Raw genomic sequence first — 72,089 nt, 5'->3', positions numbered from 1 at the left:
CACTATTATTGTGTTACTGTCAATTTCCTCTTTTATGGCTGTTAGCAGTTGCCTTATGTATTGAGGTGCTCCTATGTTGGGTGCATATATATTTATAATTGTTATATCTTCTTCTTGGATTGATCCCTTGATCATTATGTAGTGTCCTTCTTTGTCTCTTGTAACATTCTTTACTTTAAAGTCTATTTTATCTGATATGAGTATAGCTACTCCAGCTTTCTTTTGATTTCCATTTGCATGGAATATCTTTTTCCATCCCCTCACTTTCAGTCTGTATGTGTCCCTAGGTCTAAAGTGGGTCTCTTGTAGACAGCATATATATGGGTCTTGTTTTTGTATCCATTCAGCAAGCCTGTGTCTTTTGGTTGGAGCATTTAATCCATTCACGTTTAAGGTAATTATCGATATGTATGTTCCTATGACCATTTTCTTAATTGTTTTGGGTTTGTTTTTGTAGGTTCTTTTCTTTTCTTGTGTTTCCCACTTAGAGAAGTTCCTTTAGCATTTGTTGTAGAGCTGGTTTGGTGGTGCTGAATTCTCTTAGCTTTTGCTTGTCTGTAAAGCTTTTGATTTCTCCATCAAATCTAAATGAGATCCTTGCCAGGTAGAGTAATCTTGGTTGTAGGTTCTTCCCTTTCATCACTTTAAGTATATCATGCCACTCCCTTCTGGCTTGTAGAGTTTCTGCTGAGAAATCAGCTGTTAACCTTATGGGAGTTCCCTTGTATGTTATTTGTCGTTTTTCCCTTGCTGCTTTCAATAATTTTTCTTTGTCTTTAATTTTTGCCATTTTGATTACTGTGTGTCTCAGCGTGTTTCTCCTTGGGTTTATCCTGTATGGGACTCTCTGCACTTCCTGGACTTGGGTGGCTATTTCCTTTCCCATATTAGGGAAGTTTTCGACTATAATCTCTTCAAATATTTTCTCCGGCCCTTTCTCTCTCTCTTCTCCTTCTGGGACCCCTATAATGCGAATGTTGTTGCGTTTAATGTTGTCCCAGAGGTCTCTTAGGCTGTCTTCATTTCTTTTCCTTCTTTTTTCTTTAGTCTGTTCCGCAGCAGTGAATTCCACCATTCTGTCTTCCAGGTCACTTATCCGTTCTTCTGCCTCAGTTATTCTGCTATTGATTCCTTCTAGTGTAGTTTTCATTTCAGTTATTGTATTGGTCATCTCTGTTTGTTTGTTCTTTAATTCCTCTAGGTCTTTGTTAATCATTTCTTGCATCTTCTCAATCTTTGCCTCCATTCTTATTCCGAGGTCCTGGATCATCTTCACTATCATTATTCTGAATTCTTTTTCTGGAAGGTTGCCTATCTCCACTTCATTTAGTTGTTTTTCTGGGTTTTTTTCTTGTTCCTTCATCTGATATATAGCCCTCTGCCTTTTCATCTTGTCTATCTTTCTGTACCTGTGGGTTTTGGTCCACAGGCTGCAGGATTGTAGTTTTTCTTGCTTCTGCTGTCTGTAAACTATGTATTTTTAACAATTTTTTTTTCCCCTTCCATTACCATAGTTATTACATATTTCTTTACCATTTTAATAGTGAGTAGACTACTTGAATCATATTTCATATCCAGTAGCACCTATGCTACTATAGTCATGTTATCTTCATTCTGTTTTCAAAATGTTTTCTTCTTTTTTTTTTAGCTCAAAATTAATGATTATTATAGTCTGGATAGTCAGTATTGATTTATATTTACTCACTTATTTACCATTTTCTTGCTTCTCATTCCTACAAACAGCTCTGCTGGTGCCAGTTATCAATTCCTTGCCTCTCAGCTCCAAATCCACTCATCATTGCCTGTTCTGTGGCCATGGAGGTGGACTTTGTAAATGTGGCTTTGCAGGCTGACGTGATGCTAAACTTTGTCAGCAGAGGGCGCAGAGCAGACAGTGAGGAACAGATAGTGTTCTCTTCCTGGTTCCAAGATGCCCTTATCACCAGCATTTGCCTCGTGCAGATCTTCTAGTGCTTGGCTCCTGCAGCAAGCGCAGCTTCTCCCCTACCCATCTCCCCCAGCACCCCATTGAGTGACGTCACAGTAGAGTGTTGCTGGTGAACACCTCTCTGCTAATGACTGCCCCCCTCTCTGATGGCTTAGCTGTGACACCTCCCTCTGAACAGCTTCCCCCAACATTCCTGACGGTAGATTTCTAGCCAGTTCCACTAGCGCTAAACCGCAAAAACTTGACTACCTGTGAGCCAAAGCCTCACCCTCTCTAGAGAGGCTTTGATCTCAGTATGGGGAGGAGGGTCTCTTACTTGCTACTCTATAGTGGCTGCTCCTTATATCTGCTCTGTCTTTTTAAAAATTCTCTTTACTTCTTCTTAGCCAACTTCTCGTTTCCCCAATCCCCATTGCCGTTAGTTATTACTTATATTTAATGTTCTCTATTCAAATTATTATGTAGTTTCTGTGTCTCAGAACTGATTGATAACTGACTTTCTGTGATCTTTCTTTAAAATATTTTTAAAAACAAGAGTTTTGGTTTTTAGAGCAGTTTTAGGTTCACAGCAAAATTGAGCAGTAAGTACAGAGCTTTCCCATGCACTGCCCCCTCCCACACATGCATAGCCTTCCACATTAATCTCCCACACTGGTACATTTGTTACTGTGGATGAACTGACATTGACACATTGTTATCACCTGAAGTCAACAGTTTACATCTGGGTTCACTCTTGATGTTGTACATTCTATGGGTTTTGACAAACACGTTAGGACGTGTATCTAACTCTGTAGAGTCACACAGAATTGTTTAACTGTCCTAAAAATTTCCTGTGCTCTGCCTATTTATTCTTACCTTCCCCCAAATCCCTGGTAACCACTGATCTCTTTACTGTCTCCATAGTTTTGCCTTTTCCAGAATGTCATATAGTTGGAATCATACTGTATGTAGCCTTTTCAGATTGGCTTCTTCCACTTGGCCATATATATTTAAGATTCCTCCACATCTTTTTGTAGTTTGATAGCTCATTTCTTTTTAGTACTAAATACAATTCCATGTCTGGATTTACCATAGTTTATTTATCCTTACCTACTCTCCTATAAACATCTGTATACAGGTTTTTGTGTGAACATAAGTTTTCAATTCCTTTGGGTAAATACCAAGGAGTATGATTGCTGAATAGTAGGTAAGAGAATGTTTAGTTTTGTAAGATAATGGCAAACTGTCTTCCAAAGTGGCAGTACCATTTTTCATTCCCACCAAAAGTTACTGATGGTCTCTCTTGCTCCACATCCTCGCTGACATTTGGTGTCATCAGTGTTTTGGATTTTAGCCTTTGTAATAGGTGTGTAGTAGTATCTCATTGTTGTATTTTGCAATTCCTTGATGACATATGATGTTGAACATCTTTCCATATGCTTATTTGTCATCTGTATTTGGTGAGTTGTCTGTTGAGAACTTTTGCTCATTTTTTCATTGGGTTGTTCATTTTTTATTGTTGAATTTTGTGAGTTATTTGCATGGTTTGGGTAACAATCTTTTATCAGACATGTCTTTTGCAAACATTTCCTCTCAGTCAGTGCCTTTTCTTCTCATTCTTTTGATAGTGCCTTGCAGAGCAGAAATTCTAAATTTTAATGAAGTCCAACTTAATTATTTCTTTCATGGATTATGCCTTCGGGGTTCTATCTGAAAGTCATAGCCAATCTTAAAATCGTCTAGTTTTTCCCTGTGTTATCTTTTAAGCTTTAATATTTTTGTATTTTATGTTTAATTCTGTGATCCATTTTGAGTTACTTTTTGTGAAAGGTATATTTGAGATCATTTTTCATCTCTCTGAAGAATATTTATTAGTTTTTGTATTACATTTGATTTGCTATTGTTGGTTTGTCTCAGTTTTTGTTTGCCCAAATATGTTTGTATCTCATTTTTATTCTTGATGGATCTTTTTCCTGAGGATAGCTTTCTATATACAGTTATTTAATGTTAAAACTTTGAGAATATTGCTCCTCTTAAACTTCTGGTTTCCCTTATTTCTGTTCAGTGGTTAGCTGCCAGTCTGATTCTTTACTGAAGGAAATGTGGGGGGGGTTTTCAACTTCAATTTTTTTTAGGCTTTTTTTTCTTTGTCTTTGATTTTCAACTGTTCTACTATGACACAATTAGACTGGCTTTTTAAATGATTCTGGCTTGAGATGTACAGAACTATCAACTTTTCCTTAGCTTTGGAAAGTTCTCAGTTGTTATTGCTTCAAATATTTTGTATCTCCTGTTTTCTCTCTCCCATTTTGGTACTTCAATTAAAATAATCATTAGAACATGTTACTGTATTCTTTACTCTCAACTTTTTTTTTTTAAATTTCCATTATTTTTGTCTCTTCAACTTTCAATCTGGGTATTTTCTTCTGGTTCAACTTTCAGGTTAATAATTTTGTCTTCCTCTCTGTTTAATCTGCTGTTAAATCTACCCATGAATGTTCACTTTTTTCCATTTTTTTTGAGTCCTAGAATTTCCATTTGATATCTGTAATTTTCAGTTTTCTGCCAATACAGTTTTTTATCTTTTGGAGCATGTTGAATATAATTAGTAAAGTTTGTGTCCAGTATCTTAATTTTCTGTGTCATTTGTTGGTTTATTTCTATGGACTTTTTTTCTGCTATCTATTGATCCTATTATTATCATAACTTTTCAGGTGTTCTAGTTATTTTTAATTGAGTTATGGAAAGTTGAAAATTTTCAAGATAATTTGAGAGTTAAGATACTGTTTTCTGCCCCTTGGGAGTGTTTATTTTTCCTCTAATCTGAGGCTAAAGAGCTGGTAATTTCAGATGTTCTTAATTCAGTTTCTGGGATTGAGGCATCTAGAAGCTAGGGTTCACTTTATTTCTAGCTCACCCTTACCCCTTACTACTGGGTATATGCCTTCAGAGTGTAAACTGTGAGATTGGTTTATCAAGCATCTCCTCCATTAGTGTCCTACATTCCATTTCTGTCCCTACAGCTCCTTAAAGGTATGACAAATGCTACTTAGTATTTGAGCAAAGCCAGGCTTGAAGTTCAAACAGGAAGAGACCCAAAAATGTCAAATTTCTCTCTCTAGGATTTCTTTTTTTCATGGATCTTAGTCACATAATATTTTACTGCCTTGTAGCCTTTTCCATGACTTCAGGCAGATGATTTCTATACTATTTACATCTTTTCTAAATGTTCTCAGAGGTTTTCTGAATTACCTAGTCCACCATTATTGCATAATGGACCTATTTTTCTTCCTAAGAATAAACAAACAAACAAAAAAACTCTAGAAGTAAAAAGCAGAAAGAAAAAAAAATCAAAATAAGGTTGACCTCAGATTTCTCTTTTTCAACATTAAAATCCAGCAGATAAGCAAGCAACATCTCCACAGAATTAAATATAAGATTAAATAAATGTAAATAAGCTTATGACAATTTTAAAAGAAAAAAGCTTTAGAAAACATTAAAAGACAGTTATTTTTTAAAAATTTATTTTATTGAAGTATAGTTGATTTACAATGTTGTGTTAATTTCTCCTGTACAGCCAAGTGATTCAGTTATACATACATATATATATATATATATATATATATATATATATATATATACACATTCTTTTTCATATTCTTTTCCATTATGGTTTATCACAGGATATTGAATATAGTTCCCTATGCTATACAATGGGACCTTGTTGTTTACCCATTCTATATATAATAGTTTGCATCTTTTGGCACTTAAATTTATATTGTCTTAATTTTAGCAAATCACTATCATCTAATATAATTAATCGTGTTTTTAAAATATAATCTTTTGTATAGTTTTATTTGAATGTCAATCATCTAATAAAAAAATCTCATTCTTAAAATTTTATTTTTATTCAAAGGCTTTCTTTTCTATAACACCATATTACATAGTGATTATCCATAACTATCAGGAGAGTAGAATCAATACTTCAACATCGAATGCACTGGCTCTGAGATCAAGTACAACTTACTGATTTAAATCTAAACGTGGAAAAATTTTCCACTATTATTTTGTTATTTATAAAATTGGCCAATATCTTAATGAGACAGGATTTTATCATTATGCCTCACTAAAATTTTACACTCAATATTTTACTTGAGTAAGTGGAAATAAACAAGGTTTTCATATTATTTTAGGTGACTAAAAAGCTTGACAGACATATGTTAGACTTATAGAAAAACAAATGGTATTAAAAATGCATATGGGTATCAGATGTTGAATATTTACTTCTGCCTTATTTGTACATGTTGATGTTAACTTGTGATGTGATTTACAGCATATTGTATACCCAACAAAAATAAGTTTAAAATTTTCATTTACAATATGCTTTCAATCCAGAAGAAAAAGTTTTACTGATTCTATGATTTACCTGTAAAGAATAATACAAGATGCTATTGAGAACTGTAAAAGAAAACTTTAATACATTTGTTCTTGTGAAAAGTGAAATTGTAAAGACATGATTTTTTATAAGTATTTTATAAGTTTAATGCACTTTGAATCAATATGCTCTGGATCCATACAGAGCATACATTTCTCACTCCACCTATACACTTGCCTATTTAATGGGTGTTTGAAAGTTAGTATGTGCAATGTTGTAGCTTCCTTTTACCTAGCCTCACAAAACCTTAACCTTCTCAATTCATTATATTAATATCTATCCAACTAGCCACACCAACTCCCAAAGCACAGTCTGTATCTGTTTTGTGTTCCTCACTGTGCCTTCTAAGGAATCACCAAGTTTCATTGTATCTGATTCTAAATTATTCTCCAATGCATACATTTCTTTCTGTCTCCACTGCCAATACACCATCATTTTTCCTGGATTACTGCTACAGCATTTTGATGGTCTCTTTGCCTCTTGTCTTATTTTTCTCTAATTTATTTTCTTTAATGCCAGCCTTAATGACCTCTCTAGAAAAAAAAGATGATCGTGTCATTCTCCTAGTTCATAAAACGTAATTGTTTTCTTTGAGTGTTAAAATAAAACCCGAAGTTCTTAACATGTTTTGTAAGTCTAGAAATATCTGACCCTTGTTTACATCTCTAGTATAATCACTTAGATTCTTCTCCATATAGTCTAGTTTTAACTCTACAGGGTTTTTCTGTTTCTTGGAGGACTAACGCTTTTTCCTGCACCCTAGGCTTTGCAATAGTTTCAGTACTTTATTGAGATATAATTCACATATCATACAATTCACCCATTTAAATTGTACAATTCAATGGCTTTTAGTGTATTCACCGAATTGTGCAATCATCAACATAATCAATTTAAGAACATTTTCATCACTCTTAAAAGAAACCCCATAGCCCTTAGCAGCTATTCCCTACCTCAGTCTGGTCCTCTCCTCTCCACCCTACCCTCCTGCAACCCTAGGCAACCACTAATCTACTTTCTGTCAACTTAGATTTGCCTCCTGTGGACATGTCATAATGGAATCTTACACTTATGATTTGTGTCTGTGTTCTTTTACCTAACATAGTAGTTTCAATACTCATCTGTGTTGAAGCATGAATAAGTACTTCATTTCTTTTTGTTGCCAAATAATAATCCATTGTAGGGATATTACAGCACTGTTATGTATCTATTTATCAGTTGATGGACTTCTGGATTGTTTCTACTTTTTCACTGTTAGGAGTAGTGCTCCTATGAACATTTGTGCATATGTTTTTGTGTGGACATATATTTTCAGTTCTCTTGAATGTATAATTTTCAGTGGAACTGCTGAGTCATATGGTAACTCTATTTCACCTTTTAAAAAACTGCCAGGAGCTTTTCCAAAGCCGCTGCACCATATTACATTTCCACCAGTAGTGTAGAAGTTTTCCAGTTTCTCCATATCCTCGTCAGTACTGATTATTTTTTATCTTTGCAATAGTTTCTTTTTATGTTTTCCTGGAATACATCTCCTTTTATGCTAGCCTCCTTCTCTCTTTTCCAGAGGGCAGTGATTCATCCTTTAATTCTTAGTTTAATGTTACTTCCTCAGGAATTTGTCCCTGACACCCTCAAACATTAGGTGTCCTTATATTAATGATTGGCATGGCACCATATATTTATCAAAACTTATTATAATTAATAGTCTGATCATCTGTCATGCCAGTCACACTCTAGCCTCTTTGAAGCACTGACTCTTTTTGCCATTAACCTGAGCATCTTGAACAATACCTAATACCTAATAGAAGCCCCAAATATTTGTTAAATGATTGACGATATGAAAATCTGACTCTAAAATCTACTTTTCAAAAAAACTTTTTTTAACCAAACTTTTAAGCTTTAGTTTATTAAAGAGTATCCCAATTCCTTCCCCCAGTTACTAACACCCAGATTGTTTAAAATTCCCTAAAGGGAAGTCCAAAATATCATGCTGTAGAATTTCTTATGCATTAGCTTCTACAGTATTTTTCTGCAAAAGAGCCAGGATAACCCCAACATTCCTCTCTTCACTCTCAGAGCTATACAAAGTATGCTTTTCAATATATTCTTGGACAAGATCTGGTACCAAGTAGCGAATGCTCTGGTCCCTACTGAGGGCTTGCCGGATCTCTGTGCATGAAATGTCATTGGTGATTCATTCCTTTACCAGGTGAATGTTGTTCTGGTGTTTCCACAGCACATCGGCTTCATAGATGAAACCATTGAATCCATTTACAATCTGTCCCTAAGTCCCTTTCCAGCCACATTGTCTTCAAAGCTCCCCTCACAAGTTCACATCTCAATCTCCTGCTTCATGTGCCATTATCATCCAAAGTACTAGCTAACCATTTTCAGAAGAGGAGAAGCACTTTCATACATCTAGACTTTGGCTGTCTTTTCCTTACATGTCTGAAATGCCCCTTTCCATCTCTCCCATATATTCTGCCTATTATACAAGATGTGTCTCAATGCCACCTTGCTTCTGAAACAGACTTGAAAGGAAATTTCTTATACCTCCAGTATTCAAGCAATGATGCTGTTGATGGTGTACTGTAATATCCAGAGGCTGTTTAAGATAGATTTTAAAATATCACTTTGTACAAGCATCTTACAGAGGATTTTCACGTTACTGTGTCAAGGGATTAGTTGTGATTACCATAATAAAGAGAGATTCCAAGGGCAGATACTGTGAACCTAGAATAAGCAAGGCAGGAGACTTAAAACGATGATCTGCATCCGCCCAATAATAACTTGCACCTTTATTTTTTGTTGTTGTCACAAAGCCTTATATCCATGATGATTTTCTAAAAACTGAAGGTAGTAGCCTGTCTTCATCAGTTCTCCTTGACTCTCCTCTGTTATGCATCCTATTATCCTCTTGGTAGTTTTAATTTATAATGGTTTTCCACTTTTACCTTGGTTTGGAAATATTGAAACTTTTATGGCAGAAATAGAATATAATTGCTCTCAATGCACATAGTAAACAGTAAGAATAGAGAATGATATAAAATTGTCCATAGATGAAAGAAGACAGAAACAAAACGAAGATTGCCACCTCAAATCCTGAAGGCAGATACGGTCCAACCTTTGTAATATATGCTACCCAATACCTTGAGCATGTTTCGTGAATTTTGTTATGACAATAACCTCCTAAGTGCACAGGGCCTATGTTTTATGCATTCTTTGTTTAGTTATTCTTATCATATTTTATGGCTAAACTCACTTCCTCTTAGATTAAAAATAAATCTTCTTCAAGTGAACGAGTATTAAATCTTTATTTTTCAGCAGTTTGTACCTATTAGCATATTCGAAATGAAAGAAAACAGTACGTTCCCTCCTTTGCTATTGTAAAAGGTAATTAGATTATTTGCTAAGAAATTACTTTTCAGAATTAACTCTCTTCGTGGTTATTATTTTTCCCTTCGGCAGGACTTAAGTGATTTAATGCACTTCCCGATACCTTTGGCAACCGTATAAAAATTCCATGGTGGGATGAGTCAATGTTTGCACAAGTAGAACTCTGGAAACTACAGAGACAGAATAGATGAATTTCTGAAAATTGAAATTCTAGGAAAAATCTTCCTCTTAACTTATCTTTCTTATTCATATAAGAAAGTGCTACAATTCTCAGTGCAACAAGAAGTAGATTTCCATTAGCTTTCTAAACTGCAAGTGGGTTGCCCTCTGTATGGGGACAGTGACAGAACAGTATCGGTGTGTTTGTAGTGAAGCTGAATCAGGGCAGCCACTGTGTGCTGCGCCATCTTGCTCTTCCCCTGCTGCCAAAGTGTGAATATAAAGTATAAAATTTATTCTTATAAAAATCTCAAACTTAAATACAGTGTGTGTGTGTGTGTGTGTGTGTGTGTCTGTATGTGTGTGTGTGTGGTTGTTAAAATAAATTGCCACTGTGTCTTCCACACGGAGCCTTTTTGACCCGACCATCTTTTGTCCTTTTTGTCTCCCAGACATATAAGTCCCTTGAAGAGGTGCCAGTGTCATAAGCACTGGCACCTCTTTGTTTGGATCTGACTCCTAATCCCATTTCAACCACTATCCCCTTAAAGTAGTTAAAACAGGAGTGGATGTTTAAAATAATTTTTAGTGTAAAATTGACTTGAAAAAGTCAATTTCTGCTTTTCAGCTCAGACATTCATTTATTCATTGAAACGTTTTTCAATTTCTACTATGTATAAGACCCTATGTTGGATACAAAGGTAAATAAACCATAGTTAGAATCTTCAATGAGACTTTTATGTAGGGAGGATAACAGAATGTAATATAAATAATCATAAATTTGTGCAGAGGATAATTGCATCAGAATGTGATCTATGTGTTTTTAGAATTTAGAGCATTTCCAACATTCAAGACTTGAAATGTGAGAAGGGGGGAGATCACTGTATTTACCTTGAGAAATGTCTAATATTTCTACAAAAGAAAAAAGATTGGGAGGCTCGAAGAGGACTGCACAATTTTCAGTTGAGAGTCAGGGAGTATTTAGCAAAGAGTAGTGTTGAGATATGGCTGGAAAAGAATTCTGCCCGTACACAGAAAGACAAAAGTCAAGAGGTGTTGAGTACGCCAGACAAAAAATTTTCTTGGCAATAAAATAAAAGAGGCTCCCTGTTCTAAATAAGTACTATGAACCTTGAACATAGTGGATTTTAAGCAAATATTGTATTAATTGGATAAATGTCTTATTTCATTTAGTTTCCCAAGCAATTAATTCAATTAAGAATATTCCTCAAAAAACCAAAAATTAGAACTACCATATGACCCAGCAACTCCACTCCTGGGTGTATATTAGAAGAAAACAAAAACAGTAATTCAAAAAGATACATGCACCCCAATGTTCATAACAGCATTATTTACAATTGCCAAGGTATGGAAGCAACCTAAGTGTCCCATCAACAGATGAATGGATAAAAAAGATGTGGTATGTGTGTGTGTGTGTATACACACACACAGAGACACATACACACAATGCAATATTAGCCATAAAAAAGAATAAAATTTTGCTGTTTGCAACAACATGGATGGGATGGGATGGTTTTATGCTTAGTGAAATAAGTCATACAGAGAACGACAAATACTCTATGTTATCACCTATATGTGGAATCTAAAAAATGACACCAAGAATATATTTAACAAAACAGAAACAGACTGACAGATATAGAGAACAAACTAGTGGTTATCGGTAGAGAGAGGGACGGGAGGAGGAGCAATATAGGGGTAAGGGATTAAGAGGTACATCTACTATGTATAAAGTAAATAAGATACAAGGACATATTGTACAGCACAGGGAGTATAGCCAATATTTTATAATAACTTTAAATGGAGTATAATGTATAAAAATACTAAATCACTATGTTGTATATCTGAAACTAATGTATTATAAATCAACTATACTTGAATTTTTAAAATCTAAAAAATAAATGAAGTAGGAATAATTATTTTCATTTTACAAATGAGAAGATTTATGAGTAAACAGCAGTTCGCAACTTGGGCAAGTCCACAGGACAGTATGTTTTGGAGCAGAGGTTTTAAGTCAGCTTCACTGTGCTCCAGTTTCTATGCTCATAGCCACTCTGCACTCTTGTGTACTCCAGAAAGGTAATTCAAGTGCCATAATACTTACAAGCTCAAAGCCATACTTGTCACTAAAGAACTAAAGTGCAAAGCAGAAAAACCAGTTGAGAGAAATGATGTACCAAAGTCAGCATTGGATCTACTACAAGAATGATTTGGGACTTCCCTGGTGGCACAGTAGTTGAGAATCCACCTGCCAATTCAGGGGATGCAGGTTTGAGCCCTGGTCTGGGAAGATCCCACATGCCATGGAGCAGCTAAGCCCGTGAACCACAACTACTGAGCCTGCACTCTAGAGCCCACAAGCCACAACTACTGAGCCCGTGTGCCACAACTACTGAAGTCTGCACACCTGGAGCCCATGCTCCGCAACAAGAGAAACCACTGCAAGGAGTGGCCTGCGCACCACAATGAAGAGTAGCTCCCACTCGGTGCAACTAGGGAAAGCCCACACGCAGCAAAGCAGAAAAATAAATAAATAAACTTAAAAAAAATTTTTTTTAAGAATTAAAAAAAAAAAAGAATAATTTAATGCAGGCTTGGTAACTCACCTGATACATCTAAACTCTGGGGTAGGAACAGTAAGCTGGATAGGTAATTAGAACAGTCATAATTGTTACCAAAAAATTTCAGACTATCTTCATTAAGTGAATTAATTTGTATAGAAATAAGAGTTTGCATTATTATTCTGTCAAGAGTTCTCCTTGTCTGGTCTGGTCTAGCTATCCTTAACTGATCTGTTAGAATTCATCTGGTCTAGGTAAATGTATTAATTTATCCTGACTCATGATTCTCAAAAGACAATAAAAGAATAAACTGAGATGGATGGAATCCACATTTTGAATTAAAAAAAAAATAGATACTTCTACTTAAACAGTTAAATATTTACATATAAACACATAAGTATATACCATAAATAAAGATATTATAAAAATGAGATGTTCTCATAAACAAATGTACACGCATCTCAATATAGACATCCTGAGACACCAGCCACCCCCAATCTGGATGTGGTTCATTTTAACTGAGTGACCCAGTCACTCAGTACAACATATACGTCATTCTGCTGACATAGTTCAAGTATGTTTTAGGTTAAATAGAAGTATGCATATTTTGTGTTAAACAGGCTACTCAATGAACTGCACAACTGGGAAAAGCTCTTTTTAGGTCTAAACACTCAGCTTATAAATGAAGTACTGAAATACAAACCAACAGACCCTATCCTGACATCCCCACCTTCACTGTGTGAAAAAAACTTGATACTTCAGGGCTTCCCTGGTGGCGCAGTGGTTAAGAATCCGCCTGCCAATGCAGGGAACACTGGTTCAAGCCCTGGTCCGGGAAGATCCCACATGCCGTGGAGCAACTAAGCCCGTGTGCCACAACTACTGAGCCTGTGCTCTAGAGCCCGCGAGCCACAACTACTGAGCCCGCGTGCCACAACTACTGAAGCCCACGCGCCTAGAGCCCGTGCTCCACAACAAGAGAAGCCACCGCAATGAGAAGCCCGCACACCGCAATGAAGAGTAGCCCCTGCTCTCCACATCTAGAGAAAGCCCGCGCACAGCAACGAAGACCCAATGCAGCCGAAATAAATAAATTAAAAAAAAAAACTTGATACTTCAGTAAATATTTTTTTAATTTCTAAATAAATATATTCTATGTATTCATTCATGCAATTGATATTCACTTAGTGTCAGTGTGAGTCAGGCCGTATGACAGGCTTTTCATGTATATTATATCATTTAAATGTCATTCATTTTAAAATTATAAAACTGAAATTGCAGTATCCCCACACTACCTGTGGCCAGGGAACACAGCTGATGTGATTAGTCCTTGGGGAGGGTGTTCTTCCAGAAAGGAGGTGGTACTTCATTGGGAGGGAGCCCTTTGCACTCTTCCCTTCGTCCTCCTCTTATTTCGGTTGGGCAAGTAGACATCAGGCCTATGGTGGCGGCAGCACGTTGCAGCCATGGGGACAAAGGCATGCGAGAAGAAAATCAAGCAAAAAGATACAAGGAGCCTAGCCTACAGATGTCCTATTCAGCCTCCAGACCAGCCCTCGCCTGCTTATTAAGACAGAAAAAGGAAGCTGACTTAGCCACTGCTCATTTTTGACAAACAAGATTACACAGATAGAAGGTGAAAGGCTAGGACAAAACATGGTTGTGAGGAACTCCCAACACTAGTTATGTTTTTCCATTTTGCCAAACTGTGTTCATATCCTTCAGGAACTCAGATTTCATGGAAAGAGAGGCAGGTAAACAGCTAGAGTGATGGTGGCTAGGTTATTACTACTAGAATTACTATAAGCAGAGTTTCATAAACATCTTTTTTCCCACATATGATTCTTTTTTACAGGCTCCTGGATTTTGCAGAACTAACCTTAGAAGAATTCATTTACTCTTCCACCATCTCTTAACCCCTTTACTCATCCTCCTAGAACGTGTGTCTCATACTGGATGAGACAAAATTTTGGTCACAGGGTAAAGAAAGAAAATGTTCAAAAAGGTCAGAAAAAACATAGGCCTTTACATGAAAGAAATTTGCTTACTAAATTCATGTTTGTTTGTTTTTTATATTTGTTTTCAGAGATCATAGAATTATTTTAAAAGTTAATAATTTTAGTGTACATTAAGTAGTTGTTCAGAAGTTCAGATAGTATCATGAAGCTGCTTATAAAACAGTTTTTACTATATGTTAATGTCCAAATGACAATTACAGTAGATGTTTCTAGAAATGTCCACTGCTTTCTGGTTTAGGTTCATTCCATAGCACCAATAGTAGCTTCTAATTGACATTTTACTTTTCTGCTTCAAGCTAAAGACAGATGGGTGTGTATATGTGTGATGTGAAAAGCAAGTGTTTTCCCAGTATTCTTTTTCAAATCAAATCAGAGTCGGGTTCCACCTTGAAAAGGTGTGTGTCTGTTCTTTATTTGTGATGGTTTTGTTCTGTCTCTAATTGCAACCTGACCTAAGGGTTTTGCATCCTGGAGTCATTAAGCATGGCAGCAGGCAATTGGCAATTGGAATTTCAATATATCAGTTTTCTTGTCTGGAGGCTTACAGGAATTGTTGGTAAAACAATAGTAAAGTGATTAGGTTAGACAGCACTTTACACTGACATCTGTCTTGGGAATTCTAAATGTAAATATTAAAATGAGGGTCACATATAAGATTGTATTTTAATTTACTATACCACTTGAAATTATGAAACCATAATCAACTGTGAGTCTGATGCCTGTTGAAATTAAGGTTTAAAAGATGCTTATAAAAATGCCCTTTAATATTCATTTCTAGCACTAATCATTGCCTAACAGATTTTAAAACATGGCGGAAGATACTTTATTTGATGAAGTAACTAAAAATTAAGTCTCTTCTTAAATAAATAGGACACTATGGCAATATATTTGGATAAGGGTGATTCTATAGATAAGATCATTAAACTGCCTTTTATTAATAGTAATCTTCTTTAGCATTTGCAAAGTATGCTTCCTTCAAGAGGCTTAAAATGCTTTTTAAAAATCTTTGTGGTGTTTCACAGTAACTCCGTGAAAAATGAAACAGATCTCCTCTCTAAAAATGTCATTGCAAAAAAGAATTTTCTCTTTGGGAATAAATGACCTAACATTGAATAAATAGCCCCCAAAAATCTATTGCTTCCTTTGTCTGCAGCAAAGTGTACAGTCAGATCAATGTCCCATTGAACTTTGCACTGGTGTGAAATCATCTGATGTATTTGGTCAATTTGGGGCATAACATTTTAAAAATAAGTAGTCGATCATGTCTAATTTATCAGTTTATGTATCCCCAACACTTCTTATATGTTCATGATATATAATAGTTGTTCAATAAATATTTAATAGCTGGATTAGTATCAGCTGATGACTATATAAATATCAGGAAAGGTGTGCACATAAAGGGGTTTAGAGGTTTAAAGACATTTATTCGTGTTTTCATTGTTGTGTAACAAACTACCACAAACTTATCAGTGGGTCTGGATTCTGGGTAGGGTTCACCTGAGTTCTCTGCTCAGGGTCTCATGGCTGAAATCAAGGTATTGGCCTGGTTGTGTAACTACTGGAGTGACAATTCCATCATAGTTTGCTATATAATATAACCCAACCAAGGGAGTGAGTACCCATCATATGCACAAGTTACACCCACATTCAAGGGTTCATGGTTTTATAAGATGTGTACACCAGGGAGCGAGAGTCTTGGGGGCCATCTTAGAATTCTGGCTTCCACAATAAATAAGGACACACACACATACACATACACACACCACACACACGGAGGCAAAATCAAGGAAAACAGTCATTTAAATATTACTCTTTCTTCACTGTTATCTGCTTTTAGGAATGGGAGTAAGGAAAGGATGGACGGCTCTTTTCTACCTATAGTTCAGCTATTTGGAAATCGACGTGTTTCATGGAACAAGAGCTAACATGTATTGAGTGCTTATTGTGTATCAAACATTTGTCTAAATTCTTTTGATACATTAGCTCATTTAGTCCTCCAGAAACTGTAAGGGAGGGACATTATTATTGCCTCCTATATAGTTGGAAACCAGTCACGAAGCAGTTGTTTGTCAGAGTCAAAACACCAGTAAGTGGCAAGGATAGAATACTATGCTTAAGACATATTATACCCTCAATAAATGTAGTTAGTGGGACTTCCCTGGCGGTCCAGTGGTTAGAACTTCGTGCTTCCACTGCAGGGGGCCCAGGTTTGATCCCTGGTTGGGGAACTAAGATTCCCCACAAGCTGCATAGCACAGCAAAAAAAAAAATGTAGTTAGTAATTTGATTATTATTTAGGATTATTAGAGAAGAAAATAGTATAGAAAAACCAAAAGGACATGAATACATACATTTACTTAACTAGCATTGTTACCGTTTTCTGTTAGAACCTCTTTGGAAGAATACCCATCCTAGAGAAGTATAAAATCAAATTAGGAAAGAACTTCTAATTCACAGTAACTTCTGTTTAGCAGTGCTTGCAGTAGTGCGTGCTGTCCGACTTCTCAGTATATTGACTAAGAAAACCCAGGAAAGAAAAAAAGACAAAATCTTAAAATGACCATACAAACTAAAACAGAAGCAAACTACCACTGGGTAAAATCTCCACAACAAACTACCAAGAATCTGGACTCCATGTTGGGATTGCTCTCTCAGGTCAGGGTGGCTGTGAAAGGAGAGAGGAAGCTTCAGGAGACATAGAGGGATTGTAAGAGGTTTCACACCCAAATGCTCCAGGAAGAAATCTGGGAGCAAGATATGCCGTGCAATGTGCTTTTTTTAGGCATTATAACTCAGCTCAGCAGAGAAACAGGGTCATGTCTCTGAATTAATATTTTGCAGGATCCACCATAAAATTTCAAAAAACTCTCTTACATGCTCAATAGGGTTCAAGAAAAGCAGACTTTCTTATCAAGAAATGTAGAGTTATTAGTTATTTTGATTTAAAGGGAACAGGGTAGGGATCAGTTGATTGACCCTGAGAGAGATCATAATTCTATGACAATTTTATTAAAATAATTTGATTTTTAGATAAACAACAGATCAACAGATGTCTGCCACACTATTGTGAATAAGAGTACAATCTGAGTAAGAATCCTGTTCAAATAGATAAACATGGGGCATAGCCAATGAATAAACACATGTTGGTTGCCATGGTTAAAAAAATACTAGTGTAAGTTTGGTGAGATGCAAAGAGGTAATCAGCGTAAAGATAAAACTGGCTTAGAATTACTTGACTAGTAGAACTGCACAGAGAATTGTATTAAGAGTTGACAAACTTAGCACTGATAAACATATTCTAAAGCCAATGAACATATGAAGGAGGCAATACAAAGGACTGCTAATTCTGAGAACTTGTTACTCTACAGGATTGTCTCTCTATGTCTCTCAGGATAAGAGTGTGTTAGTTGACATCATCAAAAAAAGTTTGTTGTAATTGTTGAGCTATTTTCTCTGATAATTACTCTTTTAGCCCTGAGGTTGGTTTTAAAAGCTCGAATTAGGAATATTTCATGTTGTATTATTTTCATATTCCTTATGCATACCTCATGCAAATTAACTTTCTTATAGCCTCATACTGACCTTTACCTCATTGAAGGAAATTAAATTGTAAAATGAATCTGCTTAGGAAAATCATTTTCAGAAAGTATTTCTTCCTCTATGTTGTTGAAGTTTGAGACGCTTTTAGCATGCCAAGTCATCGATCTTATTATATAATGAAATAAAAATCTAGACAATTGGCAAAAAATTAAAATATTTTGTCTCAGGATGAAAATGAAATAACAACTCTTAAAATATTGGAATATAGTAGAAAAGAAAAAAGTGCTGGCAACAATTAGCTCTGAATATTCTCAGAATTGGAGGGTGCTTTTCATACCATATATTGGCATATTTGACATTTTCCTCAGGCTTCTTGAAATCGGTGAAACACATATAAAGACAAAGACATTTTGATTCTGTAAATATCTGAAAATCCTCAATTTGTACTTCCAAAATATATTCACATATTAAGAAACAAAAATACCTTAAATACCTAGAAATGAAAGATGTGCTTTTGCATGTAGTAGTTACAAATAATAAACTATTTTCAGTTTTATCTAAGAGTGCTTTTGGATTAGTTTTTTAATCTCTGATGATTTCTGAGGAAAATAAAATGCAAGTTGTGTATTTTCTGTTCACAAAGTCTCAGTTGCCTCCTAAAATTCACAAATATAACCTTATAATGCCTGGTGGCACTAATGTCTTCTATACTAAAGAAGAAGGAGAAAAACTTTGGGTTTCCCATGCACCATTTATTTTAAATTCACATTGCATCTTATTTTCAAATGCTGAAATCATATTACATGGACTTTACTTCCTTTATCTAAACATCCTGATTCAACTTCAATTTAAAGTGCTTTTGAATGTAATGTCATGCATGGAATCAAAAATAGAAGTATTGGTGTTTTATTTTCGTACCCAGGAATAGTTTTGTTTTTAAGCCAGGTTTAAAGGAAACAGACCTATAAAGAGAGCTTATAGATTTCAGAATAATGTCAATAACCAATTACTTAGTTTAGGAAGATGCAGCCTAGGAGATAAAATAGCCAATCTATAAAACCCCATGAGACCCAATTTTTTTTTTTTAGAAATTTTAATTTTAAAAAAGTAGAAGAAAGAATCATAACATATATAAGTAGTAAGATTGTCAAGCTGTTGACCTCAGGGTTTGTAAAACAAAAATATAAGTAGATTCAATGATTGTTTAATAAAGTCTATGATTCAGTTACATATAACATATTAATACATGCACAAAAGTCTTGCCTATTTGAGAATGTTTTCATGGAGATTAATTATCTGGTTCTCCCAGAACCTCCTTCTTTCCCATTGCTGTCTAAGCCTACTTTCCTTCTGTGTGATTCATTGTTTTTCTATGATGTTAAACGTTCCTTTACTTTATGTAACATGATTAGAGGTTTTAAAAGGATATATTCATCAAAAACTTACAAATGTATGATTGTGATTTTACATTTGGTATCTTGAGCCTTTTTTTTTTTTTTTTCTTGTTAATGTGAAGTCTGGTCTGAAGCATCCTTTGAAGAGACTTGAGCAAACAACTCATTTTATATCTTTGCTAAAGACAGTCTTATGTCATGGAAGAGAAAAATTAATCTCTGTGATCAAAGTTTATAATTTAAATTTTTACTTTGTATACTATTAATTTTAACCAGTAGTAGTCATTCCAGCATTTATTCTATAGATGTATTGGAATCTTGGAAGCAAACCTGTGTGGCATATGTAAAGTAGTAAAAAGAAACAATGGACATTTTAAAATAAAACACAAGAATAAACCAGTAGCTCTAATTAGGACTTATAAAAATTATTCAACCAAGTATCCAAAAATTAAGGTAGTTCTATTTAAAAGTGAATTTAAGAGATCAACTCATTTACTGTATGACACATATGCTAAGTATTAAAGCCAAAGACAGAAGTATGTAAACTTAGTATTTTACAATTGAGTAGTTATTAGATTAAATATGCAATTTTAATATGAAAAATATTATTAAGTATCTCAATACTTCCAAAAATCAGGAAGTCAAGAAATGACTAGAATTTAAATACTGATAAGAATTATGACTAACAAATTCAGATACTATGCCAATAAACATAATTAATTTACTTCATTTCTTCCATAAAATAAAATTCTTTGAATTTTCATTGCTTTGAAAATTACCATTCAATTAAATTGTAATATCTTTAGCATTTTACAAGTAAAATTAAATAAAAAACAATTAACTTTAATATAGTTTGCATTTCTTTGAACAATTATGGCTGTGTATATGTATATTCACTAAGACACATATTTATAATATCAGCAAAAATAAATTTGAAGGAAAGAATCTAGTTTCATGTTGAATTCTGATTAAGGTTTAATTTCCAGTAAAACAAACAGGATGACTTTTTGACAGTTTGTGTTTTATCAGAAGAGAATCCTGATACTTAGGAGGCATTAAGGAATTATTATTGATGAGATGAATAAATAAACAATAATGGTTGATATCTGAGTCATTTTTCACTCAAATTCTTTATTATTGCTCTAAATTATTCTAGAGATGACTTCATTATTCTGACTTTTAAAATGTGAAAGGTTGATGGAACATGATCTCTAAATCTCCTCTCAGCACTAGTGTTCAGTGATGAAATAAAATTTAAGAAATCTGCTGTCTAAAGCAGGTTGCCAGTAATGAACTGGATTCCCCTTTTCAGAACAATGTCATGCTTTAAATAGAAAATTTCAAATCTTGCTAATTTTTTCTTATTCAAGAGCATCCCACAGTGTTTTACTTGTAATAAAATACTGCCTTTTAGGAGCCATTATTACATTCATCGTGTCTTTGTCTTAATGCAGGTTAAATGATATCTTTTCTTTTTTTAGGCAGATACTCACAGTTGCTGGAATAAACAATCAGTATTTGCAATATTCAGCGATTAAAAATTCTTCTTTTCACACACTTTTTTAAAGCCCTCAAATTACTATTTTATTGACTTTTCTCTAATACTTTTTATTTGATGTTTATAAGCTTAATTTCCTAATCAAAATCCTTTGCGAAGTGTAAATATTGTCATATTATATCACCCCAAACATTTGCCTAAGGACTTTCTTCAGTGAGGGAAAAATAGTGAAATTGAGTGACAGAGAAAATACACTTAACCCAGTAGACTGAAGAATAATTATAATTATTATTTATCATCTTTTAAGAATCAAACCATAGGTGTATATATCTATATATGTATGTATGTATCTATCTATCTATCTATATCACCCTGAAATCTTATTTTACAAATTCTTGGCAAAATAGCCACCTAGAGGAAAAAAACAAATAAAAAACAGAATAGAAGAAAATATACCTGAAATTGGCTAGCAAAAATAAATTAATGGACCAAGTTGCTAAGTTACTGTTTCCTTCATGATCCTATGATTTTTTAGAGAATGTGTATATTACATTTCATAATGGATATGCTTATGAATAATATAGATAAATAAAATTTTATGGATTGAACCATGATTTTTCAATGAATTTACTTCATAGTTTGAGGTATCATATATCTGGTTTGGGGGTGATATTCATTTATCTGCTTTTCAGTTTTCTACCAAAAATTTACTTCCAAAGACTCTATGTGAAATAATTTTCTGTGAATAATGCCTAAATACATTTCTGGGAGCTCCTACTTAAAGGGAGCCTGTAATGAATCACATTATGATGTGAATAATGCCCATTTATCTATTCCATGAGATCAGTTCAGGTTTCCAGAGATTGGCATTTTAAAGTAAAGTAAAGCATTTGAAAGTATTTCATTGGAAAGAGCAATTCAGTACCTAACCTTATACCATAAAATATACTCAGACATATTGTGAAGACACAAAAGTGTAACTCTGGTATTTTACTACATCGTTGTGAAACTTCTTGCCATTTTTTAGAGATAGGTGAAGTGAGATATATGTGAATGTTTTGCATGTTATATTGAAATGACTGGTTTATGTGTTTGCCTACACAGGAACACCATGGGGTGTAATATCCTCGGTGATAAACTTTATACTGTGTTATTCATCTTTGCCTTCCTACCATCCAGTACAGTGACTGGAACCGAGGTGAAGCTGTAGCACATGTTTATTGAATTGCAGCGGCTCTGTATGATTAAATAAGGATAAATTAGGCATGAGGTATTCCAAACTATGGGTTATTAAATACATGTATCACTGGTATCATTAATACGGATATGCCCTCATTCAAGTTCATGTTTAAATATTCCAATTTCTCTGCGTGTCACAATAGTTTAATGTTCAGACAATAACTTGGAGATTTCACATACTGATGGCAATCTTTTCAAATGTTTTTATTCAGTTCTTTGCTCTAGTAAATAGAGTCTATTATGCACAATTTTGATATTTTTAGTAGCTCCAAATTTAACAGTTTTAATCATCATCTTCCCCACAATTATTACTTATTTCCTCCCAGTAGGTAAAGATATCAGAGATGAGACTGTAAACAGACTATCTAAAGATAATGCTGTTGTTTTTATGAAATCTATGATAAAGAATTTCCCTTGGTTATTAATTCTAAAAGTTGCATTTCTACTATAGAAAACTTAATTAGAAGGCTAAGTTCCACATAAATATGATTTTCTGTAGAATGATTATATTCTTTAAAATCACAGTTGATACTGTCTTTTAATTTTATTAAATGCAATATTTTACCACTTCTGCTATTAATTTCTCTCTACTGTTTCTCAAGTGATATCATTTTTTTTAATGTTGCTTACAATTATGTGGGTTTTTTTTCTTTAACCATTTGAAGGACCTTTTTTTACTCTTTGGAGGCCCTTTCTACAATTTGTTGACTTATAAGGCAAAAACAATGAAATGAAGTTAACAACAAAAAAACCTTAATTATAATGTGTTTATATATGTGTGTATGCTTTTGGTTAGTTTTGCCTTCGTTTTATAAGATAAGCAAAGTTTGTGCAAATTAGTGGGTCTACTGTTTTTCTCTTAAATGAAATTAGCTACTCAACTCCTAGCTTCAAAAGATAAATGATACCTGCATCATCAGTCACAGATGGATTTGCGATTTGGGATAAATTTGAAGGATTGTCTTGTTTAAGCGTGGCTTTCAGCTGCATATTGTAGAATGCAAACTTTATCAGAGAACATCCCGGAAGAAAGTTTCTTTCTTTCTCCCTGCCTTTCACTCCTGTTTGATTCATGTCTGAATGTCCAACAGCTAACAGTACCAATCAGATACACAGTGTTCAATAAATATTTGTTCATTCAACCAACATGTTACAGAAAATGGGTTTGGATATGTTATCTTACCTTTTATTTTCATTGTTGAAAAGACTTTAGGTGATGTAGATGAACCAATTTGTCAAATTATCAAGGGTTTTCGGTTTTGTTTTCATTTTAAGACAGATGATAATTAAAGAGCAAGGCAATCAAATATAAGGCCAGTTAATATGACACAGTGAAAGTAAATTTAATGTGTTTAAATTTAGTTAATGCTATATAGTTAAGTCTGTGAGCATTTCAGGGTTTGTGTATCTTCAATATTCTTTGTCCCCTTTTTTTCTCTTAAAGAAGGGCTACACTGCACATAACCAAAAAGTTAAGCTTTTTCAGCTTTGTCTTTAAAAACAATTTAAGCTTTTAATGTTCCAGTATTTTTCATTTAGCTAAAAGTCATTATTTACTTTTGTTTGCAGTGCAAAATTATAAAAGATTTCATGAGAGCAATAGCTGCCCGCATATGTTATTCTGGAAATCTCATTTTTCTCAAAGGATATTTGTCTGATTTGTAACCTAGACATTACTAGAAATTTTATATTATAATTAAAATATGGTACTTAAGGGACTTCCCTGGTGGTGCAGTGGTTAAGAATCTGCCTGCCAATGCAGGGGACATGGGTTCGAGCCCTGGTCCAGGAAGATCCCACATGCTATGGAGCAACTAAGCCCGTGTGCCACAACTACTAAGCCTGCGCTCTAGAGCCTGTGAGCCACAACTACTGAGCCCATGTGCCACAACTACTGAAGCCCGCGCGCCTAGAGCCTGTGCTCCACAACAAGAGAAGCCACCACAACGAGAAGCCCACGCACGGCAATGAAGAGTAGCCCCCACTTACAGCAATTAGAGAAAGCCCACGCGCAGCAACAAAGACCCAACGCAGCCAAAAATAAATAAATTTATAGCAACACCAAAAAAAATCGGAAAAGTATTTTAAAAATAAATAGAATGTGGTACTTAAATACAGGGAATACTTTTCATAATCCTGTCCATGCACTAAAGTAAATTAATCTATACTTGGCACTTCACAAATATTTTAAAATTTAATCATCTTAAGAAGACTGTAAATGTTTTATTCCAATATTACAAATGAAAAAGTGAAGTTCAGAATATTTAAGTAACTTTCCCAACATATTGCTTTTGATAAGTGGCAGAACCAGGATTTAAATAAAAATATGCCACATTGGAAAGCCTTTACCTTTTGCTGAAATATGTACTACTTTCCTCATAGGGCCTCCTATTGCTTCCATTTAATTCCAAGGTCATTTATTGAGCTTCTGTTATGTATGAAATATGACGGTCTGGGTATTGACTTTTGTCTATGGGCTTTATGACACCTCAGATGATTTAATTCACCCAAGTCTCTCTTTAAAGACATTCTGTATTTATACATGTGACTGGTCAAAAAAAATGTAAGCTATATTTCCTGTGATTTTTTTTTTTCCTTTCATGTACTTCTAATTTTTTTATAAAATTGTTCCCTATTCTTAGACCAATATCCCATATTAACTTTTAGTCTGAAAATTTCCTTCATTAACCATAATTATTTGCCTCTTTTTCTTGTTTGGGCATCAACCAAGAGGTGCTTTGGAGACTATCAGGTCAATAAATCGATAGAATCCATAAATGTGAGGACCATAAGGAAAATTAGAAATTAGAAATCATGAGTCCTTATCTTGAAAAGAATGTGTGGAGGAAGGATGCTTAGAAATTAAATGAATTTCTGAGAATCGGGCATCTGATAAGGAGCCCAGACGTTAAGACTCTCAGGCTTTCATTGTATATTTCTACAATTCCTTCAGCCAGCGTTCAGTACTGTCTGCACGTTTTTACTTGACTTCTTTCACTTCTACAATTGTTTATTTTGTTTTCTGTATTTGACTACTTATCCCCCCTACAGACACAAACTCTTTGAAGTCAAGGTTTAACTTCATCAAAAAGTCCTGGTATGTTTTTGAAGGGCCTCATGGAATATTTCATAATTTAAACAAGATATTGGATGCTTCTAAAGAGTATTACAAATGAAAAAGCTACATACTAGCTATCTGTGGTCCTAGAAAAATGCTGTTAAAATCAGTCCATGATTTTTTTCTGATGAGATCAGACAGCTGGTATAAAGTCTTAACTCTGTGTATAAAGCTATCAAACTCTTTGAAAAGAGACTACCACAAAAAAAGAAAATACAAATCAGCCAAAGAAAAAAGAAAAATAATTTTCTTAGTTGATCGTTGAAATGCATAATGCCTTGTTTTCGTATTCACAACAATATTGGGAATTGATTTAGCATTAAGATCAGTGACAAAATAACTCGATTAATACTTTCTACTCCAATACCATTCTAAAATAAGAAAATATGTCTCTGTCTAATTTGATGACAGGAAGGATCATCAATAATCGGTGAGATAAACATTAACCGTATGAATGAAGAAATTAAAAAATATGTATTACTATAGGTGATCTACAGTTTTATACTTTACAGTTCAACTAAAATAACATTTGCCAAAGCCAAGGGTATGACATTTTAAATACAGACATTTACACATCATGCAACACACATCTAAAAGTAACTATTTCCCTATAGGTAGAGACATACATACTTATTAGCATCATCGTATTTGAATAATGTAGTATTAAATGATTCAGTGAGATTTGGAATAAGAACATGACCCATGGAGGAACACTATCTGAATATGAGCCAATGTGGCATGTGCCTGGGTTTCCAGGGCCTTGGACTCCTTGCCTCTTTATTTCCTTTCATTCCAAAAACAAAGGTTCATGACTCTGGGGATAAACTTCCTCTGGTCATCATTCCGATGACTGACTGCCCACTATTTTAGCGGCAAGTTTTTCTCATGGACGAGAAGATGCTCCACTCAGTCCCAACCTGGAGCTACTGCAGCATCTGGTCCTGTTTCTTTGACCAGCAGAAGCGGTTCCGTGTAACTGAGTAAGTCCATGCCCACTTAGGAATGAGCACAAATGTGGATCCCATTCTTGATTATCAACCTCGGTTACGTATGACCTGGAAGTTCTGTAGAGATGAATGTGTCCTCCCAAAAGTGCCTGTTGCTGGCTTATAACTAGACGTGATATATTGCTATTCTTGAGCCAGGGTTCTATACTCTCTATAACCGAGCCAGAGAAAAGCTTCATCATTATAGGAAATGTTGTCCGAATACATGGCTATCTGAGCATCATATAGTTTACATCTAGAAAAAAAGTCCAAACTAGATATTTAGCCAAACTGTTGAAATTTTGCAAAAGTTTACCTTTTACGATCTTACACAACATCATTATTACTTCTTTTCTGCCTTTTAATTAAGCAATGTTTTTCTGACTATGAATGAAATGAAGTCAGATGGAAGCTTTTACGGAATATGTTGGCAGATAGAGTATATATTGTTAAAAGAAAAATTTTGGTTTGCATTTTTTAAATCATTTCAAATGACGCACTTTATTTTAAAAGACTTACCAATTTGTTAACGTAAACACGCTGTATCTTAGAAGCAGATATACAAGCTTGCCAGCAAAATGAGCAAAATTAATTTTCTTTATAACCAAATGGCAACATCTGACTTTACATCCTGGAATTCATTGTACGTAAACGAACGTGATCGTCTTCTAAGATTTGTTGGTCTCTGAGGTCTTCCTTCTATCAAGTCTAAATAGATGTCAGATTTCAGAAAACGTGTGTAACTGTCTTGTTCCATGAGCTGATACACTCTGCTTTGTGCGGCATCAAAACTGTGGAGGGTGGGTTGGGTGATGCTTCTGGTAACGATTTCTTTGGTGTGAAAATCAAGGTTGACCTGGATAATAATAACAGTAATAAAAGTGTAATTATCGTCAGTCTACTTAAGTAAACACCTTTGAGAAACAGAAGTAAAGGACTGACTCCACGTTGGAGGGGGCATACGGCACTTAGATGCTTGGTGCTTTTCCTGTTGTGGGTCTAGGGATCCAGTGATTCACTCTGGGCTGGCATTTTTACCTGGCTCTTCTCTCCCTTTGCACCCGGTCCTTATCACTCTCTGCTAGTGTAGGATCATGGAACAATGTAATGTTAGGTGTCCTAGAGATCATTAGATTCAACTCATTTTCAAAGTGGAAACTACACTTTGTAGAAATTCAATTATTTTGAGTGAGGGCAAGCAGTGTGTTTGGGGCATATTTGGGATTTCAATGTGAGGCTTTTGCTATATCCCAGTGCTCTTTTCATTATATTATGATGTTTTCCTACAAGCAAACGTGTGCTGAAAATGCCTATATGCATATATACGTGTGTGTGTGTGTATATATATATATATAAAGATATAAAATCCTTTAATGCTTTTTATCAAAACATTGATGATATATTCAGCTTTGATGGTGCTAAGTTTTCAGTTTTCAGGTAGGTTTCTTCCTTTTCCTTGGTGGGTAACACCTCATAACCAGCTGCCTTTGTTTACTTGTGTGTAAGGGGAAGACAGGATAATACATTGAAACACAAAACAGATGGAGACATACTGAAACAAGGAAAATAACTGTCATTTCATGTGCGACAATAAGCAATGCTACCTCATGGACAGCAACAATTTATAGTCAAACAGAACTCTTAACAGTGACAGATTATCTGTTCTACACGTCAGTGAAAAGACACTATTTATTGAGCATGTACTAAAAATACAGAAACTCTATTTAATTCATATTGAAGGATAGTGAAGTAATATTTACCGGTTTAATAGCCATTTTAGCAATTGTTTCATACAGTTACCTCATACTGAGCTTGCAGTAAAAAAAAAAAAAAAAATCACAATTGTTTTTTCACTTGAACCATTGCCAAATTAGGTTTTCCTCATCTTTCTATTACGAAATTTTCTTTTAGTCTATCTTAATGTGTAAGGACAGTATTACAGGGCAAATGAAACTTTGTACAGGTAGATGAGCTAACATTAAAACAGTACATAATACAAACTTCTTGATTTCTCTTACCTTCATCATGTATAAAAATCTTTAGTTTCTACAAGCAGTTACTTGTGCTAAGGTGATTAATATGATAAATGAATGAATCTAAATGTTGCAATTAATTGTATTCACTCTTAATCTAGAATAAAATACCCTGAGGAGTAACTTCAATTATACCTTTCCTTCCATAGCAATATCTTATAATGCATTCTGTTTGTAAATAGAAACCTATATACAGGCAGACCTCGGAGATATTGCGGGTTCCCTTCCAGACCACCTCAGTAAAGGGGATATCGCAATAAAGCGAGTCACACAAATTTTTTGGTTTCCCAGTGCATGAAAAAGTTATGTTTACATGATAATCCATTAAGTGTGTGATAGCATTATGACTAAAAAAACAACGTACATACCTTAATTTAAAAATACTTCATTGCGAAAAAAGGCTAACCATCATCTGAGCCTTCAGTGAGTCACAGTAGAATCATCAAAGATCACTGATCACAGGTCACCATAGCAAGTATAATAATAATAGAAAAGTAAGAAATATTGTGAGAACTACCTAAATGTTACATAGAGATAGGAAGTGAGCCAATGCTGTTGGAAAAATGGCACCGATAGACTTGTTCAAGGCAGGGCTCTCACAAACCTTCAATTTGTAAAAAACAAAATATATGTGAAGTGCAATAAAGTAAAGGGCAATAACACGAGGCATGCTTGTAAATAACCACCATTTTTGTTTCAACAAAATTCTGACCTTTCTGTTAGAATGTATGGCAGTACCGATTTGATGAAGACATATTCTCTCAAAAAGTTTTCAAACAGATGTAAATTTTTACAATCATCTTTACCTCTTGTGGAGCATCATTCTGTATAAATTTCTCATATATTGCTTTTGCTTTATGAATTATTTGTTGAGGGTCTTTGCTTTTCTTGAAATCTTCACAGGCTATCCAAAATTCAATGTTTTCCTCACTGAATTCAGTTTTAAGAAATCTGGTAAAAGTCTCCAGTCCATCTACCAAGAAAAGAAGTGATATACTTTAACTAAAAAATATTGATGCTGAGAAAATATGCGACTCAATATTAAAGTACAACTGTGAATGTTAGTGGAAGAAGCGTCTTCCCTCTAATTCAGGGCAGTAGCACACATCTTGCTCATGAGGAACCATGTTAACAATTAGCTGAAATCGTCACAACTATGAAAGGTAAGTACCATTTCTGTTGAAATGAGGCTGGTATCATACTGAGACCTGAGTAACAGGGACCTTAAATCTGGACCTCACTTTGGGTCTCTCTCAGCTGTGCCTTTCCCTGGGGTGAGTGTGGTACGGTTATTCTACAGAGCCAGAGAGCCATTCCAGCTGGAGACCATCTCTCAACTTGTAGACCATGCTTCTTGGACTCAGGACCCTGAAATTCCCTGTAAAAGGCTTTGTGTTTCCAGGATTGGCACAGTCCTCTTCCCCCAAATACATCCACCAAAGGCACCTGACTCAGTGGAATGCACACCCCAAGGCTTGAGTGTGGACAGGACTTGAATTTGCACGCTGGAGTGTCCACCCAAATGTGCAAAGAGGCCTCTCACAGTGTGGAACCAAACCATGGGTGGAAAGTGAAGGTAGGGTAGAACTTATAGGGTAGAACTGTGGGAAGATTCTGAGAATTTTATATTCAAACATAATCTACCAAGTGTCACAATAGAAGGATAAAATGTCTATTTTTAACAGTTTATTAGCCTGATCTATAACTCTTAAGCATTTAGAAATATAGTATGGGGCGTCCATTTTCACTTTTTTCCTGAGCCCCAAGAATGTTAGGGGCAGGTATCAAGTTTTATGGAAGACTGCCAGGGTTCAAGTTCTTGTTCAGCTAGTTACTATGTAGTTCTGAGTGAATTACTTTTCCTTTCTGTGCCTCAGTTTCTCAATATTTAAAATTAAGATAATGATAAAACCGACCTGATAGAGCTATTTAGAGAATTAGATGTGCCAAAATGTGCAGGATGCTTAAAACAGAAACTGGCATATAGCAAGTACTCTATCTGAGTTTTGATGGGGGGGGTGATGGTTATGATGATGTTGATGATCTTGATGACTATCATATTTTTTAGGCTCAGTTAGGTAAAGTTTCATAGCTAAAACTGTGGCAGACTCAGGATTCAACACTAAGATAATCTGACTTTAATAATAGGGTTCTTTCAACTACTTATGATATTCTACTTTTTTTGGCTAATAATTTTTTTTTTTCATTTATTTTTGGTTGCGTTGGGTCTTTGTTGCTGCTCGTGGGTTTTCTCTAGTTGCGCGAGCGGGGTCTACTGTTTGTTGCGGTGCGCAGGCTTCTCTTTGTGGTGGCTTCTCTTGTTGCAGAGCACGGGCTATAGGCACGCAGGCTTCAGTAGTTGTGGCTTGAGGGCTCTAGAGTGCAGGCTCAGTAGTTGTAGCGCATGGGCTTAGTTGCTCCGCGGCATGTGGGCTCTTCCCAGACCAGGGCTCAAACCCATGTCCCCTGCATTGGCAGGCAGATTCTTCACCACTGTGCCACCAGGGAAGCCCCGGTATTTTAACATTGGGTTAACATTTTAACCCAATATAACATCTTGTAAAACTGTAGTAAAAATATCACAAATAGGATAATGATATAGTTAAGATACAGAATATTTCCTTAATTACAAGGATATCTCATGTTGCCTTTTTACTGCTATACTCACATTTTTCCCACACCCAACTCCTCCTTCAATGTTAGGAACCAATAGTCTGTTCTCCATTGCTATAATTTGGTCAATTCAAGAATATGATATAAGTGGAATCATGTAGTATATATTGTTTGGGGTGGCTTTTTTCATCTACCATGATTCGCTGGAGATTCATCAATGTATCAGTAATTTGTTCCTTTTCATTGCCGTGTTGTATTCCATGGTATGGATTTGTTTAACCATTCCCATTGAAGGTTTTGGGGGGCTATTATCAATAAGGATGCTATAAACATTTATGTATAGATTTTGTGTGTGTGTGTGTGTAGACATAAGATTTCATTTCTGTGGGATAAGAGAAGTGAAGCTGTTCAGTCATATGGTATTTGAAATAGAGAAGAGAGCATTATAGAAGCATTGAGAAAAGGTAAAAATGTTCCATCTAGTTTTTTCAGATAAATTTTCTCAGGGACTTCCCTGGCGGTCCAGTGGTTAAGACTCTGTGCTCCCAATGCAGGGGGCACATGTTTGACCCCTGGTTGGGGAACTAAGATCTCACATACTGCACAGCACGGCCAATAAATAAATAAATAAATAAATAAATAAATAAATAAATAAATAAATTTTCTCAGAGAAATTCACATTTGAGTTGGATACAAACGATTTTTAGCAATCTTTCTTTAGATTTGTTCTCTACTCATAGTTATGACCCATTTCTCTTTCTGCTATCACAGGTGAGTAATTACACGAGGAAATTTCATGAGTCCTGTCTGGATTTCTCACTTGGCAGCATTTGATAATAATGACCCCCTCCTTTTTGAAGTATTCTTCTTCCTAGGATTCTAGGACACCATACCTCCTAATTTATACCATGCGATTACTTTAAGCCTGGCTTAATGTCTTCTGTTCCCTGGTTAAATGTGATGTTCGCTGGGATTCTGTTCTTTACATTCTTCTCCTTTTCTCGCCTCTTCTACCTCCCTTTTCTTTCTCTATCTTCCTGTATCCTCGTCTTCTAACATTTTTCCTGAAACTCCTTTCCCCCTTACTTCCCTCTGTACTTCATGCATACTGCTGGCACCTACAGGCAAAATAAGGCATTACAAATAAGCTTGCAAAACAATAAAGTTTCTCTGAGTTAAATTTTGATCTAATTACAAGATTTTAATCTCATTACAAGAAATCATTAGAAGAAAATTTTTCTCTTCACCTCAGATATTCCTCCAGCTACAGATCTATATCTTTCTCCTTACAAAGTCTTTTGAGTAAGCTTTCTGCAGTTGGTCTCTTAATCCCCTCCACTCATTTACCTCCCCATACACTAAAATGTGGTTTCTACTCAACGCTTGACTTAAATAATTTTTACCAAAATGACTTACTGTTATATTCCATGGAAAAATTTTTTTTCCAATCCATATATTACTTCATCTCTCTGTGACAGCAGGCGAAGATGAGATATGTCTGTAATTCTTTTCTATGGCACATACACTCTTGAGTTTCTTCTTATACCTCTGACTACTGCTTTTCTAAATACCTCTCAGTTTATCCTTCTTCCTTCTTCCCTTTAATTCCAATTCCAGGGCAATCGCTTCAACACAACAAATATGCTGATGATTTTCAGAAATGATCTCCAGCTCAGATCTCTTTCCTGAGCTCCAAGCTCATATCACCCAACATTTGGTAAACATCTCCACTGAATTTCCCACCAAAATAATCACATCACAGCTGAATTCAATATCTTCACCCAAAAGCTTCCCAGAATGGTTCCCACGCAATGACACCATCCACTCAACAACTTAACCTGCAACCCTGGCATCCTTAGGGATCCCCAATTTTCTTCTCAACTCAATTGATAATCAAATCTTGTCAACTTTATCTGCTTTATGTATCATGCATCTGTCTTTCTATTTTTATTCCATCTGGAATTACCCTTATTCAGACCAGGATCATATTTTACATAGATTATTATAACAACCTTCTAAATGGTGACTCTGACTCCAGGCTTCCCTTGCTTCCCTCCCCTGCTAACCCCACCCCCCCCCCACTTTCCAAGTTTATTATTCACATTCTAGTCAGTAATATCTTTCTAGAGTACAAATTTAATTATGTTTCTTCACTGTTGAAAATTTTCCAACAATGCCCTTAATCTCTTTCCACTCTCTTTCTCACACTCTAAGCTCCAAGCACAGTGAAATAACTTAGAGTTCCATTCATGTGCCATGTTCTCACATCTCTTTAGCTTCTATTGGAAACATTTTCTCTTCCTACTCCAATTTTATCAATCTAATTTCATCAAGCTAATCTGTATCACCCATTGAAGTTTAAATTAGAGATCATTTTATCTGGAAAGATTTCACTGATCTCTCAAAAATAAGTTGGGTGTCCTTCATATATGACTTCCTACACTGGGTAACATTTAAACTATTGTGCTGCAGTTGCTTGCTTATTTTTGTTTCTCGTGCTATATTGTGAGATTCATGAGATGAAGGCCCTTTTCTAATTTGCCACAAAAATCCCCAGCATGAAGAAAGCACTCAATATTTACTTACTGAAAGAAATAAGTAATAATTGAACACATGAGAAAAAGTACAAATTTTCATTAAAAATACAAAAGTTCCAGCAAAAAAATCTCGTTGAGGAGGCAGAGATGAGTTTGGAGATCATGATATGTTTGGAATTTGTGGGTCAGGGTACAGAGGAAAAAAAAAGAAGAAAGAAACATGCAGAGGGTGCCTGGAAGTCTAATGCAGGTTGCCTGTAGATCCTTGGCTGAGGGTCGGGCTGTACACGGGCAGGGCAAACTCTGTGAAGCCCAGAAGAGTATAGCTGCAGTGGTGATGAGAGGTAAATGGAGATCAGGGAGTTTGCATGGGTCTGGGAGACTTTGGATTTCTGGCCCAGCTATAGTGGAGATACCCAACAAAGGCTATGTTTTTGGTATAAATACTACAGGCAAGGTCTTTGTCTTCAAACTAAGATAAATTGGAAAGAGATTGGTTTTAAATATCAAACTGAACAGAAAGAATCAAGAGGATCCACCCGTGATTTAACTGACTGCCAGAAAAATAATCTAACGCTGTTTAAAGGAAGACAGCATAATCTAGACTCCTGTATCTTCCTCCTTGCTCACATACAATAAAAATTTATTAGGCATGCAAGAAATGTCTAATGTGACCCATTATCAATAACAAAAGCAGTCAGTAGAAACTGACCACAAGATATCCGAAATGTTGGAAATAGCACACAGGATGTTATAAAGCTATTATTTATATGTTGAAGAATGAAAAGCTTAAAAAAGACATAAGGAGTGAATAGATGCAAAAACTCAGAACAGAAATTGAAACTATAGAAAACAATCAAATGGAAATTCTAGAACTAAAATGGAAAATACCTGAAGCAAAAATTTAATTGGATCAGCATGACAACAGATTAACAACTGCCTAAGAAAAGATGAGTAGACTAGAAGACAGGAAGATAGAAATTATTTAATTTAGGATAGCAGAGGACTTCTCTGGTGTCACAGTAGTTAAGAATCTGCCTGCCAATGCAGGGGACACGGGTTTGAGCCCTGGTCTGGGAAGATCCCACATACCGCGGAGCAGCAAAACCCGTGTGCCACAACTACTGAACCTGTGCTCTAGAGCCCACAAGCCACAAATACTGAGCCTGCGTGCCACAGCTACTGAAGCCTGCATGCCTAGAACCTGTGCTCGGCAACAGGAGAAGCCACCACAATGAGAAGCCCGCACACTGCAACAAGGAGTAGCCCCCACTCACCACAACTAGAGAAAGCCCGCACACAACAATGAAGACATAACACAGCCAAAAATTTTTTAAAAATTAAAAAAAAAAAGGATAGCAGGAAACGAGGGGGGAAATTTCACAATTATACTTGCAGATTTTAATTCTGTTCACTCATAAATTTATAGAACAAATAGATAGAATGTCAATCAGAATATATAAAACTTGAACATTATCAACTAAATCGACCTAATTGACAATTATATGACATTCTACCAAATACATCTTTTCAAGTGCACAAGAAAGATTATCCAAGATGGACCACATGTTAGGATTTAAAATGAATTTAAATTAACGTCAAAAGATTGAAGTCTTACAGAGTATGTCATTTGCCCATAAGGATTTTAATCAAAAATCAACTAGTCATTTTCACAATGTTGATTCTTCCAAGCCAAGAACATGGTATATCTCTCCATCTGTTTGTATCATCTTTAATTTCTTTCATCAGTGTCTTATAGTTTTCTGCATACAGGTCTTTTGACTCCTTAGGTAGGTTTATTCCTAGGTATTTTATCTTTTTGTTGCAATGGTAAATGGGAGTGTTTCCTTAATTTCTCTTTCAGATTTTTCATTAGTGTATAGGAATGCAAGAGATTTCTATGCATTAATTTTGTGTCCTGCTACTTTACCAAATGCATTGATTAGCTCTACTAGTTTTCTGGTAGTGTCTTTAGGATTCTCTATGTATAGTATCATGTCATCTGCAAACAGTGACAGCTTTACTTCTTCTTTTCCAATTTGGATTCCTTTTATTTCTTTTTCTTCTCTGATTGCCGTGGCTAGGACTTCCAAAACTATGTTGAATAATAGTGGTGAGAGTGGACGTCCTTGTCTCGTTCCTGATCTTAGAGGAAATGCTTTCAGTTTTTCACCGTTGAGAATGATGTTTGCTGTGGGTTTGTCGTATATGGCCTTTATTATGTTGAGGTAAGTTACCTCTATGCCTATTTTCTGGAGGGTTTTTATCATAAATGGGTGTTGAATTTTGTCAAAAGCGTTTTCTGCATCTACTGAGATGATCATATGGTTTTTATCCTTCAGTTTGTTAATATGGTATATCACACTGATTGATTTGCGTATATTGAAGAATCCTTGCATTCCTGGGATAAACCCCACTTGCTCATGGTGTATGATCCTTTTAATGTGCTATTAGATTGTGTTTGCTAGTATTTTGTTGAGAATTTTTACATCTATGTTCATCAGTGATATTGGCCTGTAGTTTTCTTTCTTTGTGACATCTTTGTCTGGTTTTGGTATCAGGTTGATAGTGGCCTCGTAGAATGAGTTTGGGAGTGTTCCTCCCTCTGCTATACCTTGGAAGAGTTTGAGAAGGATAGGTGTTAGCTCTTCTCTAAACGTTTGATAGAATTCACCTGTGAAGCCTTCTGGTCCTGGGCTTTTGTTTGTTGGAAGATTTTTAATCACAGTCTCAATTTCAGTGTTTGTGATTGGTCAGTTTATATTTTCTATTTCTTCCTGGTTCAGTCTTGGAAGGTTGTGCTTTTCTAAGAATTTGTCCATTTCTTCCAGGTTGTCCATTTTATTGGCATATAGTTGCTTGTAGTCATCTCTCATGATCCTTTGTATTTCTGCAGTGTCAGTTGTTACTTCTCCTTTTCATTTCTAATTCTATTTATTTGAGTCTTCTCCCTTTTTTTCTTGATGAGTCTGGCTAATGGTTTATCAATTTTGTTTATCTTCTCAAAGAACCAGCTTTTAGTTTTATTGATTTTTGCTATTGTTTCCTTCATTTCTTTTTCATGCATTTCTGATCTGATCTCTATGATTTCTTTCCTTCTGCTAACATTGGGGTTTTTTTGTTCTTTTTTCTCTAATTGCTTTAGGTGTAAGGTTAGGTTGTTTATTTGAGATGTTTCTTGTTTCTTGAGGTAGGATTGTATTGCTATAAACTTCCCTCTTAGAACTGCTTTTGCTGCATCCCATAGGTTTTGAGTCGTTGTGTTTTCATTGTCATTTGTTTCTAGGTGTTTTTTTATTTCCTCTTTGATTTCTTCAGTGATCTCTTGGTTATTAAGTAGTGTATTGTTTAGCCTCCATGTATTTGTATTTTTTACAGATTTTTTCCTGTAATTGATATTTAGTCTCATAGCATTGTGGTCAGAAAAGATACTTGATATGATTTCAATTTTCTTAAATTTACCAAGGCTTGATTTGTGACCCAAGATATGATCTATACTACCCAAAGCAATCTACAGATTCAATGCAATCACTATCAAACTACCACTGGCATTTTTCACAGAACCAGAACAAAAAATTGCACAGTTTGTATAGAAACACAAAAGACCCTGAATAGCCAAAACAATCTTGAGAAAGAAAAATGGAGCTGGAGGAATCAGGCTCCTGGACTTCAGATGATACTACAAAGCTACAGTCATCAAGACAGTATGGTACTGGCACAAAAATAGAAATATAGATCAATGGAACAGGATAAAAAGCCCAGAGATAAACCCATGCACATATGGTCACCTTATCTTTGATAAAGGAGGCAAGGGTATACAATGGAGAAAAGACAGCCTCTTCAATAAGTGGTGCTGGTAAAACTGGACAGCTACATGTAAAAGAATGAAATTAGAACACTTCCAAACACCATACACAAAGATAAACTCAAAATGGATTAAAGACCTAAATGTAAGGCCAGACACTATCAAACTCTTGGAGGAAACCATAGGCAGAACACTTTGTGACATAAATCACAGCAAGATCCTTTTTGACCAATAGAAATAAAAACAAAAGTCAACAAATGGGACCTAATGAAACTTAAAAGCTTTTCACAGCAAAGGAAGCCATAAACAAGATGAAAAGACAACTCTCAGAATGGGAGAAAATATTCACAAACGAAGCAACTGACAAAGGATTTATCTCCAAAATATACAAGCAGCTCATGCAGCTCAATATCAAAATAACAAACAACCCAATCCAAAAATGGACAGAAGACCTAAATAGACATTTCTCCAAGGAAGATATACAGGTAGCTAACAAACACATGAAAGAATGCTCAACATCACTTATCATTAGAGAAATGCAAATCAAAACTACAATGAGGTGTCACCTCACACCAGTCAGAATGGGCATCATCAAAAAATCTACAGACAATAAATGCTTACGAGGGTATGGAGAAAAGGGAACCCTCTTGCACTGTTGGTGGGAATGTAAATTGATATAGCCACTATGGAGAACAGTATGGAGGTTCCTTAAAAAACTAAAAATAGAGCTACCATACGACCCAGCAATCCCACTACTGGGGATATACCCTGAGAAAACCATAATTCAAAAAGAGTCATGTACCACAATGTTCATTGCAGCTCTATTTACAAGAGCCAGAATATGGAAGTAACCTGTGTCCATCGACAGATGAGTTTGTAAAGAAGTTGTGGCATATATATACCATGGAATATTACTCAGCCATATAAAGAAACGAAATTGAGTTATTTGTAGTGAGGTGGATGGACCTAGAGGCTGTCTTACAGAGTGAAGTAAGTCAGAAAAACAAATACCATATGCTAACACATATATATGGAATCTAAGGGGAAAAAAATGGTTCTGAAGAACCTAAGGGCAGGACAGGAATAAAGACACAGACATAGAGAATGGACTTGAGGACACAGGGAAGGGGAAGGGTAAGTTGCCACAAAGTGAGAGAATGGCATGGACTTATATATACTACCAAATGTAAAATAGCTAGTTGGAAGCAGCTGCTTAGCACAGGGAGATGAGCTTGGTGCGTTGTGACCACCTAGAGGGGTGGGATAGGGAGGGTGGGAGGGAGATACAAGAGGGAGGAGATATGGGGATATATGTATATGCATAGCTGATTCACTTTGTTATAAAGCAGAAAATAACACACCATTGTAAAGCAATTATACTCCAATAAAGGTGTTAAAAAAAATCAACTAGTAACATAGCTTTAAAAGCCCCCAAATATTTGGAAATAAAACAACACATATAAATAATTTATTGATCAAAGAAGAAATCAAAAGAGAAATTTGAAACTATTTACAATTGAATTATAATAAAAATACAGCACATTAAAATGTGTAGGATGCAGTTTAAACCGTATTTAGAGGGAAATTTACCACATGAAATGCTATACTAGTAAAAGATAAAATCCAAGTTTCTACTTTAAGAAGCTTTAAACACAAGAGAAAATTAAAGCCACAGTAAGTTGAAGGAAAACAAATTATAAGTCTATGTAAAAGAAACTAACTATAGAGAAAATTTACAAAGCCAAAAGTTGGTTCTTTGAAAACATTAATAAAATAGAACTCCTAGTGAGGGTGTTTCGTAGTAGTAGGAAGCAAATCAGTGATATTTCCACAGATCTTAGAGATATTACAAAGATAGTAAATATTATGAATGATTTTATGCCAATAAATATAGTTTAAATAAAATGGGAAAATTGTTTAAAGAAAGCCTACCCAAACTGACACTGAAGTGAAAAATCTGAAACTCTAACTTAATAGATTTTTATAATAAAAATACCACCACCCCCCCAAAAAAAATGTTGGGCCCAGATTTGGTGAATTTCATCAAACGTTTAAGAAAAAAGTATTCTAATCTTATACAACTTCCAGAAAACAGTGGAGGGATGAATAATTTCCTTCTCATTTTAAGAGGCTAGGATAACTCTAATACTAAAACCTGACAAATGTAACACCAACACCACCCCCAGAAATAACGATTAAGAAAGGAAAAGGAAAAGAAAATTATAGACCAATGATCACAGATGTAAAGATTCTGAACAAAATATTAGAGACTTAAATTCAGGAATTTAAAAAGGGAGAAGCATACATTCTAGCATTAAGGCAAAAAAATTTGAAGTAAATGATAGCTTTCTTTGTCTACTCAACTTATTTTCACTTATATTCATTTCTTCTATTCACTGTTCTCTAGAACTATTCCTCATGGTCCATGATTATTTGTAATATAATAAGTTCCATATAGAATGAAGCAAGAAGAATGAATATGGTAGAATTATGGTGATAACTAAGAGGGTTTGCATTTTTAACATGTGTAGAGGTTTTGAGGGCTAAGTGCTGTTCATATGCATTACTACATTTAATAATACAACATATGTCTGGAATATGTCCTATATTCATTTTCATAGCTGAGAAAACTGAGATTCATATAAATTCAATTGTCCCAGATCTCACTTTTCAAACAAACAAATTGTAGAAGTATATCTTTCTCAAGAAGGCAGCACTTTCTGTCATAGGTCGAGTTAACAGTCCTCCAAAGATGTCCATGCCCTAATCCTCAGAACCTGTGACTACATTACCTGACATGGAGCAAAAGCTTTGCTGTTGTGATTAAGGTTAAGGACCTTGAGAGGGGCAAATTATCCTGGATTATCCAGGTGGACCGAATCTCATCACATGAGTGCTTAAAAGTGGAGGAGGAAGACAGAGAAGTGGGTCAGGGGGATGCAGTGTGAGAAGCACTGTTGCTGCCCTTCAAGATGGAAGAAGATGGTCAAGAGCCAAAGAATGTGGTGGCTTCCAGAGGGTGAGAGTGGCCTTAGTTTAGAGCCAGCAAGAGAATGGAGACCTTGGTCCAAAACTGCAAAGAGCTGAATTCTGCCAAGAACCCAAATGGGTAGGAAAGGGATTCTCCCCAAGACCTTCCACAAAGGACAACAGCCTGCTGACACCTTGATTATTTTTCCAGTGAGATCCATGCTACACTTCTGACCTACAGAACTGTAAGATAATATATTTGTGTTGTAAGTCCCTAAAGTTATCATAGTTTGTTACACAGCCACAGGAAACTACTACAATCCTCAAATCACATGGTACATGTCACCATTTATTTCTCCTATATCTAGAACGTGTCCTGTTTGTCATGAAGCATTGTGTTTTCGTTTTTGTTTTTAATGCTGAAAGCAACTGTTTGATTATATTAGAGATCCAGGAACTTAATGTAAGAAAACAACAGCCAGAAATGGCATAACCTACAGACATTCCTTAAGTGTTAGGTGTGGGATCTCTCCAAACACTACCATGATAGACGAGCCCTGTGGGCTTCTTCTACTCCGCTGCTCCTTCCATTGGTGTTTTCATTGGGGTGAGGGGAGAGTCTGCCATTTCTTTTCCTTGGTAAATTGATCCTGAGCACCAGATGTTAGTGGTTAAACCTTAGCGAAGAAACTGGGAAGACAAGCAAAGGTCAGTCTCAACAAAAATTTGAGAAGGCATCATAGGACTGACATGCAACCCAGAACTTGTCCACAGTGATTAGATGCTGGTAAGATAATTCCTAGTCAAACACAGCTGTCTTAAGGAGGCCTTAGTTCTAAGCGCTTCCTGTGTAAGTCAACAAATTCTAGTCTCTGAGGAGGAGGAAGAATGATCAATGTGGGTGATATTGAGCCACTCTTGTTCTTATTTCTCTAGCACAGTTAGTGTTTGATTTTCAAGATTTATTTCTCATGCTGTGTAGTGTGCTTTGCTCAGAATGTAGCAGGAAAATATAAATGGATAATGATTCTTTGAAGCATTTTGATAGATAGAAGATTTTCCCCAAATACCTAAAAATGTATATATTCTCAGAGTAAAGGTAATGATCTATCTCTGTTTTTATTATTTTTAAGCCAAAATAGCTATCAAAGTGAACAACGGAGTCAGACAAGTGGGTTTTACCCTGACTTGTTAACCCACCAGCTGTCTTAGGGATTACTGTTCCTTAGTGTGGTCTGTTTGATTTTCCTTTCCACAACTCTTTTACCCTCTGTAGCTCAGTACCTGAACTTATAAAAAAGCAGGTTGAGTCATTACTATTGTCGAAGATTACATTCCTTTAATTTTTGAAAACTACATCGCAGCAGCAACCTTTCCGACTTCAGGTAAAGCTGGAGCCCCAGGCTGATGACTTTAGAAAATAGGCTGAATAAGCATCATTTGGCTACTGATTGGCAACAGCTTGAAAACTTCTTCCTTTTCCATTTATGTGACTACAAAGATGGTTTTGTTGCATAATCTCTGGTTTTACTTTTTGTCTTTTTTTTTTCCTTCTTCTTCTTCTGTAATGATCCCAGAAGGAAACAAGGAGGCTAAGGCAAAACATGCCTTTCAACCCCTAAATCAAAATTGAAGTAGAATTTGAAATGTGGGCAATGTTTAGGTGTGTGAAAGAAAAACCTCAACAAAAACAACCATCTGTAGACCAATTGGCTTAAACCAAACTTTAGGTAGTTACGTAGTCATGCCCCAGCCTCTGGCCAGAACTTTAAAAAAATATATTGAGAATTCCCCCTTGATGAATTTTTAGTGTAATCAAAAACCGCTGCTTAGCACCCATACTTCCTTCCTCTTTAAAATTTCTAAAATGTTTGCCCTTTTTTCCTCCAATTAACATCCACTTTTTGCTGGATTGAATCCTAAATATATGTATATTCTCTTAATTTATCGCTCATAATTATCTTCAACTGATAGATTCTTTGTATTTTTTAATAGAATTCTGAAATTTCTTATTTGCTCGGTAGCTGCTATAAAGTAGATTTCTGAGGAGAATTCCTTGACTAGATATTAGGAAACAATTGGAAGCAAGACAGCAAAATGATTGTGAGAACATCTTCAGGTAGTCCTAATTAAAAAAGCAAAAGTGGTCGTATGGAAATGTGCACTCTGATATTGAAAAGCCTGTCATTGGGTGGTATTGTCCTGTGTGTTCATGATGTGGGTTCTGCCTCTTCCTCTCCCACAATGAGAGACATTTGTCTTGTTCTTACTTGCTCCTCTGTTACTATTTAAATGGAAATTAAAGCAAAGTTAGCAAATAAAATGCCTGCTATCTTACAACAGAACAGTCTGTTCCAGGTCAGACCTAGATTGGAAAGAGGAAATTAAGAATATGTTTTATTGGGCTTATGAATAAAGTTACTTTGACTCCAGTGAAGGGAAATGCTTTTTGGATTTCATTTTATTCTATCTATATGTCATATAGAAGCACGGATTGATCAGTTTTTAAATACCAAATTATTCCTAAAGCAAGTTGATAAATTACTGTGACAATTTTAGGAGGATATGATCATTACTTTTCCTATTAATAAATCTCAATTATAAGAAACTTTTTGTATTGACACCTGGAAGGGATCATCCATATGCCAGACAACTGAAATTGTTACTTATTAAAAATAACTTCCTTCGTCTATCTTTAATTATTTGTGAAACACCTAGTATGAACCTGAGGACTGTATTATAAACTGAAAATGCAATGATATTAATTACAATAGAAGTTTTGAGTCTTTGCTAAGGCCTTGGCACACTGCTATATGCCTTTTTTGGGGCAGTTCCATTTAATTTTCACATCAGCCCTAAGGAGCTAAGTCCTGTTTTACCCATTTATACAGATGAAGAAGCTGAGATTCAGAGAGTTAAGTTGCCCTGAATCTTACCGCTGGGAAAAGATAGCACAGGGGTTTGAATCCAGGTTTATTTTGTTTATAATTATAGAACGTTTATCTTTCAACTGCCATGAAACAACAAAGTCTTTACTGTTGAGGAATATGGAGATTAATAGGCAAGACAGGCATGTATAGACCAAGGACTAAGGAATGAGAATTGCAGGGGTGACTAATTCTGTTTGGAGCAGCAGAGAAAAATCAGCTTACTTAAGATGACTATAGAAGCCTTCCAGAAAGTAACATGAATGCTACTTAAATGGTCCTTCACTAATTCACAAAGCATGAGTGAGTGTCAGCTCTGTACCAGCCGTTGTGCTTTGGAGTATCATGCAAAAGCCCTTCGTTACCGTGCTTAGGCTTGAGTTTGATACAGACATTCAAAATGAAGTCACAGCATTAACGTACGGAAAAGCGCTGTGTGTTTAAAAGTGCTCGTGGTGAGTTAATCAAAGTGAATGGATCTTGTTGGCATAATATGAATATAATAGGGGAGAATAAATACTGATTCAAGAAACAAATTAATGATGAATGAGAAGGTAGTTCATCTATTTAAAAGTTTAAGTAAATGACTTTAAAAAAAATGATACGTAATATCGTGCAGGATTATCCCAGCACACTAGTTACTTCCTGTTTCTCTTACTCACTTGGCAGCTGCATGAAGTCAGGTCACAATGGAACCATTTCTCACACACAGGCAGTAACTTACTAAACAGTCCTTTAGAAGGAAGCAGTGGTGAAGACACCTGCCAAAAGTGCTTGATAGAACCCGGGATTAGAATTCACACTGGAAGAAGCTGTCTCGATGTGTCATACAAATATGAAATGCTTGTAATTGCATGTTGCTAAATTGAAACTCTGACATCTGTTGGAGTATTTTTCTGATGCCAAGAAACCAAATGAAACAAAAAGTCAAGGAACTCAGAAGTTGGAAACCCAAGTACAATGTGGTATCTTAAGTACTAGGTTGCCTTGCTTCTCCTTTGGTATTTGACTTTGGACCTGCCACAGAGTGTGGTGGTTACTCATGCAATAATGATTTGTTTGTGTGGCCCATTTATAATCTAGACTGGATTTTACTTACTTTTATTTTTTAGATAGATCAAGTAATTGCATGTTTGTTATGGGTCAGCTTGATTCAGAAAGTTAAATTTGCAGAACCCTGGAATCCCTTATCTTGCAGAAAACAGTAACTGAAAATTGGAAAGGGCAACTTAAAAAGCCACAAGGTGAAAAGTGTAAGGAGAAGTGCTAATTTCCTTCCCCAAAAGATAAGTATGGACTTCCTTGCAGCCTTTCCTCAAAGTCAGTAATATGTACTTCCCACAGTATCAGTTCATATTTTTAAATCAAGGGGGTGAAATGACTTACATATTCCTTTTATCCTACCTTATTATGAATTATTCTCGAAATTAAGCTTAGTAAATATGATCACAATTTAAGGTGCAAAAAGTCCAAGCGAATAGTTGTTAATAAAAAGACTAAAAATATTGGAATTATTTGCAATGACTGGAAAAAAGGATGTACAGGAAAATAAACAGGTAGTAGTTGGAAGTTTTTTTTTATTGACAGAGATTCCCTTCATAGGAAATAACCTTCTCTTTCAAATCTTTACTTATCAAGTATGTGAGATGGTTAGAAAATCTTTCTATAATCAATCATGCTTCCATATTCTAGATGTGTGCCTATAAAATCCTGCAAAACTTCTGATAAACTTTACCAGCAACTTAAAAAGTTCAAACTCTCACCTGTTATCTTCTCCAAATCTTTTTTTTCTACCTCTATTTCTGATCTATAAAAGGCACTCTTACCTTCCTATTAATATGGAACAAAATCTGGAGATCTTTGGCTCCTTTTTCTTCATCTCCTATTTCTTCACCATCTCACTTTACAACATACGTACACATTCAGTCAATCACCAAGTTCTTCCATTTTCTTTCCAAAATAGCCCTTACGTTGAGGTTAACTTTGATATTTGTAACAACCTTGTAGGTAGTCCTATTATATGCATAGAATTCTACCTTTCTATGCATCAGAGTTAGCTTTCTAACAAACAAACTCTTCTTGAGTTTGTCCCCAACTTGATTTTCCAATGTGATTGTTCACTACTCTTTACCTCAGTGAAAGGGACCTGCTTGCTTTCCTAGGTTATGCCCAAATCGCTTATTTCTCTAGCCCTTTTCCTGCCTTTTTCTCTACTCAGGAATAACCTTTTCCTCTGCCTGTTGAAATCTTCCACACATCGACATCATTTCGTGTAATGATTTTCTAAAACCTACATGAAACATTGCAAGTTCTACCGGCATTTTTTAAACTATTTTAGCCAATTGTTTTCAAAACTATGTACTATCAGCAGCATTGTGTTACTTTCAAGGCTGTCTTACACAGAACCATATAAATATATGCATACAAACACTCACAAATATGTGAGTGTAATATACATATATGTGTAATTTTATTGGAATTAATTGAATTGCTAAGTTCATATTGGTAACATTTATTTTCATAAGGTCAATTGGTAAGAAGACTGATAACTAAATTTGAAATTGATGATTATGAATGACAGTCTGATACTGGTTTTTGGTTTATTCTTTTTGTTTTTCTTAAGCAACATTTAGAAATTATTGATATATATGGTTTTAAATCATAGATTTTTATGATTCATTTTGCAGCTTCAGGCAAATTTGTCAATAAACAGGGAAGGCAGGAAAAAAATTACCCTAATATCTGCAGAGAAACAAATGAGGAATGGAAGTTAAATTATTGATGGACTGCAGTGTATTAAATTTACTGTATAACATATTTGAGTTCATTTTTTAAAATAAACATTTACTTTTAGAATAGATTTACAGAAGGGTTACGAAGATAGGACAGAGCTTCCACACACCCCACACCTCCAGATCCCTGCTATTATTAACATCTTACATTGGTAAGGTACATATGTTATATATATTTTTTATATATATAAATTTATTTATTTATTTTATTTTTGGCTGCATTGGGTCTTCGTTGCTGCACGTGGGCTTTCTCTAGTTGCAGCGAGCAGGGGCTACTCTTCGTTGCGGTTCATGGGCTTCTCATTGCAGTGGCTTCTCTTGTTGCGGAGCACAGGCTCTAGGTGTGTGGGCTTCAGTAGTTGTGGCATGTGGGCCCAGTAGTTGTGGCTCGCGGGCTCTAGAGTGCAGGCTCAGTAGCTGTGGCGCACGGGCCTAGTTGCTCCGCGGCATGTGAGATCTTCCCGGGCCAGGGCTCGAACCCGTGTCCCCTGCATTGGCAGGCAGATTCCTAACCACTGCGCCACCAGGGAAGCCCCTACATATGTTATAATTAATAAACAAATACCGATACATTATTATTAACTAAAGTCCCTACTTTGGTTATATTTCCTTGGATTTTACCTTCTGTGCTTTTTTTAATTTTAAAAGAGTTAAGCTACATTTTAGGAATGAAATATGAATATAATAGTGGAATTATCAAAACACTCCATGGATTCTTTGGTTTCTGTGGAACACAGCAAAAACACTGTTCTTTCTGCTTAAGTTTCAGCTATTACCTGTTACCCTAAGCCACCCTTTTTCAAATTATATTTCTCAATAAAGAATTACTTTCTCTCTAGTTCGCTAAATAAATTGCACTGTTTAATGCCCCATGCCTATGTTGGCTTTCTGCTTGGATGATCTCTTTCTCTCTTTGTCCAGCTAGTGAATTTTTGATTAATCCCCTAAAATCTAGCATAAGAATCATCTACTCTATGGCTCCTTTCCTAAAGATGCTAATAATTATTCTGCTGTGGTTTTAGTATCAGGCTTTTTTTTTTTCAAATAAATACTCAAATTTCCGATGTATTTTGTTTGACTTATCACTTCACTTCCCATTTGAATAAATGTAATACAATTTCCATTTCCTTTATATAGATATGGCATACAGAATTTGAGAAACTTACACATTTAACTAAAGGGAAATTCTATAAAATCTGATAGAGCAAGGTCTTGAAGTGTGTGTGTGTTTGTGTATGTATGAGTATAGGAACTTCCCTTTTTTTTTCTTTTTGGCCTACAGTCAAGTCAATAGAAATGAGCGGAATTTGACCATTGCAACCATGAGACTTTCTTAGGTGATTATTTTAAGCTTTATAATTTAATATTACAATAAGATTTGCAATTTAGAATAACTGAATTTGGGGGCTTGATTAAAAGAATACCATTAACATAATTTTTTGTGAATCCAATATAATTTAATTAGCACTTTGATCATGAGTGATGATAATAATGTCCAAGTGGGTCAGTGCTGATTTTTATTATTCATGTTACCCCGTCTAGGTTCAAACTGCTGCGATTTTACAGAACTTTAGTATTTCCACCAGTAGAGAACAGAGAGGAGCAGATTTTTTTCCATTTGGTTTTGACTACTTGTAAAGCAACATGATTATAGAATGCCAGGGGAGGATTTTCTGTAGGACTAATTACCTAGAGAGAATCTTTATTCTCTCTAATGGGTCGTGAGAGTATGATGAAATTATTATATACCAATTTATTAAGTTAAGGAAAGAAGTCCAGCTTATATATTTCTTTCCATTGAAATTTAACCCTGTAAGTGATGTTTATACAGCTGGGAGCAGGTTGCAAAACAGAAAAAGATTATTAAATTTATTGCTGATAATTATTTTTCATGATAGCAGAAACCATTTACATTTGTGTAGTGTCAAACAGTTATTGACTTCTTGCAACCTAAGTGTCCATCAACAGATGACTAGATAAAGAAGATGTGGCACATATATACAATGGAATATTACTCAGCCATAAAAAGAAACGAAATTGAGTTATTTGTAGTGAGGTGGATGGACCTAGAGACTGTCATAGAGAGTGAAGTAAGTCAGAAAGAGAAAAATAAGTACTGTATGCTAACACATATGTATGGAATCTAAAAATAATAATAATGGTTCTGAAGAACCTAGGGGCAGGACAGGAATAAAGACTCAGATGTAGAGCATGGACTTGAGGACATGGGGAGGGGGAAGGGTAAGCTGGGACGAAGTGAGAGAGTGGCATGGACTTATACATACTACCAAATGTAAAATAGCTAGTGGGAAGCAGCCACATAGCACAGGGAGATGAGCTTGGTGCTTTGTGAACACCTAGAGGGGTGGGATAGGGAGGGTGGGAGGGAGAAGCAAGAGGGAGGAGATATGAGGATATATGTATATGTATAGCTGATTCACTTTGTTACAAAGCAGAAACTAACACACCATTGTAAAGCAATTATACTCCAATAAAGATGTTAGAAAAAACAAAACAAAACAGAAAACAGTTATTGGCTTCTTATTCATCATCTCATTTAATCCTGACAGAAATTTATTTCTATTGGAGCTAAAGACATTGTGATCTCCACTTACAGTTGAGGAAGCTGAATATGAAAGTGATTAAGAAAGTGATTGTGTGGCAGAAGAGAACCAGAACTCAAATCTCGAAAGGGACCCAGGACTAAGTTTTTCCTAGCAACAAATTTGGTTATATTATTCGAGCACTTAATATTTACCAGGTGATGTGCTGGGTTTGGAGATCCACAGATGAAAAGACATGTTTCCTTATAATAAACTTTCAAACTGGAAAAAAAAAAAATGAATTCCACTTCTTTTTTTCCTTGCTCTGACTAGTGAAGAGGCTCAAGGGCTGAGTTGTGCCCAAATGGTGGAAATAATAGGAGATTAAAAGAAGAAATAAGTTTGGGGGGCATGAATTAGGGAGGAAAGTTTTACACAGGTTGTAATTAGATAAATACCTGAACCAAGACAGTGACAGAGGAGATAATGAGAATGGGAGATAGGTTTTACATATATTTGGCAAGAATTTTAACAAAAGTGAAGAAATGGGTGGATATTGGGAATGAAGAAAAGTTGAAGAAAGCTGTTCACATTATTTTTCTCCAAAATAGGGAGTGATAGAGCATTAAGGTGAAATGAGGATGGAGTAACACATTAAATTTTTTTCAGCATGAACTTCCTTTCTTACCACTACCCTCCATTTTCACTACATCCTTGCCTAAATTTAAGCCTTGATTTCTCTACCTATACTTTTCTTTCTCTGAGTCAATATTACAGTTCAGAGGCAGAATCTGTTTTCATTGGAAGAGGGAAAGTCTTCAGGGAGAGTCTGCAGAAATAGGATTCTCTGTCAGTAAATCCAGGGGAAAACGAACTGGTCACCAAAACCTTACAGATGGATGGACAATTAGGAGAAAATTACAGGACATGAAGACAGATTAGAAAAGTTGGTTTCATCAAAGAGTGCACAGTACTTGAGGCTGAATTGCAAGTACTGCACTCCCAGCAATAGGAGCTCCTGCTTCCCGTAGACACCTTAGGATGAGAAAACCACTGGCAATGCTGTAAACAGTAGTTAGCCTCTGCTAACTCAGAGAAATGAGGTAAGGAATAGAAGAACTTGGAGATACAAATAAAAGCTGTGGGCTAGAGGAAGTGTGTGGCTATTTGGTAGTGATAAAGTGTTGCTTCTTAAGCAGACTCTGCCTGGTTTAATGTGGAAAGCAATGAACCCTGTGGTTGCTTAGCCTCATCGCCTACTCAGTTCAATCTGTCAGTTTTGCTCCCTGAAAGAAATCGTGGACTGAATAAAGGCAAGAAAAAAAAGCTTACTCAGCTGTTACCTTATGAAATTGACTCTAAGGATTGGCAATCCAGGCAGCCTGTCCTCTGACCCGTGCTTGGACAAACTCAGTATTTGTCCTCACTTTCCATCTCGTCTACAAAGCTCCACCTTAAATGCCCACCTGATTCTCAACTACTCTGCAAAATTCTGATGACTGATGCGAAGAGTGAAGCATTTATAAAATTAAAACAATATATATTTTCATGAAGGTTTCCTAAATGTCCATGAAAAGAACTACTTTAGATTTTTGATCACTTAACAGTAAAAATAACACAGATAATCTGGGATTTAATAAAACCAAGGGTCTCATTCACAAACTAAAAACACTGAAAATGTGAAACTATTCATCCAGCACCAAGAAATATTTCATCCACCATAAGTAATTCTTAATAAAATAAGAGGATTTTAAAAATCCTCTTATTAGTTGACTATTCTATTATTTATTTTTGTAGATCAAAAACTCATATTGCTGTAAATTATCAAACTAAATTTTTATGACAACCTGTTTTGTATAGTTACATACATATTTTGTATACTTTTCCATTAAAGAATAAAGTATTTGGGAAAAGTAGCACTAACCTTTATGGGAAAGCAGTTTGTCAAATGATTCACCCCATATCACTGCTTCTTCAGGAGAGATTCTGTTCAAGAAACAAAATGTTTTATAATGGAGTGTGCAGAAACTCTACTTGTGAATCTGCTCTAACATGTGCTATCACACTGTTCTTTTCAGTCATATTTCACAGGATTTCTCCTTTGATTATTATACAATGGAAATTGTATTTATATTGGAAAGTTCAAAAACATTGGTCAACTTTCTTTTGGTTTTTGCCTATAAAACAATGTGTTAAAATAACATTATTTTCTCATGAATTATTTTATTTTCCAGGGAAAAATAATCATGTGTTAGGTTAAAAACAAAGAAATCAGGTCAATTATCTTTCTTAATTTGGCAAACAGAAGAACCTAATCTAACAGTGTCTTTCAGTCAAACTTTTTTAAAACTGCAATTTCCTTGAAACTCTTACCAAAATATGCAACAATTTTTTTTTTTTTAAACAGATACAGGAAGTTTGACTAATGAAGTTTTAAAGGGGTAAGAAATAGGAAGCATTTTTAATACAACAAATATTTTAGAAATGTTGATAATTGAGAATTGAATATATTTGTCTTGGATCTTTTATTGGTCGTATTTCATATTTGGAAAAATTTATATTATCCTAGTGTATAAGCTTATTCCATTTTCTGTTTGAACTAAAGAAATGGCTAAAAGTTACAAAACATCCCTTTTTGTGCTTTACTTGATACTGTACCTAGGGCATTTTTTCCAAACTACTGAAGAAAGAGATGAATAGCACTTCTCAATGACATTGTGCAAACTTTTAAATTAATGAGTATTTCATCAGTTTAAAATACAAAGTGATGAAGGAGTAAAATATATCATTTAAAATTGACAGGTATATAATTTTAAAAGAGCATCTTTAAATTTTTATGAGATTACTTAATTCAAGCTATTAAAATGGTTTAATTTTATGGAATATTTCTAGTTTTTTTGAAATGAGATCACTAACCTTCCTTATATTACTGTGTAATATCCAATAAAATGGTAATCCCTAATTTCCTCTTTCTTAAATCTTTAGTGATAGAATCAGCAAATGTCCCCCCAAATAATTACAAGTTATTCACCTTGTTTCTTTGGCCAATTGCCCAGATCTGCTGGAAAGAGTATCTTCGGGAAACTCAGGTTTCTGCACAAGAACACTTAGCCTATTTCTTTTTTCCTTAGCTCTGTAATGAAAAGGCATTAGCTTCAGGACAACTTGGATGACAATTGATATCTCTCCTTCTGACTGTCAAACAGATTTGGGATTGGTAATCACCTGGACACCCCTTCTCACCCACCTCCCTCACTCTAGACACACTCAGTGGTTTTCTTAAGAATTTCATTTAAATACTGTTTATGGAGGAATTAGGATAGCATATGCGAAATATACTTGGTTTTTTTCCCCTCAGTGACTTTAAAGTATTTGAGATTATATTTCAATAAATATTATTACTAGTTCTCCTGTGTGGTTAAAATTGTTGCACTTTAAAAAAAAACAAACAAACACAGATTTAACAGTTATTTACTCCTAATAAATAGATTTTTTTTCAGTTGTAATATTACAGTCAATATATTTTCAACCAGATATTTTAAAAACAAGTGCTAACAAATATTCAATGTCAATCATGTTTTTAAAAGTATAAGGCTGACTTAAAAAATTATGATTTTTACCTGATTTTGGCTTCTTTGCTTGTTTCTTCTTTTCCCGAACCATGTATTAACTTGAAAAAAGTTTTTTCTTTTGGTTCACACATATTTAATTGAGAAAAGAAAACCAATGATGTTTCCATCTTCTCTCTCTAAAATGTAGAGATGTCTAATTTATTACATCTTTCACTTGTTAATGCTATTCCATGGTTATACATGATGGAGTAAAAAGTTATCTCAACCCGTCAGCAACACTTTAAAAAAAAAAATCAAGAGCTTGTGTTTCTGCCTCTGCAAAAATATAGAACTGAGGAACTAAAGTACAATTCAGTCCTGAGTTGTTCAGGGAAATGATACTACAAATTTGCAAAATGACTCTTGGTCTCTGAGATAAAGACTAGTATTACCACAGCGCAACTTCTCTTTCTAGTTTGTGCAACCAGAATGATGCTAGACCCAAATGACACTGTCATTTCCCACAGGAACTTTTTAAAAAGGTCTTTAACGTGTGTAGTACGCGTTAAAATGTGTGTGGCAAAGTGCTACACCAATCATATTTTCCCTTGTTCTTAAACTTAAGTATTTTTACTTATTTAAATACATTGAATTAGGTAAATTACATTTAACTGACATAATGCTATGTAATGTTAATCACGTTTGCTTAACATATTGTATCAAAATAAGAAGGTAGATCATAGAGTTTCACAGTTGAAGGGGACAGTAAGAAGCATTTAATTCAATGATTTTTAAGCACAGGTCCATGGAATGACTTTAGACATTTATAAAATTTTTACCAGTCCATGATGAAAATGGGAAAAAAAGATCATATGTAATTTTTTCCTTAAATTGTATCTATTTTTAATATGAAGCACTTATTCTGAATTGGCCCTTTTGCCTTTTTTAATGTTAAAAATGTTTTTAATTAAATATTGTAAGTAGAGATGGCAGTTTATATGATTGTTTATTTTATGTTCTTATTAAAAAAGAAACGGCAACTCAAAGTTGGTTTAGCTTCCACTTTCTTTTTTTTCATGAAACCCAAATATCTAAGAAATGCTGATCTAGACCATAACTCACATTAAAAAAAAAAAAAAAAAAGGCAGGGATGATAGATATTAAGTGATTTATTCTTACAAATTCCCAGAGGTCAGTAGAAAAGAAGATCTGGAATTATCAGAGCCTTTGATCACCAGTAGCATGTGCTTTAGTCTTTCCAAGTCTTTGATCTCCAGTAGTGAATGCTTTAATTCCTCTAAAATTGTATATATTAAAAAAAAAAAAGTTAAGAAATCTAAAAGAAAATTTATTTTATTTTCAATCTTTTTTAATTATTGATTTTAAGAAAATAGTTATTCTTAAAGATTCACAGGGATCCCTCTTAGGGATACCAGCTAGGAACTCAAAACATCTGCAGAAATGAAATTAAAGTATATTTAGTATATATTTATATATATGCCCCTGATTCTATAAGTTTTACTTTGAACATATTTTTAAGTTAACCTTGGCTGAAAATTGAGTGTTAAAAATATTGTACTGGGCTTCCCTGGTGGCACAGTGGTTGAGAATCTGCCTGCCAATGCAGGGGACACGGGTTTGAGCCCTGCTCTGGGAAGATCCCACAGGCGGCGGAGCAGCTGGGCCCGTGAGCCACAACTACTGAGCCTGTGCGTCTGGAGCCTGTGCTCCGCAACAAGAGAGGCCGCGACAGTGAGAGGCCCACACACCGCGATGAAGAGTGGCCCCCACTTGCCGCAACTAGAGAAAGCCCTCGCACAGAAACGAAGACCCAACACAGCCATAAATAAATAAATAAATAAATAAAATGTAAAAAAAAATATTGTACAGGAGGGCATTTTATGGCAAGTCTAGCTGGAAACAGATGTTGATAATGCAGATTTCATTTCCACCACGAAGTCCTTTAGTTTCTAGTATTTATTAGCACTCACTATATATATATATGAGGTTTAGTTTTGTAAAGGTGAATGAGGGCAAGGGCAGATGAGCAAGGACATCTTCTAGTCCCTAAGACTATATTTGAATTACTATATTCAGAGGAGTATGAGACAGGAATTTACTATTTTTCATAAGATTTGCTGAAATTGTGTGTAAGATGTGCTCTTCACAGGCTGATAGAACTATGGAGAGAGAGACTGTGAAAACATGGACACAAGTAAATTACATTAAAGAGCTGTCCAAAGGTCTGAAAGAGAATTGGGAGATGTGTGGGCTTACTCTGTGTGTGTGCAGACAGGTGGAAGCAGGAGAAGAAAAACAGGGTGAATGCTGCATGATGACTTGAGCTGATAATCATTTGGGGCACAATTATCCTTTAGCTTGAAGAGTATTCTCATAGGATAGAATTCTAGGTTGACAGTCGCGTTGTTTTGTGGTTTTTTTCCAACGCTTTTAAGATGTTGCATTTTTGTCTTCTGGCGTCCATTATTCCTGATGAGAAAGTCAGTGGTAATTTGTATCATAGTTCTTATGCTCTAATGTATCTTTTTCTGTCGCTACTTTTCAGATTTTTTTTTTGTCTCTGATTTTTAAAAATTTGATTATGATATGAAAGATATTCATTCTACTTGGGATTTGTTTAGTTTCTTGGATGTGTGGTTTTATAGTTTTCATCAAATTTGGAAACTTTTAGGTGTTGATTCTCCTATTTTTTTTTTTTTTTTCTCTTTCTTCCATTTTCAGAAATTCCAATTACAGGTATGTTTGACCCCTTGACATTGTTCCCCTGGTCACTTCGGAACTATCCAATTTTTTCAGCCTCTTTTCTCTCTGTTCCTCAGATATTTTTCATTGCTATGTCTTGATAGAAATTTTCACTGATCTTTTCTTCCTCAGTGCCTAATCTGTTTTAGGTTTATTCTGTAATTTTTAAAATTTCAGCTCCAGAAATTCCATTTTTTTATAGTTTGCATTTTTTCTTTATGTTCTTTTTCTTTGAAGTACTTGAACGTATATAAAATACCTGTATTGAAGTCCTTTTTTGAAAATTCATCACTGTGGTTCTGGGTCTGCTTTTATACCAATTTTTCTCCGGCTAATAGCACGTTTTCCTACTCTTTCAGATGTCTAATAATTGTTTATTGATGCTAAACATTTTGAATTTTGTGATGTTAAATATCAGGACTTTATTAGTCTTCATTTAATGATGATAGAGTTGGTCTTGGTGAGGCAGTTATCCGAGTATCAGGTTTGTCCATAAAGACTTTTATTTAAACTTTGTTATGGTGAGCCTAGAATAGCCTTAATTACTAAGATACAAAGATTCTTAAATTTCTAATGAATTCTCAGAGTGTTCATTAAAGCTTTGCTATTCTGGATATTAAGTATTTGAATGTCCCTTAGCCCTGTGTGAGCTCTGAAGATTAACTTATATCTTACGGTAGGTATCCTCTGTCAATACTTGTGGAGTTTTATCCTGCATGAGAGCTGCTTGGTGTTCAACCAGACTCAAAGGTACCCTTGTACAAATTTCTTGAGCTCTTTTTAGTACTTTGTCTTGCAAATTTCAGCCCTCTTGCTCTCACTGAATGCAGATCACTATTTCCTCAACTTAAAATAGTACTTTTTGCTCTATTTAAGGAGTACCCCTGTAAACTTCTCAGTCTCTAAATGAGCCTTACATTTCTTCCCTGCACTGAAGTCTTCAAAGAAGGCAGTTGAAGTTGTATGGCTCACTTCATCTGTCTCTCTTCTGTTAAGGATCGCATGTCTATGTTGCCTGTTTTCAGTGTCTGAAAACAGTTGTATTATATATTTGTTATATGTGTTATATCGGTTAAACCATCATGATCATGGCCGTCTTTTACCACACACACACACACACACACACACACACACACACACACATACACATATATATCCTGTTACCTTAATGAATTCCATTACTGCTATTATTGCTCATGGAATTACTCATAGCTTTTCAATTAGTTTTCTTAAGTTTCTCAACAAACAGGTACTTTATAAATATTATTAGTTTCAACAGCCCATTTCCAACCATTGCACTCTCATTTATATTCTAGCCTAATATTATTGTTTTATAACTTCAGTATAGAAAGTTGATAGTCGGAATCTTTGTCGTCTTTTCCTTGGCATTAGGAGAAATTAAGACCTACTAAAATGAGGCTGAGTTTCATACTTATCTTTTGTGAATATGTGCATTTATATGATTATGTTCCTTGTTCTCTTCTCTTCTTATGATAACTTTGCATGGAATTTGAATTTGATACATTTCTGTTGTTTATTTTCACATGAAATTAGTTTTCTTATACTTTTAGAATGAGCCAGGATTCAAGAAAGCTTTCCTAGCTTTAATTTCAATAATTACATTGGTGGTAGTATTAGTATTCTGAGAATAATTTTCAAAATGAATAATTAGTGGATATTCTTATTTATCATCTCCTGTGTCCTTGAGAAGCAGAATTTTAGGGTGGAATAAGGGACATGTAGATGCAATAAGGAAGAGTTTAATTTAAATCTCCTTAGTCTTGAAGTTTGATTGTATCAGGATAAATTTGGGAAGTTGTTACTGGGTTGGTTATTGTTTCTAGTCTTTTATGTTGGATGGAGCTAGGCTGTATATTTTCCCTACCTATAAATATTCCCTACTTCTTTCCACTATTAAGACCTAGATACAATGACTAATGCTTTAGTGATGAGACTCATATTGTGGTCTTGAAGTGTCACTTCTCACTAAAAGCGACCTAGGTTTAGTGGAGACATTGCTGAGGTCTGAGACAGGAAATGCACGAGCTGAGCCTGGCAAATCTTGCCATATCCGTTAGAAGGGAAGTTATCAAAGACTAATGGAGTCAATTCAAATTATTCAAGGGCCAACTTACTAGTCTTCCACTAACCACAACAGGACGATCAGACTTTCAGTACTTTTAATAACGAGAGTGGATTGAATACATCAAACTTATTTTCATCTATGGGTGCATAGCAATATTTAAAAAGAATTGCCTACCTGCAGAGGATTATAGAAATTAATCCATTAAAATGAAAACTGGTTAATAAAGGGAACAATTAAGAAGTTATCCTACATATCTTATTAACTCTACCATTGGTAACCAAAGAGTGAATAAGAGAAACTATTGCTTTAATAGATATATTCTGACAAACAAAAGTGAAATAATATCATTAAAATCTCAGCTTTTTGAACCAACAACAAATGATTAGATACAGGTGTTAAACTTCAACGGTGGCTAAGATCACAAAAAGAGACAAGCAGACATTATGTACTTCCTATAGCCGGACCATATTCTACTTACAGTTTTCCAAAGAGATCAAATCTGATGTCCAGTCTCTGGACCCAACTGCCAATCTGCAGGAATGACAGAGGACAGAGGAACATGTTTAACTGCACCATGAAGGTGCCAGCAGTGAGATCCCAGCTGTGGGGGGAACTACAGCCCAGTTCTTCAGCTGATAAATTGTAGGGGAATGAAGGAGATTGAAGTAAGAGGGGATAGAACTGTCTCTTTCATTCAACTGTGCATTGAATGAAAAATTTAACTCTATAACGCCAAATAAGTCTTTTCAAGTAAAGGGCTAATTGCCTAATTAGTTCTACCTGAAAGTCTGAGCATTTGATGTTATCTAGGAAACACCCATGTTCTATGACCAATCAAGTAGTCAAAATCAGTACTATTTTACCAGCCATTTTGAGAATAAACTGTATAACCAGCATGAGGTAAGGGAACACTAAAAGAACTTACATTCCAGAAAACACATCGAGTCTCCTTTCCATAATTCTTCCCAAACTGCTTTCAATCAGAGCAATTTGGTTATTTTTCTTTCTTTTTTTCCTTTTTTTTTTTTCATCTTTATTGGAGTATAATTGCTTTACAATGGTGTGTTAGTTTCTAATTTGGTTATTTTTCAACACAGCAACACAGTGTGAATACTGGCTCACACTAGTTCTTCCAAAATTCTATCTGATTATGTTAATTTGAAAATCAAAATATTACTACTGCTACTTGTAACAGTAAAACAAAATTAAACGGAAAACAAATTCATTGACTACCTCTAATGCAAAAGGGGGAAAAGATACTAACATTCCTAACATTTCCACAGTGAAAATATTACATTTGGTTTACTGAGGAAACTGACAGGCAGAGAAGCAGCAAAGCACACAAAATCTTCCACACTTGCCTTATTCCACGTAAAAGCATGCCTGCCATGGGCATAGCTGCACTGGACATTTCACAGAAGGGCGCCAAGGGTAAAGCTTCCCCTCAGTCACTCAAAATATTTATAAGGAAAGGAGGACAGATAGCATCTGTGTATCAATGGGAGAGTCTTAGTTAAGGAAATGCCAGAGTTTACTACTTTTCCACTGATCTAACTCACAACTGCTATACTAAATTATTCCTAAGCTACAGAAGAAGAAGAGAAAACAACCCCCAGGGCCACTCAGAATTGTCTCTGCTTATTCCCTAGTGCCATACGAAATAAAAGGCTTCACTCAGCTTCATGATATGGCCCCTGTCCACCTTTTCAGCCTCTTTTCTCACCCCATCCCTTCTGTCTAGTTCACCCTTTGGAGTTATCTTCCCTTCTCATTGTCTTTGAGGTATTTGACAGTTCTATAAATTGTTGAACACTGATAGTAATGCCCATGCTTCTGGTTCACATAAACACAGATTAGCCCAGTGGAGATGCATTTGATTACTGCCCTATGGATATTGATGAATTTTGTATCTATTTGTAAAGTCATTTTAGCATTCCTGATGACCAATATGTGTGTGCATCTTGAATTCTTTTGTGAACCACCTATAACATCTCATCTTACTAATTCCTTCATTAACTAGGGAGTTAAATAAAATCTTAGATACATATTTATTTTACATTTGTATGAGTCATGATTTTACCTGTTAAAAAAGACGTTTTAGTAAAATAATCAGCCCCTTCTTTCTGGATGGCTCCATCCTCTTGTCAATTTGAAAACAGTGATTAACCTTTAAATATTAAGCTTAAGCGTTGCATTATCTCTCCTTCAAAAACACTTATAACTTAACTAGGCAAAACTACACCCCATCCATTGGATTTTACTCTATCTAATATGTGATTTCATAATAAGCATTGCAAGCTTCTGTTGCTCATTTTGTCACCTTTTTTTTTTCTACTTGATTCTAGCCTTTGATTACAGGAAAAGTTTCCTATTCATTTTTGTAAATGGAGCACACAGCATTCTGCCAGCAACACATGAAGATTTTATTACATATTATAATAAAATAAAGGGTGAAAACTACACAAAACAAATGTATACTGTAAAGAATTATTAAAATGCTAACACCCTTGGAACTACTACTCAGGTCAAAAAATAGTACTTTGCCTGTCACCTAGAAGCCCCATCCATGTGTCCCACCACAATTACAAATTCTCTGTCTCCCCATGAGTAACTATTATCCTGAAGTTCATAATGATCACTTCATTTTTAGTTTTATAACCCAGATATGCATGCTTTTATATTTATCCTTTCCCTTTTTAAACTTAATATGACTTTTAAGTCTCTTTTAATAAGTCCCTCATCAATCCTCTTCTTTCCTTACAATTCATCTATTGAAAAATTGGGCTGTAGTTTTTCTCATCATCTGGACCTTGCTGACTGCACATTCATGGTGCAGTCCAACAAGTTCCTCTGCTTCTGAATGATACTTGCGGGTAATATTATAGCAAGTTTGATGAATACTTCAGGAATTAAAGGCATGACTCTCTATGGTCAAACCTACATACATTGTAATTGTATGATAAATTACCTCCTGCCATAACCAAGGACTTGCCAAAATGAGAATTTAGAGCTTTATATGCTGACCGAAACTATTTTTATATCCCTCTCATATTGCAATATATTTTAATTTTTATGTCATTGTCAAATATAAAGCTTCATTCAAATATCCAAAGGGATTAAAAAATTTGCCTTTATAAATTCATAGACTCAAAGCTGTGGATGAATTTCAACCCATAGTTGAGAGAATCAAGAATGAGAAAAATTACATGACTTGTTCACTGTCAGCATATTACTGGCAGAGCTGAAACTGGAATCTGGTTTTTATAACTACCAGGCCTTCCCCAAGCTCATCTGTGACTGGCTAAAAGCTTTGAGCTGGGAAAATGCTCTGCTTATGTTCTATGTATAGCATCCCTCTCTTTAGTTATGACTTGACTCCTACAAGGTTCCTTTTCCTCTCCCACAGAGGCGTTAATCTGTAAGTGGATAAAAGCTCCCATTAGCCTGCCTCTCTTCCAGGCTTTAGTCCCAGGACAATTCTCCCACTTTCTCTAGTATTATGCAGTTCAATGGTGTCCTTCCCCACCTGCAGTCCTGTAAAGGCCTCTTTTCTAATGCCTAATTGCTATTTTTGCTAGGACTCAAATAATATATTAAGTTTTTAAATTTGATCAGAAATTTATTTTTAATAAGTTTTTTATTTTGGAAGGATTATAGATTTATAGAAATGTAACAAAGATAATACAGGAGTTGTCACATACTCTTTCCCTAGTTGTCGCCATTGCTAACATCTTACATAATCCTGGTGCATTTGTCAAAACTAAGAAATCAGCATTAGTCCATCACTATGAACTAAACTAGACTTTATTTGGATTTCTATTCTTTCTACTAATGACATTTTTCTGTCCCAGGACCCAGTCGTGAATTCTACATGGCATTTCCTAATTGTATCTCATTTGTTGCCTCTGTCCATGACAGTGTCTTGGTCTTTCCCTGTTTTTCATGACCTTGGCAGTTTTGAGGAGAACTGATCAGGTATTTTGTAAAATATGTCTCAGTTTGGGTTTGTCTGATGTTTTTATCATGACTTGACTGAGGTTATGGATTTGGGAGAGGGTACCAAAGAAGTGCATCACATCACATCAGTGGGAACGCGCTATCAGCATGAGTTACCATTGGTGGTGCTGACTTGATCTGCTGGCTAAGGTAGGGTTTGCCAGCTTTCTCCACTGAAAAGTTCTTTTTCTAACATTTTCATGTGCTATTTTGGGAAGCAACTCACTAAGTTCAGCCCACAATTAAGGAGGAGGAGGAAGTATCTATATAAATTATTTTTAATTCTTTTGTAAGGAAGATTTATCTCTTTCCTTCTATTTATCCAGTAATTTATCAGTATGAACTTGGGTATATTTATATTTTGAGTTACAATCTAGTACCATAGTATTTATTTTGCTTTTCAGTTGTTCCAGCTTTTGTCATTCAAATTAGTTCCTCATTGCAGGCTTTTTAAGAGATAAAATGCAGTTAATTTCTCAAATATCACTATAAGAAGCAAAAAAATTGCTAGGTATCAACAAAAAGAAATTTTTAAATTACTGTGATGGATTTTGTCCCCCCCCAAAAAAATTTTTAAAAACTTTGGAAAATATCATACAATTTTCACTGTAGTTTGAAGGTAGATAGAATATCATAATAAGTCCCCATACCTTTAACATTCAGTTTTAAAATTAACACTGTCTTACCACACTTTCTTTATCCTTTTTGTCCTTATTTTTGAAATTTGATTAAACATTTTAAATCAAATCCCTGACATTAATATTTCCCTTTTAAATATTTCAGCATGTCTTTATAAAGAATAATTTCTAGATAACCACAATGCCATTATCATACCTAAAATATACCTTGATATCTTTACTAAACCCAGTCCATATTCAAATTTCTTTTGTTGCTCAAAAATGTCTTCGTATAGTTTGTTCTAATCAGCATCCAAAAATATGTCCACATGTTGCAATTGTTACTTATGCCTCTTAAACCACTTATAGTATAAAACAATATTATGTTCTGCACCCCCACCCCCAATTTTTCATGTTATTTACCAGTTGAAATAAATGGGTCACATATGGATTTGTGTCTACTGGCTGTATCCTAAGATAGTTCAGTGGGTTCAGGTGGTAACAAAATGACTCCTGCATTGTATCATTGTGTTTTTTCCCCAGTGATGAGCTTGGGATACATTGATACCATGTAAATATTCAGTTCCTTATCCATTATTCACCAAATGTCTGTAGTATATATTCATTATCATTGCCCAAACCTGTCATTTAAGCAGCAGTGCAAAATGATATTTTCTAATTCTATAATTCCTTCTACTCAATTTCCATGGAATTTTTCTGTAAAGAATAACATTTCCTTATTGATCAGGACTTTTTGGTTATTCCAAAATACAAGTCATTTGAAGTCACCTGACCAATACTTAATTTTTCCTCTATTATTACTCTAAGTTGTTTTTATAGTAATGAGTTGTTCCCCCCTAGCACCTATGATATTTTGTGTATACTTATTTGTTCTCTTTTTTTGAGTATCATTATAAATTCATGGGTTTTTATATATTCAGTATGTTAGTTATCAATTCCAGTTATTTTTCTACTTGTTGCCCAAACTGTCTTATCTTTGTCCTGTGGGATCAACTTCCAAGTGGTTCCTGTGTCATTTAGGGCCAACCCATTAGTTCTTTTATTGCTTCCTGGCTTTCTGGTACATGTTCTTCTGTACATTTCCTATCTCAGTTCTAGAATCAGTCATATCACCAAGGAGCCTTAACTCATTTTATTTATAAATGGTATTTAGAATCCAAAATGAGGGCACTATAGTGCTCTTTGCTGCAGGGTTGTTGTTGCTTTTAGAGTAAAATATATACTTTGAAAATAAATAAAAATAAGTTCATACTTCTTTAATTTTATATCTTTTTTTTTTTACACTGAAAAAAGTACAAAATACTATTTGCTATATCCAACAAGGTACATAAAATAATTTCTAAATAGCAGTAACAATATTACCTCTAAAATAAAGCTGCTGAATAACATCTACATTTTTTTCTTGCTGTTTTTTCTGTCCTTACAATATATTTCACCAAGGAGTTATATTCAAAATATGGGGTTCTTGGGGCTTCCTTGGTGGTGCAGTGGATAAAAATCCGCCTGCCAATGCAGGGGACACGGGTTCGTTCCCTGGTCTGGGAATATCTCACACGCCTCAGCAACTAGGCCCGTGTGCCACAACTACTGAGCCCACATGTCACAATTAATGAAGCCCACACGCCTACAGCCCGTGATCCGTAACAAGAGAAGCCACCGCAATGAGAAGCCCGTGCGCCGCAACGAAGAGTAGTCCCCGCTCGCCGCAGCTAGAGAAAGCCCGCAGGCAGCAATGAAGACCCAACGCAGGCAAAAATAAAAATAAATAAATAAATAAATAAATTTTAAAATGGGGTTCTTAATTTGTTTCTCCTGTATGTGATACTAAGTTAGTATGATTCAAAATTATATATCGAGTTGTATATCAGAGAAATGTTGCCTCTGTCCCTGTCATCCTTCCCTTTCCTTTCCGTCTATACAGACAAGTGTATGTGTATATATATATATATATGTATATATATATGTATGTATATTATATATATGTATATATTATATATATTATATATTTGTATATATATTATATATATAATATATGTATATATTATATATATGTATATATAATATATATACATATGTATTATGTATATATGTATTATGTATATATAATTATATATATTATTATATATTATTATTATATTATAATATATATACATATGTATTATGTATATATGTAATATGTATTATGTATATATGTAATATGTATTATGTATATATATTATATATAATTATATATATTATATATATAATATATATATATTTTATATATTATATATATATATATATTCCCCCCCCCCCTTTGGTTTATTTTTCTGGTGTTCTTTTGTAAATATACACATGTATGTATATAAATGTCCCCCATCTTACAATACAAAATAAAACATTCTATCTGTGTGCCCCACTTTACAATTCAAAATGTTCTATACAAAAAAATATTCTATAAACATAACTCGTCAACTTGCTACATTAACTTAACAAATATGTACAGAAGATCACTCCATCCCAGAAAATAATTTCCCTCATTTCTTTTTTGATTATATTGTGTGAGTATCTCATAGTCAATGATCATTTGGGTGGTTTCAATCACTTGCCAACTTAAATAAGGCTGTAGTCAATAGCCCTGTGCTTATGACATTTCATTTTTGTACCAGTGCATTTTCGGGATAGACATGGTATTTTGTGTTCCTGAACCCAATTCCAACATGAGCCTGTGTGGTGGGGGGAGGGTCTCCCACACTAACAAACAATTCCTGGGACACCAGCTGGTTGTTCTACTATTCAGTTCAATTTGACACTATTCCACAAGTCGAGGGCTTAATCCTACAAGACCCGCCCCCCTCCCTTCAGATGCCAGTCACATGCCCAGGTGCTTCTGATGGACTGGCTATAGATTGGAGGTTCCAACAACCCCCTCCTTGGACTTCAGACAACTGTACTTCTGATCCACTAGTTATAAATCACAGGTTTTCATGACATTCTCCTCCGGTTTGATTTAGTTGCTAGAGCAGCTCACAGAACTCAGAGAAACATTTCACTTACTAGATTACTAGTTTATTATAAAAGGATATAACTCAGGATGGGGCAGATGGGAAGAGATGCATAAGGCAAGGTATGGGGTTAGGGCTCAGAGCTTCCATGCCCTCTCCAGGTGTGTCACTCTCCCCAAATCTCCACATGTTCTCTTGACACCCCCTCCTTCTGGGCTTTTATGAAGGCTTCATTACACAGACATGGATGATTAAATCTTGACCACTGGCGATTGATTCAACCTCTAGCTCCTCTCCTCTCCTGGGCTGTCCTGGTGGGACTGAAATGTCTAATCATCTAATCACTTGGTTGGCTTCTCTGGCAATCAGCTCCATCCTTAAGTGACGTCCCAAAGTCATCTCATTTACATAAAAAAGACACCTTTGTATCTCTCCTCACTTAGGAAATTCCAAAGGTTTGGGGAGCTGTGAGTCTGGAACCCTGGACAAAGACCCACTAATATATGAGAAATGGTCATTGGGATAACCAAATATATATTTCTTATAAATCACAATACTGCACATGGCTTTGCTGAATTTAATGGTAAACACCGTGTTGAAAGTGTCCCTCTCTTAAGGCTATACTATTTTATATTCTCACCAAAAATGAAGGTGAGTGCCTGTTACCTCACAACCTTAGCAACAAATTGCATTTTCAAGCCTTTGGATTTTTACTGAGAGATAAATATAAAGTGGTCATTCATTATTTTTAAAAAATTTTTGTTTTGTTTTAGTGTGTGTAGCTTAATTTTTTAATTAACTCTTTATTTTGAAATAATTATAGACACAGAAAAGTTGCAACATAATAAAGTCAGTTTATATATACCCTTCACCTTGCTATACCTAAGGTTAATATCATACGTAACACATAATGATGGTAAAATTACAAATACAAGGAAATTAACATTGGTATAATATATTTTAAACAACTTCACTGAGATATCTTTGACATACAAAAAAAAGTATATATTTAAGGGGTACAATTTGATGTTTTGATATATGTATACGTTGTGAGATAATCACCACAATCATAAAAGACTTATCCGCCCCTCTACATAGTTACTGTGGTGTGTGTGTGTGTGTGTGTGTGTGTGTGTATGTGTGTAGAAGATTTTAGATCTATCCTCTTAGCAAATTTAAAGTGGATAATATAGTATTGTTAACTATGGTCACCATGCTGTACAATAGATCTACAGAACTCATACATCTTGCATAACTGAAACTTTGTATCCTTTGGAGGTACAATATAATTAACTAAATTATAGACTTCATTCAAATTTCATCAGTATTTCCATAAATGCCCCTAAATTCTTGTTTAATTTTCCCTTGTCTTATGTCTGAATCTGAACATAGTTTTGTATCTTTAAATCCCAGTTGCATTTGTTTCTCTTTTTCATAACTTCTGCCCATTTTCACTTCGGGTTTGGTCTTTCTATTTTGATTTTTAGGAGCTCTTTAAATGTTAGGGATGCCAGCTCTTTCTATATGTTCTGTATTTTATTTTTACCACAGTTTGCCTTCTGGCTTTTGCCTATTGTTTTCTAGTTTATGTTTTAATGAAATTGGTTTATTTTAATATAGTCAAATTATCAAATGTTTTAGTTTTCACTGTTAGTTTTTGAGTCATATTTAGGAAGAATTCTATCCTCTCTCAGGTTTTAATGAAATTTACTCATGGTTCCTGTTAACACTGACATAGTTTCATTTTTAATATTTAAATCTTTGGGGCATTTGGAATTTATCATCTTGTAAGTAGCAAGGTGAGAGTGTACATTTATCTTTTTTGTAATGGTTATACGTCTGTCCCAACATAACTGCTTTAAAAATGCCATCTTTTCCCCACTGATTTGAGATGCTAATCGTCTAGTATATTAAATTTCTCTAAGATTTAAGTCTATTTCTAAACTTTGGATTTTGTCCTAATTGGCCTATTGAAAAGTGCAGCAATCATATTTTTTTAAATTGTGCATTTCATTTTATTATATTTTTACAGTATGTTAAATATTTTATAGACTTAGTCTTCTTCCCTTTTTTACATGGTTTTCTTGGCTCCTCTTGTTTATTCTTTTTTTCTGTGTTATTGTTTAAATTAATTTGTCTGGTACTGTGTTGGGGGGCATGGGGCATTGTTCGTATATTTAGGGGATTTTATTAATATTGTGTCTAATTTTTAAATTAAAAGTTAAAGTCTCTATATATATTTAAGTTTTACCCTAGATGTGTTTTACATATTTTTGTTACTTTATGTTACATTTTCAATGGGTGGAAATAAGGATCTAGGATATTTTTCTTGCAGATCATCCCTAAATAGGAATGTTAGAAATTGTATCACAGTGGTAATGCATGTATTCAATATTATACATCAAAAATGAATTGTGGCTTCTAGTTTCAGACCAAACATGTAAAGAGCTTGGAAGTCATAACTCCCATCTTTACGATAAGAAAAAACTCGACAATGACATCTTGGACCCATCGGAGAACTAGGTTACAGGGTAACCTAGGTTACAGCAACCCAACATCTAGAGAGATAAGTGCACCCAGAGAGATACAGCAATAGAAGTTGTTGGAACCATAAACTGGTAGTAACACTTAAGTGGTAATTTTGGTGAATTCTTGGAGGTTGAGTGGAGACTAGTGTGAGGGTGAAAAACTGCTGGGAACCACAACCTTAGAGAGACCCCACATTTTTATGGGCTTTCCTTCCAGGAACCCCATCATGCGTCTATGGTGAAAGTCCAAGAAAGATCCCCTCTTGCCTCTGGCAGGGGGAAGGGAAGAGTAACCATTTAGAAACATGCTCAGAGCTTTCTCCATATCAGAGGTCTACTTTCCGGTAGAAAGGACTTCTCCCAATTCTTAAACTTTATCCAGATGAAGGAAGAGAACTCACTTCAGCCTTCCTATCTCACTTAAGGGGTGGAAAAACAGGCATCTAGAATCAGGGCTTCAAAGAAATCGATTTGGGAATGCTGCAGCCAGAGAAAGGCATAGGAGGCTGAAGGTAAAAAGGCTGGATTAACACTTGTGAAGGTCATACCTCCGAGACACAGGCACATCAAATGATTGAGATTTAATCAGAAGATCATAGAATGTTCTTCTTCCCCCCCACCTTACCACCACATCGACAGAGCTCAGGTATAATAAAAGTGGATTATAGCTGATATAACTAAAATACAGACTCTATGAGCAGGGATACTTAGTGAAGCCCAAAGCCAAGTGAGGACATCAAAACAAGGACACTGGAAAAACTTCATTTAGAATATCCCATTGTCTCCTTGTGTGAGAAATTGCATGTGACTTTCTCCTCTACAGAATAAAAGCTCTTGGTGGGTAGAGACCGCATTGTATCATCCTGGCATGGTCTACTTTGGTAATGAATAGGTTGTCAGCAAGGTTTTTCAAGTGAAGACATGGGTAAACAAAACAAGCATGTTTTCGTATTATGATAATTTATAAGGGAATGACAAGAAATCCAGGGGCTTAAAATCTTTATTTTAATATATTTATTATTTCATTGAAAATACCCACTTACAAAAGTTGCTATTTCTCCCACTTCACATGGTTTCGATTTACTATACATGACTGGCTAAATCAGGGAGGCCAGTAATGATTAAGTATATATTATAGTTGTAGGCACCTCTGTTGGAAATTTCCACATAATTTTGTTTTTAATTTCAGGAACATTTCACACAGAGTCCTGGAGTGTTTTAGTATTTTTATAATGAAATTCCCTCTCAACTCCACATGCTCCATATTCATTCACACCACTCTTTTTTTTAAAGTGTCTTATTTTTATTTTACTGAATTTGGAATGCGGCATTTACAGAAGAAATGACACAAGTGGTGCAGCCACCCAAGGACCAAGATGGTAGTAAGCTGCGTCGCAAACCCCAGTGTAAATTCCCACTAAATGAAAAAGCCGGATTCCAATTCTTCATCAAAAGGTGCTGGTGGATATTTTCAGAAACCTTCAGATATAGATCCCCAACCCCATGGCTAGCAGATGAGAGGGGAGACGAGACAAAAGAAAAACTTTAGGAACTCTGCAGAGAAGATGCCCCCTTTCTGCCTAACACCCGTGTTCCTCAAGCTGAGCGCGGTCGTGTGCTACAGGCGTTTGAAGAGGAACTGGGGGTGGGGGTGGGGAGTGATGTTTTCTGGCCGACTTGACCAGTCCCATATCCAGTCTGAGTTTTCCTTCAAGATGCTTTCTTCGTCTTTCTTTGTCTCCATGTAATCTTCCTCCGACTGAGAGCTGTTTATCTCATCAATATTAGTGTGTCTGCTTTGGAAGCTCCGTTGGTATCTTGCGAGGTCTATGAGCGAGGTGGGCGGTCACAGAGAGAAGTCTTGGGGCTACTCCGTCCAGACTCATGCTGCACACCCAGCAGTATTTCTTCCACGTTGCCATTATAAACAGAAACAGAGTCTGGAACAACGCTGGCGTTCCCATCATTGCCAAAGTGTAATTCCACCCAAGAGCCATGCAACCTCTCCTCCCGCAGCGCGGGCGGCTTACGAGGAGACACTGCGCTTGGGCGAGGGTGCTGCGGGAGGCGAGTCGGCGTCGGGGTTGACGTGGGGTCGCAGGCGGGGTCGACGTGGGGTCAACGTCGGCAGCGGGGTCGACGTGGGGGTCAGCAGGCGCTCTGAGGCGGGAGCGGGAGCTGGGGCGTCAGCGTCGGGCCCAGCGGCTGGAGGCTAGACTTAACCGCGCACACCGCTCTGTTTTGAAAGGTAATAGCAGCCACTATTTGGGTAATGTGTTTGCATTTCTTTCGTGGTCTTGACTGGCCAAACTGATGTTTAGCAGTGATTACCTCTGACTCCGCGTTTACTTCTTTTTTTTTTTTTTTTTAAGGAATTCCTTTATTTTTATTTACTTATTTTTGGCTGTGTTGGGTCTTCGTTTCTGTGCGAGGGCTTTCTCCAGTTGCGGCAAGCGGGGGCCACTCTTCATCGCGGTGCGCGGGCCTCTCACTATCGTGGCCTCTCCTGTTGCGGAGCACAGGCTCCAGACGCGCAGGCTCAGTAGTTGTGGCTCACGGGCCTAGTTGCTCCGCGTCATGTGGGATCTTCCCAGACCAGGGCTCGAACCCGTGTCCCCTGCATTGGCAGGCAGATTCTCAACCACTGTGCCACCAGGGAAGCCCTCCGCGTTTACTTCTGCGATGAGGATCTCATCATTGCTCGCAACTGTGTAAAAGAAATGACCTCTGAGAAACAGTCTCTGTGAAAACCTTCTTTGGTCATAGTTGTACTCTGCTCTTTGAACTCAGCAACATTCATACCCATATTCCCTGAGCATCGGTCAGAAAAGGTGGTTGGTTTGGTTTATTTTGTTAAATACTGGAATATAGATGCTAAAATGAGGTACGTCTAGGATCTAGTGTTGATGGAAAAATTGAGAACGAAACTAATAATAAACAAAATACCTGTGTATCTGCGGGGCGACAGAGAAAGTGAGAGAGACTGTCTTCAGAAATCCAACTTAAGATACTGCTTATTGGATTCCTAATGAAGGCAGGAGACCCTTAAATTCTAGGTGACCAGGTTTTATCCTTAGGATAGAAATAAAACTAAAAATAATACGTATAATATATAAATTATGTATCTTGTATTTTCAGTCACTTTTTCATAACGTGTTTAAATATGGTTCACATGAAGTTCATAAACATGATTTAAATACCAGCATTTGACATTTTTCTTCCAGCTTTATCCAAGTCCAAGAAACTGAGAGAAATAGTATTTCAAGTGACATTAGTGTTCAGCTCACTGGAAAGTTAGGTTTTTGAACAAGGATGGTTCATCAGGCTTTTTCATTGACCGGATAAAATATTCTTTCAGGCCTTCTAAAGCCTTTGCTCTTTTTCTGTGCCCATCTCGCAAACTTGGGCTCTTAAGCACCTCGGTTGCGTTGACACTGAGAATGAGGTGCTCTTGACGGAAGACACAGGGAGGAAGTGCCCTGGTTTTGAGCACGTAAACTATATTCCTGGTTTATTATCAGTCTCTTTTAAGTTTGACTGTAGAAGTCCATCCTCTAGGGTCCAACCGACTGGGACTATACTGTCAGACTTGGGCTCCTGGCAAAATGGGTATCAGACCTGAGACTAAAGTTTCCCTGTCACCTTGAGAGGCTCTCTTTCAGAGTGACCAGCTAACCTCCCGCTGAGCTGGCTCTTTTTTTCACAACAGGGGTTTCTTTTGTGTTTTTGTCCTCCTTGATTAATGCATTAAGAGAGACAAATTCAAATGTATATCACATGACTAGCCCTTTCTAAGCTTGAGTGTGTGGATCCTTTTTTTTTTTTTTTAATTATTTTTAAAATTTTTATTGGAGTATAGTTGATGTACAATGTTGTGTTACCTTCAGGTGTACAGCAAAGTGAATCAGTTATACATATACATATATCCACTCTTTTTTAGATTCTTTTCCCATATAGGCCATTACAGAGTATTGAGTAGAGTTCCCTGTGCTATACAGCAGGTTCTTATAAGTTAACTATTTTATGTATAGTGGTGTGTACATGTCATTCCCAATCTCCCAATTTATCCCTCCTCCTCTTATCCCCCGGTAACCATAAGTTTGTTTTCTATATCTGTGACTGGGTCTTTTTAATAGCAAAATTATGTTTGCTTAGAGCTTGTACTGCCTTTCCCAGAATAAATTCTTCATTTCCTTTCTAACGTTACACCATCCCCCAGGGATTTCTTCTCCCACAGAGTCCCAAAATCTCCTATGGGTTACTCACACTTGCTCATGAGTCATGTGGTCTCATTAGTTGCTCTACCCACCTCTGCATAATCAGCGCTGCATTGAGCAAGTCAGAGACCAGGTGGTCCTGAAATGGCCTGGACTGAACCCTCTTGGCCCAGTGCTTTGCTCACCACCGTCAGTCTGACGCACCTGTCCAGATTTCTGCCTCATTCCTACTGGCGCAAATGTTCTTTCCTGAGGAAAAGCAGGAATCTCTTCCCATTATATCATGTTTAGCTCCACAGCAAAAGTCGTTTTGCTTCAGCAGTTATGTTGGGAAAGGGCTAACCTAATTCATCGTTACTTCACTTGAATTCTTTCGGTGTTCATGAAAATTTACATAGTCATCAAGTGCATACACCTTAGCAAACTCAGCTTCCTATTGCTGCTATACCAAATTACCACAAACTTAGTGGCTTAAATCAACACAAATTTATTCTCTTACAGTTCTGGAGGTCAGAAGTCCAGGATATGTCTCACTGGTTAAAATTAGTGTCAACAGCTTCCTTTCTGGAAGCTCTAGGGATAAATACATTTTCTTGCTTTTTTCAGCTTCTAGAAGCTGCTCATGGTCCCCCTCCAAAGCCTGCAATGTCCGGTTGAGTTTTTCTCCCATGGTATCACTTTAACACTGACTTTTCTGCCTCCCTCTTTCATGTTTAAGGACCCTTGTGATTACATTGGTCCCACCTGGATAATCCATATTAATCTCCCTATTTCGACATCAGTTGCCTAGTAATTTTAATTCCTTCTGTTACCTTCATTC

The 72,089-nt window shown here is 35.5% G+C and overlaps 1 protein-coding gene and 1 pseudogene across 1 annotated transcript; both read right to left on the bottom strand.

The window, feature by feature from the left end:
• Window positions 1–26,884: 26,884 nt before the first annotated feature.
• On the bottom strand, window positions 26,885–52,245 carry RGS18 (regulator of G protein signaling 18). The gene is made up of 5 exons (XM_068538553.1): window positions 52,127–52,245; window positions 51,538–51,639; window positions 50,431–50,492; window positions 29,126–29,292; window positions 26,885–27,142 (listed from the first exon to the last, which is right to left on the bottom strand). Exons 1-5 carry the CDS (start codon window positions 52,243–52,245, stop codon window positions 26,885–26,887), a joined length of 708 nt encoding a protein of 235 aa, XP_068394654.1.
• A 16,255-nt stretch (window positions 52,246–68,500) lies between these two features.
• On the bottom strand, window positions 68,501–71,939 carry LOC137760773 (BCL2/adenovirus E1B 19 kDa protein-interacting protein 3 pseudogene; annotated as a pseudogene).
• Window positions 71,940–72,089: the final 150 nt, after the last annotated feature.

Source organism: Eschrichtius robustus, chromosome 3, assembly GCF_028021215.1.
Source record: "Eschrichtius robustus isolate mEscRob2 chromosome 3, mEscRob2.pri, whole genome shotgun sequence".
In the NCBI taxonomy this organism is placed as follows: Eukaryota; Metazoa; Chordata; class Mammalia; order Artiodactyla; family Eschrichtiidae; genus Eschrichtius; species Eschrichtius robustus.
The sequence above is the reverse complement of the archived record's forward strand: the minus strand, read 5'-3'. Positions and strand labels throughout refer to the sequence as shown.

What these genes read in the sequence shown, in the direction of transcription:
- RGS18 (XM_068538553.1), bottom strand. Translation starts at nt 52,245, where the DNA reads ATGGAAACATCATTGGTTTTCTTTTCTCAATTAAATATGTGTGAACCA. An exon ending in CAAACTGCTTTCCCATAAAG is followed by an intron (nt 29,293 to 50,430) that starts GTTAGTGCTACT and finishes TTTTCTTGGTAG; the next exon opens with ATGGACTGGAGACTTTTACC. An exon ending in AGAATGATGCTCCACAAGAG is followed by an intron (nt 27,143 to 29,125) that starts GTAAAGATGATT and finishes ATTATTATCCAG; the next exon opens with GTCAACCTTGATTTTCACAC.